The sequence below is a fragment of the Ornithorhynchus anatinus genome, chromosome X1 (genome assembly GCF_004115215.2).
Source record: "Ornithorhynchus anatinus isolate Pmale09 chromosome X1, mOrnAna1.pri.v4, whole genome shotgun sequence".
In the NCBI taxonomy this organism is placed as follows: domain Eukaryota; kingdom Metazoa; phylum Chordata; class Mammalia; order Monotremata; family Ornithorhynchidae; genus Ornithorhynchus; species Ornithorhynchus anatinus.
Window position 1 is genome coordinate 19,430,300 of NC_041749.1, and position 70,810 is coordinate 19,501,109.

At 47.1% G+C, this 70,810-nt stretch overlaps 3 protein-coding genes and 1 non-coding gene across 6 annotated transcripts; all 4 read right to left on the reverse strand.

Moving 5' to 3' along the window:
- Positions 1–5,625: 5,625 nt before the first annotated feature.
- On the reverse strand, positions 5,626–5,763 carry LOC114806819. Its single transcript, XR_003754877.1, has one exon. It is a non-coding gene; the product is annotated as a small nucleolar RNA SNORA7 (small nucleolar RNA).
- A 7,124-nt stretch (positions 5,764–12,887) lies between these two features.
- On the reverse strand, positions 12,888–14,245 carry LOC120638071 (basic proline-rich protein-like). Its single transcript, XM_039910401.1, has 2 exons — positions 13,550–14,245; positions 12,888–12,916 (listed from the first exon to the last, which is right to left on the reverse strand). Exon 1 carries the CDS (start codon positions 14,220–14,222, stop codon positions 13,626–13,628), a length of 597 nt encoding a protein of 198 aa, XP_039766335.1. The 5' UTR covers positions 14,223–14,245; the 3' UTR covers positions 12,888–12,916; positions 13,550–13,625.
- Positions 14,246–14,833: 588 nt separating this feature from the next.
- LOC120638037 (spidroin-2-like) lies at positions 14,834–16,397 on the reverse strand. Its single transcript, XM_039910159.1, has 2 exons — positions 15,719–16,397; positions 14,834–15,288 (listed from the first exon to the last, which is right to left on the reverse strand). The coding sequence occupies exons 1-2, from the start codon at positions 16,395–16,397 to the stop codon at positions 14,834–14,836; spliced, it is 1,134 nt and encodes a 377-aa protein (XP_039766093.1).
- A 3,574-nt stretch (positions 16,398–19,971) lies between these two features.
- NPM1 (nucleophosmin 1) lies at positions 19,972–35,099 on the reverse strand. Of its 3 annotated transcripts, none has more exons than XR_003754442.2 (12): positions 34,929–35,099; positions 31,666–31,745; positions 30,455–30,574; positions 29,307–29,400; positions 28,962–29,068; positions 28,184–28,257; positions 27,304–27,355; positions 26,687–26,770; positions 26,312–26,416; positions 25,592–25,717; positions 23,734–23,808; positions 19,972–22,653 (listed from the first exon to the last, which is right to left on the reverse strand). XR_003754442.2 is itself a non-coding variant. In XM_029050354.2 (12 exons), the coding sequence occupies exons 1-11, from the start codon at positions 34,984–34,986 to the stop codon at positions 23,741–23,743; spliced, it is 900 nt and encodes a 299-aa protein (XP_028906187.1). In that variant the 5' UTR covers positions 34,987–35,099; the 3' UTR covers positions 22,305–22,653; positions 23,734–23,740. The 3 variants fall into 3 exon arrangements, 2 of the variants coding, with proteins under 2 accessions (XP_028906187.1, XP_028906188.1); XM_029050354.2 differs by having other exon boundaries at positions 22,305–22,653; positions 25,660–25,717; XM_029050355.2 differs by lacking the exon at positions 25,592–25,717 and having other exon boundaries at positions 22,305–22,653; positions 34,929–35,097.
- Between the last annotated feature and the right edge of the window lie 35,711 nt (positions 35,100–70,810).

The following is a 70,810-nucleotide window of genomic DNA, read 5'->3' on the forward strand; positions in this document are numbered from 1 at the left end:
AAATCTATTAGCACAGTCCCAACTCTCCAGGACTGAATTACCCCCTTGGAAGAATCAAAACAGGGGGATTGGCTTGTTCCCGCAGCCCAAAACAGCCAGCCATGGAAGCATTCTGACTCATCTTGTCCTCCTTACACTCTGCTCAGGGCCGCCTTCAGAACTGAGTATGGGGCAGAGTGTGCTACAGCCACTGGGTTAAAGGCTTTAAAGGTCTGAGGCCTGTGGGCAAGAAGAATCATCCCTTCCTTAATGCCGTAGAATAGGGGTGGGAAGGGAGTGGCTGGGCAAAGGTGAGGAGGTTTTGGGTGGTCTCCCCTCAGCTAGTCTCATGGGAATTTCCTCTATCTTGTAAACTCCGTGTGAGCAGGAAACGTGTCTACCAAAGTGAGCACTCAATAAACACCATTGATCGATCAATTGATAATACAAGTCCAAGGAGCCTCAAACACTGCTTTTCCAAAAGAGCCTCATCTGAAACTACAAGTCACCCCAGCTGCTGGACGATCCCAGACTCTTCAGGTTGACAGATAAATCCCCTGGACTATCTTGTATCACCTTCCATTTCAGACAGAAGAGTCTCTCCTATTCTTAAATACCTCCTGGGAGGAAGATTTCCTAGCCTCCTCTAATCCTCCATTCCAGGACTTCACTCCGTGAAAAGTTAAATTATTCTGGGGCAACTCAGAACTTCAGAAATCTAAGACTACTTGAAAAAAAAAAGCCCAAGAGTCATCCCCATAAATATAAACCCCATTAGCCAGAGAGAAGTCTGCTTCCTAAATCTTGCAGCGAATTTGGGTCTCTTCCAGAGGCTGCCAGCTGCAGGGAACTCAGATGGGTGTGTTCCTCACTAGAGGTAACTGGATATTACTTCCTGTGCTGTCACAGTTCCCAGAGGCCTTGGGGATGGGAATGTTTTCCACAACCCCCTGAGTCCTTTCCAGGCATTGCTCCATGAATCCTCACAGCATCACTAGGAAGGAGACAGCAGACAGCAGACATCCCCACCCCTATCTCATACTTGGGAAAGACAGAGCCCTGGGGGCAGGGGGTGGGGTGGGGGCAGTAGGGAGGGGAAGGGTCAGCAACTTTACCAAGCAGTGTGGCCTAGTGAAAAGAGCACAGGTCTGGGAGTCAGAGGACCTGGGTTCTAATCCCTACTCTGCCACTTGCCTGCTGTCTGACCTTGGACAAGTCACTTAACTGTTCTGGGCCTCAGTTTCCTCAACTGTAAAATGGGGATAAAACACCTGTTCTCCCTCCTGCTTAGACTGTGAGCCCCATGAAGGGCAGGAGATGTGTCCAACACGATTAACTTGCATCTATTCCAGTGCTTAGAACAGGGCTTGACACATAGGCAAGCAAATATAATAATAACAATATCATGGAGCTGATCACCAGCAGACCAGTAAAGAGGCAGAAACCCTGTCATAAGAGGGGCAAGGGAGTGTCTGGGAAGACATCCATGTGGGAAAGGGGTAGGGTGGGAAAAGAATGCTACTCTTTTGGAAAATGTCACATGATCCAGTTTTTCATTCAGACTGAGTATGGTTTTGGGGAGCCAGAAAGGTCTTGCTTATGCTTAGTCTGTGATTCTCTGGACTCCCCAGATCTCCTAAATGTAGCCTAAAAATACACATTCTCTAGTGATAAATGTTCCAGCTAGGAGCTGTCATGCAAAGACAAAGAAACACACACACACACACACACACACAGAGGCAGACAAGGCCCCTTGAAAGGGCTGGAGGTAGGGAAAGAGATAGGATGGGATGGGGAAAGGGAGAAGAAATTGTTTGGGACAAAGGGTGGAGTTTAGTATCCAAGAGACAATTTTCCTAAAGAAAGGATAATTAGTAATTGAAAAAAAAATCTCCCAGCAGTAGTGGTTTATTAGTTTTTTTCTCCATCTTTCTTTTAGATTCCATATTTGGATTTTTTGCTTGCTTATTTCATATTTTTGAGGCTTTGTTGGTTTTCAGTTTTCTTTTCAGTTTAGGTGAAAAAGTAGAAAAAAGCTCCCCCCACTCCATCCAACCCAACACTTCCTCAAGTCAGTCTCAGTGCCGCGCTCAACAGAGGCTTGTGAAATGGGTAAGAGCCCAGCAGGGTCTGTATCTGGCAAGTGCTGTCAGAGACCTTCTCTTCCACGACCACGGATTGCACCCACTATTTTTGTCGGCCATCTTGCACGACTGCTCCTGGACCTGGGAGCTTGGACAAGAGAGCATGGGTGCCTCTTGCAAAAACCATTACCGCTACCTCAAAAACCAACATAACGCATATCTTCCTAGTAGCAGGCTATGCCCTTCCCTTTTCCCCAGCATTAGTGTCCTGAGAACCAGGCAGTCCCATCCTGGTCCTTCGGTCTGGAAGAGATGACGATGCCATTGAGTGTCACCGCTGATGTTCCCGTTGCCCCCCCCCTTAGGGGTGCAAGGGATCAGAAAAATCACCTTACTTCATTTTCAGGAACATCTAAGGGAGGCTCTCTCAACAACATACACACACAAATGGATGAGAAAGCACTGTTACCATGTCATCTTTTAAGCAAGAAATGATTGTGCAACTGAAGGATAGACAAAGAGGAGATAGAGTGAGCAAGTGCACACATATATATCATTAGCAGACTCTGGAGACAAGCAGCACAATGTTAGAACCACAGTGTGTATCTCAGAGTTCTCCATTATTCTTATAAACCCTTCTTGGATGTTCTTATCTTTGCCACTACCTTAACAGGAATGTTTAATTTTAAATTTAGCATGATTTTGCATCTACGTGCCCATCAATATCTTCATCACCTACAGGTCCTTCTGGGCAAGGAATATGTCTCTTCTTTATTTTGTACTTCCCGGGGCTTAAACAGTGCACTGTGCCCAGAAGGCGCTCAATAAATACTATTATTGCTACTGAGATTACGGCATCTCGCTTACACTCACTAGAAACATACGTTCATTAAGCGCCCACAGCATACGGCACAGCACTGCTAGACGCGCTGTTCATTTGAATCGGTCCCCTGGAACACAGTGCCTAAAATGTGTTTCTTTAAAGAGTCCTAGCAATTAGGATTTCAGATTTATTGATGTATTGATCAGCATAAGGCTGTTTGTTATTCTGATCTCAGCTGGCAAGAAGTCTTGCCAATCAAAGTGAGGTCACGACCAGGGGGTCAGAAACACACACAACATACATCAGCATTTACCTTACAGATGGTCAATAGACCCGAGTGCAGCCTTCAGTCTCCATAGCGGTACAACTCAGTGAATAACTCCGCTCTTGAGCCAAGCCCACCGGAGTAACCCCTAAATGAAGGGACCTCGACTGGGCCCCCCTCTGAAGATGGGATTATATGGAGTAGGGCATTGGCATCACCCTTCACCCTCCAGAAGCTGGAGGCGCTGTCTGATTCCCTCACTGGTCACAGGCATCTCTTGACTTGTTCCTGAGCGGTCGCCGTGCTTCCAGGGCCGGCATGCTCAGTCCCACCAGAGGAATAGGCCTTTGACTCAATCAATCAGCGTGGCTTAGCGCAAAGAGCACGGGCTTGGGAGTCGGAGGTTGTGGGTTCTAAGGTTGTGGGTTCTAATCCCACCTCTGCCACTTGTCAGCTGTGTGACTTTGAGCAAGTCACTTAACTTCTATGGGCCTCAGTTACCTCATCTGTAAATTGGGGATGAAGACTGTGAGCCCCACATGGGACAACCTGATTACCCTGTATCAACTCCAGTACTTAGAACAGTGCTTGGCACATAGTAGACACTTAAAAAATACCACAATTATTATTATTATTATCATTAATCCCAGCTCCGCCACTTATCAGCTGTGTGACTTTAGGCAAGTCACTTAACTTCTCTGGGCCTCAGTTCCTTCACCTGTAAAATGGGGATGAAGACTGTGAGCCCCACGTGGGACAACCTGATTACCCTGCATCAACTCCAGCACTTAGAACAGTGCTTGACACCTAATAGGCACTTAACAAACACCACAATTATTATTATTATCATTAATCCCAGCTCCGCCACTTATCAGCTGGTGACTTTAGGCAAGTCAACTTCTTTGGGCCTCAGTTCCTTCATCTGTAAAATGGGGATGAAGACTGTGAGCCCCCTGTGGGACAACCTGATTACCTTGTATCAACTCCAGCACTTAGAACAGTGCTTCGCACCTAGTAAGTGCTTAACGAATACCATCATCATCATCATCGGTCCAGAAACATTGGCTAGTCCGTAAAAGCCTGAGGAGAGGAGGAAGGGCCCAGTTGGGGGGGTGGAGGGGTTAGGGGAAGACGGTATAATCACTATCCAAACTCCCAGAGGAGTTCTGCTTTTATTATTGGCTTTTCTGTTTCACCAGAAACTAGAAGGGCCAGGTGCAAAACATAGCATACACACACACAAATACACGCATACATGGCTTGGGTTAGCTCCTTTTACCCTCCCCGCCCCCACACTAGACAGGAGGATACTTCTCAAAACCTCTTTAATTGAGCAGCACTTTTCCCTGCTTCTTTCCTCTCCTGCACCGAGTAATCATAAGGGTAATTGTGGTATTTGTTAAGCACTTACTATGTGCCAAGCACTGGGGTAGCTACAAGGTAATCAGGTCAGATGCCATCTCTGTCGCATGGGGAGCTCCAAGGCTAAGTAGGAGAAAGAACAGGGATTGAATCCACATTTTGCAGATGAAGAAACTGAGGCAGGGAGAAGTGAAGTGACTTGCTCAAGGTCACCCAGCAGGCAAGTAACAGAGCAGAAATTAGAACTCAGGGACTTTGACTCTCAAGCCTGTGCCCTTTCCACTAGACCCTACTTCTATGCAGTACGTGAAATAGGAGAAAGCACTGCCAAGCTGAAGAGGCAGAGGACCAGCATGTCCTAGTGGATAGAGCATGGAGTCAGGAAGACTTGGGTTCTAATGCCTGCTCCACCACTTGTCTGTGTGACCTAGGTCAAGTCACTTCACTTCTCTGTGTCTCAGTTACCTCATCTGTAAAATGGGGCTCACAGAGTCTCACAGTCCAACCTGATTAGCTTGTATCTACCCCAGCGCTTAGTACAGTGCCTGGCATACAATAACCACATAACAAGTACCATAAAAATTTAAAAAGTAACCTTCTGCCCTGCGTGACCATCACATGTGCACTGAGGAGACACCAGCCTGCCTGGCAAACAATAATCTCCCGGGCCAGGCTGAAGAGCTGAACAGAAGGAGCTGCGCAGGGAATTGGGCCTGGACCACTCAAACCGGCAGATGAAGTATCCTAGGTTGTGCTAGTCAGACCCATCTCAGGAAGTGCTCCCAGGTCTTTCTTGCCAAAAAAACTCTTCTTTGGGCCTTCCACACATGGGAATGAGCAATAAAGGATCAGCACCCCGGGAACTGAAGAAACACCGACACAAGTAACTTGTCTTATGCTGTCGAGTCGTTTCCGACCCATAGTGACACCATGGACACATCTCTCCCAGAACGCCCCGCTCACCATCTGCAATAGTTCCGGTAGTGTATCCATAGAGTTTTCTTGGTAAAAATTCAGAAGTGGTTTACCACTGCCGCCTTCCGTGCAGTAAACTCGAGTCTCCGCCCTCGACTCCCTCCCGTGCCACTGCTGCCCAGCAGGGGTGAGTTTTGACTTGTAGCAGATGGCCTTCCACTCGCTAGCCGCTGCCCAAGCTAGGAATGGAATGGATACGTCTCTGCTTGACTCTCCCTCCCATAGCCGAGACTGGTAGAGTACTGGAAACTCTCCAGGTGCGACTCTGAGAGAGAACTCAAGGAACAAAGTTTCCCTTATTGTTACGCTTTAGCTTTCCCTCTGCTGATTCTCGCAGAAACTGGGTCTGTGGTGGATCTGCGGGGCTGAATTAAGTCAAACCTTATAAAGATTGGTCAACTTTCCCCGTGCTCCTCCCAGTAAATCCCCAGCTCACTACTCCCTGGCTCTGGGCTGAGACCCATCCTCTCCTCTCCTAGAAAACAAGTGGCTGACCGACGGTGACATCTCTAGACCTCGTTTTCCCTTTAAAAATGCAAGACCTGGGTCAGCCTGCTATCGGCGGAGGTAACCAGTAACAATTTTTCAAAATCTGTCCTTATCTCCTACGAGTGATGGATGTTGTACACACCTCAGCTTGAGGAATGTAAACATCCCATCCCTTCTCCAGACCATCAACAGAGGAAGAGGAGGAGCAGCTCAGTCACGGAGGCTGAGCGGGAAGATCTGGTAGTCTGTGGCACAGAGTAAGGGGGGTGAGGTGAGCCAGGTCCCTACCCAAGGAGTTCCTAGAGAGCAGGTGCACCAATTACACACCCTGTCACTTCCACGGCAGCCGTCAGTATCACGAATGCGAGGGACAGGGTCTAATTTTCACAGGTGCATTTTGTCCCAGCACTTAGGATACTGCCCTGAATGCATGTAGTGCTCAATAAATTCAAGCAGCATGGGCTCATGGAAAAAGCACGGACCTGGGAGACGGAGGACCTGGGTTCTAATCCCAGCTCTGCCATTTGTCCGCTGTGCGACCTTGGGCAAGTCACCTCAGTTACCTCATCTGTAAAAATGGAGATTAAGACTTGTGGGCCCCATGTGGGACATGGACCGCGTCCAACCTGATTAGCTAGCATCTACCCTGGCATCTAGTACAGTGCGTGGCACAAAGAAAGCACTTAACAAAGAGCGTAATAAAAGATATTTTTAAAAATGCCATTACTAGGGTAACAGGTGGCATAGGAGTGTTGTTGGGCTTTAAAGAGTATGAAACAGATTAGTAACCCTGTAGGTTGTAAGCTCGATGTGAGCAAGGATCGCATCTATCAACTTTGTTGGATTGCACTTTCCAAGTGCTTAGTACAGTGCTCTGCACACAGTAAGTGCTCATTAAGTACCAGGGATTGGTTGATTGATTTTTGGAAGCCGCCATATCCAGGCACCGAGCCACCCTTACCTAAATCCTAACACAGAAAAAAAGAGAACTAAACTGATCTAGAGCCTTACACCCTTCCTAAGGCACAGTAGAGCTTGGGGGGGGAAAGAAGGGCAAAGCGGTTTGCCTCATTGCTCTCTTTCCACAAAAAACAAAATATTCTTCCCCCTCCTTCTTGGAGAGATGAAGGGGAGAGATACACAGCTGTGTCTCTGAGTGAGGGTCACTGCTCCTCCCGTAAAATCCTTGACCTGGAAGTGACCTCAAAAGGTCATCTTGTCCAATACCCTGCCTACAGGTCTCTCTTCCCAGCCAGGCCCCTGAGGCTATGTTGGCTGGAGCCAGATGACCCAGCCCTGGAGGAGAGGAAATAGAAAATTGCACTGTCTGCTCTTTGCCCTCTTTGGGGTGGAACTCAAGGTAGAAGAGTGCAACACTCCCTATGGTTCCAAATGATTGTGCGTGATTGGTTCACAGCACCCCGTGGAGTTGGTGTGCTGGGATGTCAGGTCCCAAGGTCTGCATTGTCATTATCTTGTCATGAGTTTACCTTTGGTACCCCTTCTTGAGGGTCAGAAATGGCACCGAGAAGGGATCTGGTTTAGAGGAATATTGCTCAAATTCAGCGCTCTGAAGAAAATCCCCGAATGAGCACTCCTACCACCTGCTCAGGATGCTAATGTGCCCAAACCCACTGGTGTCCCAGGTCTGCTCCTGACCATCTCATAACAAGAAGCAAAATTTAGGTCCCTCCTACACCTAGAGGCCACTCAGCTAATCATCCTTGCGGTGGATAATTTGACAATTTCCTCTTCGAAAGCTCCAAACCTCCCCCGACCATTCATTTATCTCAGTTTTGTTCTTCTTCCCCGGCCTCACCAGGCAGGCAACCTTTGGAGAAGCAGCATGGCGTAATGGCTAGAACATGGGCCTGGGAGTCAGAAGGTCATGGGTTCTAATCCCGGCTCCGCCACTAGTCTGCGGGGTGACCCTGGGCAAGTCACTTCATTTCTCTGGGCCTCAGTTCCCTCACCTTTAAAATGGGGATTAAGACTACCAGCCCCACATGGGACAGGGACTGTGAGCAAGCCATTATGCTTGTATCCACCCCAGCGCACAATAGAGTCCCTGGCACATAGTAAGTGCTTAACAAATGCGGCAATTATTATTATTGCATGAGTTATCACAGCATCATCTCCTTCTAAGTAGTATCCCTCCCTCCCCACCACCCCAGCCCACTCCCCTCTCCCCCAACCTAAAGTGCCTCTCCCAGCCTCAACCCCACCTAAGGGAGGGATGAGAACAGAGAGGATTAATAATCTGTCGCTACCTCTTTGAGGCACTGATTAAATCATTTCTGATCCTAAGGAGGCTGGGACACCCAAGAGGAAGGCTGGAGAAATCCTGGAGATCAGGCAGCCTGAACACTCCCAGTGGCCTTGGTTTCCCCCGGCCTCTGCTCCCTGCTGCCCCTTCCCTTGTTCTGACCAGGAAAACTCATTTTTCTTCAGTAAAGGCCGAGAGAGCATTGTGCTTCACTAGCTCACTTTGAAGCCTGGCAGGAAATGTTCTCGGCCCTGGCAGACAGTTGCCCAATGCTGCCCGGGAGACAGGAGAGGCGGAAATGGTCCCGGGGGGAGAGGCGACAAGCCAGAAACGAGGGGGGAGCGAACAATCGTGAGTCAGTGGGCAGACAAACCACATGCAAAGCCATCCACGGACCACGGCTCTTCATTAGCTGAGACTTCGACCGCATTTCACAGGCTTTTTCTCTGCCTAAGCCCCCATCCCAGGAAACCCCAAGTGAACAATGTTGAGTAGGTGCCGGAGAAACAGGGAGTGAAAGGGACCAGCCTGGTGTCATTGTCAACGTTCAGTGAACTGCAAAAAGCAATTTACTAGTCACGCTTTCTGCTCTTGGCTTAGATTTTTTAAATTCTTCCAATTTCAACTATCAAAAGTGTCATGAGTTATTGGGACAAGGGATTTTATTAAACGCCTGGCAGGGGGCTATCCAGGGAAGCAGGACCAAGAATAAGCTGGCAAAGGGGAGTAGAACAATACCTTGTTCTGAATGGGCTCAGGGAAACATGGTTTTGGTTTAGGGGCAGGAAGGGCCTGCCCTAGAGCTTCTGGATCCCAAGGTAGCCCATGGCTTCTCAAAGATACACAGAACCACATATTGCTGTTCTACGATTAGAGCGGAAGATGGAGAAAACCGAGAAATCGCCTGTTTTACTCCAGCAGGGAGCAGCTTTCCAAAAAAAGGGTGTGTCTGCGTGTCTGTGTGTGTGTCTGTGTGTGTGTGTGTGTGTGGAAAACAATTTTCCAGCTGAAGACCATCATTGATTTGCATTGTTTTACCCGCTTGAAGCCCCTCCCAATCGACAACTTTCAAACTGAAGTGAAACCAAAACCATCCTCCATCTGCCTTTGCAGGACTCCCCTTTTTCCTCCCTCCACACACACCATCACATTCATCTCCTTGCTTTTCAATCATCTCTTCTCTATATTCAATCCAGTACCTGGTGCCCAGGACATATGGTATAACTGCACTTCAGTACTTCTTCTCTGAACCCAGTGGTTTAGCCTTGGAGTAAAAATATGATGTCAGGGCAAAAGACCCAAGACCAACAGGCCTGAGGCCATGAGAAAAGTTCGGCCCATTCCTAAAAGAAGTCACACTGCAGGCAGAAAGAGTAGTTACATGTTATTAAATTATTTATTCATATTAATTTATATTAATGTCTAGCTCCCCCTCTAGACCTGTAAACTTGTTGTGGGCAAGGAATGCGTCTGCCATCTCTGTTGTACGGTACTCTCCCAAGCACTTAGTACAATGCTCTGCACATCGTAAGCTCTCGATAGACACCCCTGATGACGATAACGACAATATACAACCCCATAGTCATCTTTATTCAGGTCCCTACGGCTCCCTCTCATCAACTGCACCTTCCTTAAGATGGGAAGGGCTGGGGATCGTGTTTGCGGGCCGGTAGATTTGTGCTTATCTGCCAGGCTCTGTAAAAAAGATTTTCCAGGTTCAGAAAAGGCTACCCTGCCAGGCCAGCTTCAGCTGTCTGCTATTGTTGTGACATCATCTCTTATTCTGAGTGGGAGGGCTGAACGGTACACCTAGTCCCAGCATGTCCGGAGATTACGCACTCAGCACTATCTTGGGTCTCCCTTGGAGAAGCTCCAAAACACCGGACGAAGGTTCTCACCAAGAAGCTGACTGCAGCAACTACGGTTCCCCCACAAAAAAAAGTCAACCACCATCACGTCCTGGTGGGGGAAGCCAGGCTAGTTATGGGGGAGTCGCCGTTGACCCCGACAGGCAGGCCAACTCATATTGATTTCCAGGGTGACCGGCCCAACTCAGGATGGAAACAGTAATGGAAACATTCCTGGTGCCTCCGATCCCGACCTCCTTCTGGGCAGGCAATCTCTGGCAACGACCCCTTGCCTGGAACAGGGTCCTTATCTCCCTGAGGAACTGAGCACAGATCGCATCTGCTCTTGGAAACTGGTTCGTTTTAAGTTACTGGCTCCGACTGTATCGATCCGAGCGTCACCCGGGACACTGGACACCAACTCCAGACAGTGAAACGGCGGAAACTCAGTAGGAAGGTATAGGCGGCCCAGCCATAGCCTGCAACCTGATCGTTAGGCAGACTGACCCTAATTGCCCAGGGTACTTAACTTCCAGAAGTGTCCCTAACTACTCCCTCCCACCCCCCACCCCCCACCCCAGCAAAACAAAGCCAGAGCTGGGGTGAGCAGACCAAAGTCTTGTTCAGTTGCCATTATCCTCAAAACACAAATCTTTCCTGGGGCAGAGGAGCAGGACAGAAGCAGCGCTGAGTTGAGAGGTCAAGGCCTCATTGCCGAGGGCCGAGTTCTCTCAACTCACCACTTGAAGGCAGGCAGACTACTTGATTGGCAGGGTGGGAGATGGCCCTCAGCTCCCTTTCTCTGCCCATTCCCGTTGCCCAGTTGCTTTTTTATTTTCCCTTACTTTCCCCATCTCTGCCTGGGAAGGACTGAGAGGAAAGGGAGGGGAAGAGAAGGGGTCGGGAACATTGCCAGAAGAATCATTCCTGCCCAATTTGACAAATATCTCAATCCCCAGTAGTACTTGGGATTCGGCCTCAAAACAACACGTCGAATCAATGATTCACACAGTCTCCTGCCAAGCCGAGACAGTCCAGGGTCATTCTGTCCAGGCAGACCACTCAATTTCAGTGCCCCACCTAAAGGAAGGCATCTTGTAGGGTACCCTAACTCCCCAGTTCCTGGCCCTGGGTGAAGGAGAAGTGAAGGGAGGGAGAGACAAGATGCAGGTAGGAAAGAGAAAAGAGGGAGGGATGTAATGCAGGCCAGACATCAATCAATCCATCAGCGGCCTTACCGGGTCCAGAGTACCGTACCGAGTGCTTGGGAGAATACGGTACGAGAGAGTCGGAAGACACGTTCCTGCCCTCAGCGAGTTTCCAGTCTAGAGGTCACTTCCTCCCTGCTACTTTTGGTGGACAAGGTGGCCAGATCAGGGGGTCTGATTCTAATAGTCCTGAAACCGGGGCGTGTGCGCCCTCTCTCTCTCCCTCACTCTCCCTCTCACTCTCCTCTTTCCTTTTTCATTATTTCATGGCTTTGGAAGCCGGCTCTCTCCAACTGTCGGGATGCCAGTAACTTCCCCGAGCTTTAAAGCTGCTGAAGTAAGAGATCAGATTTTAGCAAGTGCTTTCCAGGCGGGGCGCCAGCCCCTCTTCTGATTCACTGGAAGCAAAAAGAGGAGCAGACGGAGGGCGGATTCACTGCAGTGACCGCACGATCAGAAGCCGATGGTGCTTGCGATGGGGCTGTCCGGCTCGGATCGCCCTCGGGCAGAGGCTGCGGCTCTAACTTCTCCTTTTCTCTCTCTCTCTCTCTCTCCCTCTCCCTCCCTCTCTCCCGCTCTCCTCAGAAAACGCCTCCAAAACCACAGAGTAATTTACAGCTGGAGGTTTCTCTCCTGACTCGAAATCGGCTCGGCTGAAATGAGAAGTCTCGTTGTTTTTCCATTCTAACTACAATTCTCAGGAAAAATAAGTCAAACCCTTCGCTCCGGCCTTGGATTTTGGTCATGTTTCTGCGGCTAATCCGCTGCTCCGAGACCGGCTCTTTCCGACATCAAACGCCCGAGGAGGAAAGGGAAACACAGAGGGGCACTCACAACGGACACACACCGCCGACTTGCACAAAGCGACACGTGCGGGGATGCGAGACGGCGCCCGGGGCCAGACCCTCGCCGGCCCTCGGGCCCCCCCACACAAACACGCACAGACACAGACGCACACACACACCAACTCACACTCACAGACACACACGCACCACACACTCACCCCCTGGAACAGGTGCATTTTCCCGGCCTGATCCCCGGCATTTGTAGCTCCGGCAGCCACCGTCACAGGGAAGACAAGGAGGGGTCAAGGGAGATGGAGCGGGAGACCAGAGGCCAGGGGCAGAAGGGGCAGGGGTCATGGGTCAAGGGTCACGGAGCCGGAGGAAGGACTTTCTCGCAGAGCTAGAGGAGCTCCTAGAGCCCAGGGCCTCCGGGAACGTAGAGAAGCAGGGTCCCTGAGTGGCAAGAGCCCGGGCTTTGGGAGTCAGAGGACGTGGGTTCTAATCCCGCCTCCGCCACTTGTCCGCTGAGTGACCTTGGCCAAGCCACTTCACTTCTCCGGGCCTCAGCGACCTCATCCGGAAAGTGAGGATGAAGACCGTGAGCCCCAGGCGGGACAACCTGATGACCTCGTATCTGCCCTAGCGCTTAGGACGGCGCTGGACACGTAGTAAGCGCTTAACGGCTGTCCCTGGTAGTAGCAGCCGGGCACCTGCCGGCCGGGAGGGGAGGGCGGGGCGGCTTCCCCGGTGCCACCCGCCCCAAGAGCAGCGAAATGGCACGTACCTGTAGCTGAAAGCACAGCAGCAGCAGCAGCAGGAGGAAATGTAAACACCTGCGGGAGGAAGAGAGAGGGAGGGAGGGAGGGAGGGAGGGAGGGAGGGAGGGAAGGAGGGAGGGAAGGAGGGAGGGAGGGAGGGAGGGAGGGAGGGAAGGCGACTCAGACGGGATGCGGGGCCGGTCCCGCGGCCCGATGGCTTAAGCCCTCGCTAGGGACTGGACGCTCAAGGCGCTAGGACACCAGCAGCCCGGCCGCACGGCCACCTCCAGGGAACGTGGGAAAAGGAAGATCCGAGACCCAGGGAGAGGTGGACGCGGGCCGAGAGGGAGGGAGGGAGGGAGGGAGGGACCCCGACCCTGGCCACGGCCCCCCTGCCCATCCCCGGCCCATCTCCAGCCCCCGGCCCCCTGTCCAACCCCAACCTCCTGCCTAGCTCCAGCCCCCTGCCCCTTCCCAGACCCTGGTCCGTCTCCGGCCCCCCGGCCCAGCCCCAGTCCCCTGCCAGTCCCTGCCCCCGGCCCATCCCCGACCCTCAGGCCCATCCCCGGCCCCCTGCCCACTCCCAGTCCCCGGTCCATCCCCAGTCCCCGGTCCGTCCCCGGCCCCCTGCCCATCCCCAGCCCCCTGCCCTTCTCCAGCCCCCGGCCCATCCCCGACCCCCTCCGGGCTGGGCGCCCCGGTGCTTACAGGCAAGTGCAGGCGCTGAGCACTGAATGCATCGCTGAGGAGGGCGGCGGGCGGCGGGTCCTAGCCCGAGGTCAGGTCACTGCTCCGGGGCCGGGGTCCCGGCCTGGACATGGGAGGCGGCGAGCTGCAGCGGGCGGCGCCGCGGGGCTCCGGGGGGGCTCCAGCGGCTCCGGTCCTCCCCGCCGCCCCCGCCGCCCAACCACCGGACAGCGGGGCCGGACAGACTCCCGGCCGGGACGGGCAGCGGGGCCGGACTCCCGGCCGGGATGGACAGCGGGGCCGGAGTCCCGGCCGGGATGGATAGCGGGACCGGACTCCCGTCCGGGATGGACAGCGGGACCGGACTCCCGTCCGGGATGGGCAGCGGGGCCGGAGTCCCGTCCGGGATGGGCAGCGGGGCCGGACTCCCGTCCGGGATGGATAGCGGGACCGGACTCCCGTCCGGGATGGGCAGCGGGTCCGGAGTCCCGTCCGGGATGGGCAGCGGGGCCGGAGTCCCGTCCGGGATGGGCAGCGGGACCGGACTCCCGTCCGGGATGGGCAGCGGGTCCGGAGTCCCGTCCGGGATGGACAGCAGGACCGGTGGCCGGCGCCGCCGCCTCCTGGGCGGCCGCCGCTGCTGAGGCTGAGGCTGAGGCTGCTCCGCTGCCCTGTCAGCCGCTCCCTGCGGCATCAGCGCCCCGCGGCCTCGGCCCCGCTCCTCCTCCTCCTCCTCCTCCTCCTCCTCCTCCTCCTCCTCCTCCTCCTCTTCCTCCTCCTCCCCTCCTGCCTCTCCGCCGCCCGCGGGGGGGGATGGAGGGGCTGGAGGGGCTGGAGGGGCCGGGCGGCGGGGAGGGGGGTCAGCGGCCTCCGAGCCCGGGCCCCGCCTGCAGCCGCCGCCCCTCCGGTCCTCTCGGCCTCTTGGGGACGGACGGACGGTCCGGACGGACGGTCCGGACACTCCGGACGGACCCTCGGCCCACGCCGCTCCGGTGGTCTCAGTCCCGACGGCGGCTTGGGGGGGAGACTACTCCGGGGACAGCATGGCCGGGAGGACCGGACGGGGCGGGGAGGGAGGGGACGGGCTCCTCGGGGGCCGGACAGGGCTCCTCCGGGCCGGTCGGGGCTCCCGGGGGCCGGTCAGCGTTCCTGGAGGACTGGGCAGGGCTCCTGGGGGACGGTCAGCGCTCCTGGGGGCCGCACAGGGCTCCTGGAGGACTGGTCAGGCCTCCCGGGGGCCGGTCAGGGGTCGTCGAGGCCCGGTCAGGGTTCCTGGAGGACTGATCAGGGCTCCTCGAGGGCCGGTCAGGGGGTCGTCAAGGACCGGTCGGGGCTCCCGGAGGCCGGTCGGGGCTTCTGGAGGACCGGTCGGGGCTCCTGGAGGACCGGTCGGGGCTCCTGGGGACCGGTCGGGGCTCCTGGAGGCAGGACGGGGCTCCTCGGAGGCAGGACAGGACTCCTCGGAGGCAGGACGGGACTCCTCGGGGGCCGGACGGGACTCCTCCGGGGCGGGTCCGGGCTCCTGGAGGAGCGGTCGGGGCTCCTCGAGGTCCAGTCAAGGCTCCTCCGGGAGGAGCGGTGGGGGCCGGGGCTCCTGGGGTGTGGTGAGGGCTCCGGGGCTGGCGGGCGCCGGTAGAGCCGTTGGGTCCGGGCGGGCTGCGGCTGCCGTGGCCCCGGCTCCCGGGCTCCGTCCGTCCCGCCGCCTGGCCGCCTCCCTCGGCTGACCGCCTGACGGCCCCCGACGTTTTCAACGCGGGCGGCTGCCGGGGGAGGGACCGGGGGGACCGGGGGGGTCGAGGGGGGGGCGGGGGGGCCGGAGAGGGAGCAATGAGCCCGCGGGGCCGGGGCTCGCTGCGCCCACATCAAAGGGCCTCCGGGGCGGGCGAAGCCTCCTCCTCCTTTCCGTCCTCCTCCTCCTCCTCCTCTCCCTCCTCCTCCTCCTCCTCCTCCTCCTCCTCCTCCTCTCGCTCCTCCTTTCCTGATCGGGGCCGGGGCTCCGGCTGGGGCAGCCGGCCGTTCCCGGCAAGATTCCCGGGGCAGGATGAATGGCCGCCCAGCCGGGTTGCAGCCGCCGTCGAGGCCCGCGGCGACCTCCCGCCCCTTGCCCTCCCCCGCCCCCCCGGGCCGGAACGGGGGCGGGACAGGACCGGCCCCGGTGTGGGGGGAGCGGGGCGGGGCCGGGGTCCTGACCGTCGGGCCTGGAGGCTCGGCCTCCGCCCGCTCGGACGCCTCTCCCTTGGCCGTGGCTCCTGCTTCCCCGGGCGGTGCTCCCCCGGACGGTTTTCCCCCGGTCGGTGCTCCCCCGGCCCGTGCTCCCCCGGCCCGTGCTCCACCTGTCGATGCTCTCCCGATCGGTTTTCCCCTGGCCGGTGCTCCCCCTCGGGGACAATCCCCCCGGCCCGTGCTCCCCCGGTCGGTGCTCCCCCTGCCCGTGCTCCCCCTGGCCCCTGCTCCCCCGGTCGGTGCTCCTCCGGCCTTTGCTCCACCTGTCGATGCTCCCCCAGTCAGTTTTCCCCTGGCCGGTGCTCCCCCTCGGGGCCAGTCCCCCCAGTCGGTACTCCCCCGGCCCGTGCTCCCCCGGTCGATGCTCCCCCTGTCCCGTGCTCCCCCGGCTCGTGCTCCCCCGGCCGATGCTCCCCTGCCGGTGCTCCCCCAGCCTGTGCCCCTCCGGTCGGTGCTCCCCCGGTCGGTGCTCCCCATAGCCCGTGCTCCCCCTGCCGATGCTCCCCTGCTCGGTGCTCTCCTGCTCGGTGCTCCCCCTCGGGGCCAGTCCCCCCGGCTGGTGCTCCCCCAGCCCGTGCTCCTCCGGCCGGTGCTCCCCCGGTCGATGCTCCCCATAGCCCGTGCTCCCCCGGTCGATGCTCCCCATGGCCCGTGCTCCCCCGGCCGGTGCTCCCCCGCTCGGTGCTCCCCCGGGGGGTCGGTGCTCCCCCTGGCGGCCGGGGCCGGAGCCGCTCCCCGCGCCGCGGCGGCTTGGGCAACGCGCGGCTGCCACCTAGCGGCCCCGCGGCGGCGGCGCAGCCCTCGGCCCGGGCCCCAATGGGGCGGGGCAGCTCGGGACCCCCCGCACCCACCGACAGGCTCAGGACTGGGCTCTGAGGGCCCCCCACTGCCCTCTCACCATTATGCTGAAGGTACGGCACCGATCGTCTCTCTTTATTGCCGAATCGTACCTTCCAAGCGCTTAGTACAGTGCCCTGCAGACAGTAAACGCTCAATACGATTGAATGAAGAAATGCTTTAGGACAGTGTTCGGCACAGAGCCAGCGTGAGCCCGTCGTTGGGCAGGGATTATCCTATCTGTTGCCAAATTGTACATTCCAAGCGCTCAGCACAGTGCTTGGCACAGAGCAAGCGTGAGCCCGTCGTTGGGCAGGGATTATCTTTATCTGTTGCAGAATTGTACATTCCAAGCGCTCAGCACAGTGCTTGGCACTGAGCAAGCGTGAGCCCATCATTGGGCAGGGATTATCTTTATCTGTTGCCGAATTGTACATTCCAAGCGCTCAGCACAGTGTTTGGCACAGAGCAAGCGTGAGCCCGTCGTTGGGCAAGGATTGTCTCTGTTGCCCAATTGTACATTCCAAGCGTTCGGCACAGTGCTTGGCACTGAGCAAGCCCTTAACAAATATCATCATCACTATTATTTTATTCATTCATCCAAGTGTATTTATTGAGCACTTACTGTGTGCAGAGCACTGAACTAAGCCCTTGGAAAGTACAATTCGGCAACAGATAGAGACCATCCCTGCCCGACAGCGGGCTCATGCTTACTCTGTGCCAAGCACTGTTCTAAGCATTTCTTCATTCATTCATTCAATCGTATTTCTTGAGCGCTTACAGTGTGCAGAGCTCTGTACTAAGCACTTGGGAGGTACAATAATAATGTTGGTATTAATACAATAATAATGTTGGTATTTGTTAAGCGCCTACTATGTGCAGAGCACTGTTCTAAGCGCTGGGGTAGATACAGGGTCATCAGGTTGTCCCACATGAGGCTCACAGTCTTAATCCCCATTTTACAGGTGAGGTAACAGGCACAGAGAAGTGAAGTGACTTGCCCACAGTCACACAGCTGACAAGTGGCAGAGCCGGGAGTCGAACCCATGACCTCTGACTCCGAAGCCCAGGCTCTTGAATTCGTTCATTTATTCAATCGTATTTATTGAGCACCTATGGTGTGCAGAGTACTGTACTAAGTGCTTGGAAGAATGTACAATTTGGCAACAGAGACCATCCCTGCCAAACAACGGGGCTCACGCTTACTCTGTGCCAAGCACTGTTCTAAGCATTTCTTCATTCATTCATTCAATCGTATTTCTTGAGCACTTACTCTATGCAGAGCACTGTAATAAGCGCTTGGAAAGTACAATTCAGCAATAAAGAGAGACAATCCCACTCCGGGCTTACAGTCTAGAAAGGAGGAGACAGACATCAAAACAAGTAAACAGGTACCAATACAAATGAATAGAATTATAGATAATACAAATATATATTGGGGTAGATACAAGTTAATCAGGTTGTTCCCCACCCCCGGTGGGGCTCAGTCTTAATCCCCATTTCACAGATGAGGACACTGAGGCACAGAGAAGTGAAGTGGCTTGCCCGAGTTCACCCAGCAGTCAGGTGATGGAGCCGGGATCGGAACCCACATCCCCTGACTCCCAAGGCCCTGCTCCTGTCATTAGGCCATGCTGCTTCCAGTCAGGGGAACGGAGGCTGAGCGGGAGGGGGCCAGATGGACACCCCTTAACCTGGAGATGTGGCCAGAACACAGCCCTCTTAGGCCCGAGGGCGAGAAGCAGCGTGGCGTAGTGGCTAGAGCATGGGCCTGAGGGTCATGAGGTCGTGGGTTCTAATCTCAACTTCGTCGCTGGTCTGCTGTGACTTTGGGTGAGTCACTTTACTTCTCTGGACCTTCTCTGGGCCGGGTACAACACCATTTGCTTGCATCCACCCCAGCCTGGCACACAGTAAGCACTTAAATATGAGAATTATTATTAGAGGCAGGCAGTGTACTCGCAGCCCGCTCCCCACGTTCACTACATCCTACCATTGCCATGGTAACGGCCAGCTAAAGCGGGTGTCGCCAGGCACTGGGGGAGGAACCACCCTGGAAGATCAGAGAAGCAGCGTGGCTTAGTGGAAAGAGCATGGGCTTGGGAGTCAGAGGTCGTGACTGGCAAGTAACTTAATTTCTCTGTGCCTCAGTGACCTCATCTGTAAAAGGGGGATTAAGTCTGAGCCCCATATGGGACAACCTGATTACCTTGTATGTACCCCAAGGCTTAGAACAGTGCTTGGCACATAGTAAGCCCTTAAATTCGGGTAAGGCCGCCTCCTGGGGGGGGGGGGGGGGGAGGGCCTGTCTCGGTCACGGGAGCAGAGAATCGATCCATCGTATTTGTCGAACACTTACTGTGTGCAGAGAGAAGTAGCGTGGCCTAATGGGTAGAACCCGGATCTGGGAATCGGGACCTGGGTTCAAATCCTACCCCCCCCCCAACCCATGCACCTACTGTGTGACCTTGGGCAAGTTACTTCACTTCTCCCTGCCTCAGTTCCCTCATCTGTAAAATGGGAATTAAGATTGTGAGCCCTTGGTAGGCCAGGGATATGATGTCCAACCCTGATTAACTTTTATCTACCCCAGTTCTTAGTATAGTGCCTGGTGTATTGTGTAACTGTCATTAAAAAAAAACCAAACTGCTTGTGTGAGAACAAGAGTTGGTAGACACACTTCCTGCCCATGAGTTTAGTCTAGAGGGGACTCAGATGGGCCTGAATTAGGCTTAAGGGGGTCTAGGTTCGGTTTAGACTCCTCGGTTCATTCATACCCTCGGTCTCTACCCCAAGTGGAGTGAACCCACCAAAGTTGAGATCTAAAAGCCAATTAATTGTGTATCTGATTGGTCCAGGTGTTCTGCACCCGTCCAGATTGTTTCCTCCCACACCCACCTCCTGCCCACCCCCCAAAGCCTGACTCCACAGCACAGCCAAGATAATTATTAATAATGGTGGTTTTTGTTCACCACTTTGCCAAGCACTGGGGTAGAGAGAAGATTATCAGGTCCTACAAGGAGCTCACAGCATAAGGAGAGAGAACAGGCATGCTGAGAAAGGCTGGAAACCCACCATAAACCTCTCCCCCATTCTTCTCGGGAGCCCTCCCCCAGCCCCAACTAGTGCACCGATCTGATCTAGAGCTCTGAACAAGGATTAGAGCATTATGGAATAGTTGATTTCAAGGCTCAGGGGACAGGCTCAGCAGCCAAATGGATTTATTAGTGATTTGAGCCACCAGGGTATTTACAATAACACATCTTTCACTCAAGTGTGTGTGTGTTCCTAGAGTACAGTAAGTCAGTTTCCAGTACCATGTATCAACTGCTAGCGTAGCCCGCCCCAACCCGCCAGATTGATTAAAATGAGTTTACAATATGAAGCAATCAAGTAATAGTATTTATTGAGCACCTGGGTGCCATGCACTGTACTAAACATTGGAGTACAATGGTTAGAAGATACAATCCCAACCCTCGAGGGGTTTACAATCTAATAAGGGATAAGGCAACACATTACAGATAGTAAGAAAAATGAAAAGATGGATATGTATATGAGTAGCCAACTTAAATTCTATATACTCATGACAAATGGCAAACAGGTAGGTCAGCTACTGCAAGGACAAGAGAATAAAGGGTCTGGATACCTTGTTATTTTTTTTAGGCCAGCAATCACATCCAGAAAAATCCTAAACAAGGACAAGCTTGCCTCAGGCCTCCAAGAGTGATTAGGTATTTGTCTGTAATGGGCAAAAAAACCAAAAATTGAGAAATATCCTTGATAGAAGCAAATAAATTGAGAGCAGCAGTTCACAGTAACTTTTTTCCAGTGCTTATTATGTGCAAGGCCCTGCACTGAGCACTGGGATAGATACAAGCTTAAGCCCACATGGGGCTCAGCCTTAATTCCCATTTTACAGGTGAGGAAACTGAGGCAGACTTAACCAAGGTCAAACGGCAGGTGAAATATAGAGCTAGAATGAGAACCCAGGCCCCGACTCCCTGGCCTATGCTCTACCCACACTGGATCACTCTACTTCCCTAGGGGAAGGTTGATGCCTTACAAATTCAAGTTTTCTTCCTGGCTCATCAGCCCCAGGAATTCCCCATTATTAGTGGGACTTCAGATTCAGCTCATTCTCATCATTTTCTTTAAACAGCCGTTACTTCGTACTTTGACATCACAAATCTAAGCAGCAGCCAGTCTCCAATACTCAGCTTCTGCTTCAGACAAGAAAACATTCAGGTGGACTTCTGTACGGGGGACATCAACCTATCCCAGTTCATACCTTTTACCTCAGGTAGGGTGGTACTGGCATACCGAGAATGAATTTGCTAGAGGGTGAGCATCACCTTCAGCAGGGAAGTAGAACACCCGATCAATCTTACCCAGCTCCTACCCAAAAGCTGGAGCCACAGAACCCACTTTAAGCCTGCCTCCAGGTCCCACTTGGCCTCCATTACAAAAACTGATTTGAAATTTCTGAAGCGTAATAGGGATGGGCCCCATAACAAAGCTAGCCTTAGGCTAATGAAAGCTCGAGTTGGTCTTTGGGATGTGGGATTTCCTTTCACAGGCAATCCTGAAACCCCTATATTGTCAGCTGTTCAAACACCGGAGACCCAACTCCTGATCCAATCATCCCTACCAACATAGTGCAGGTCTAGGAGAAAGAACTGGGTCAGGAAAGCCCGGGCATGGGTACGAATTCATGTGTGCAGGACCCGTAGCTGTTCTAAGACCAGCTACCAGCTCCTCCCAAGTAGAAAAGTAGTCTCCCCCATTTCATTTCCCTTTGGCCTCCAAACCCCTTAAAAAGAGTCAATTTAACCACCATTTGAGTTAGATGTTAGATCCCAGCAGTATGACAGTATGTGAGAAATACAGGTGGTCATTTATCCAAGTAGTCTCCAGCTGGACCGTTCTGGTCTTCAAATCAGCTTTTGTTCTTCTGAATGGGTACTTTTGGTTAGTCCAAAAGCCAGGAATGACAGTGTAACAGATGGCTGAAGTTATGTAACAGAAATATTGAAGACATTATCTGAACCTTGTTTACAGTGGAGTACAATTGGGTCCTTGATAGGACTAGGCTGAGTTCTATCCAAGGGAGCAGAGAAGTTTCAGCAACCATTAGTTATAAAAACAGGTGGCAATCGAGTCAATTAGATAACATAATGGAAGGTTTTGAGCACTTCAAGCTAGCTTCTCTGCTCCTGTAACTAAGGAAGGCATCCTAACTCAACAACCCACAATGACCTACCTGGGTAATGACACACCACAAAGGGAATGAGTTCTATCTATTTTAAAAGGCAGGTGGTTGGGGAGTGGGGGGAGAGAAAACGCACAAGTGAAAGGATTTCTATCGCTTTACATTTCTCAAACTGCCCTCCAGCTAAGCTAGTGAAGTTGACTGGGGGGAGAGAAAGAGAAGATGGACACCCCAGAGAACAAAAAAGGCTTAAGTAGTTAATTCTATAAGGCATGAAGACAGCTCCATCTGAAAGAGCAAACTCAGGCCTAACATTATTATAGCTCAAGTTAAATTTGCTTTTGACCCTCATTGCCAGTAACTTTTCATCTGATATTTCAGTTTTCTGTATTCAAATAGTCACATCCAACTTGAATAACTGCTTTTAGGAATCACTTCAAATTCGAAACACTTCATATTTTGACAAGCTTAGAGACAACCCCATCCCCCAGAAATAAGGAAACAATATTACTTTATTAAAATACTGAATTTATTTCACATGTATATTTTGTCTCCCCACCATTTCCATTTGTCTGACCACCACTACTACTATGCCCTATCATAACATTCCATACATACTTAAAGTGGAGCAAAGGGTGGAGTTCCATCTTTTAAAAACTAAACAGGCATTTTGGACAACACATTCTTGGCAAAGTAATCTGGACGACATTTATCAGACACGGTAGGGAAAGTTCTCACTCTGCATTATAAAAAGGACAGCCAGATAAACTGTTACAGAAATACGACTGAAAATTTTAACAAACTGTTCAGTTTTTTTTTAAAGGGACTTCCTCCACAGCCAGAGATCTTGAATAGCCTGAAAATGTGCAGAAACCAGATTAAAAAAGTCAACGCTATGTACGAACACATTAGTTGCTCCCCTTTACCTCAAATCCCCCTCGCTCTTATTAGAAAAGGCTTATGAGAAAAGCCTGCTTAAGTTTTGTTTTTAAGACTGTAAGCAAGCAAGACTTGCTTTATTAATTTTATTAATATTAGTCAGCTCAGGTCAAAGTATACAAATTAAGACTTCTATTTACTGAAGTTATAATATTTAGCATGCCGTATTCAAAGACCATATTACTGAACACAATCAAATTTTAAGTTGTCCTACATAGAAAGCCCAACACATTTTTAGTTTGTGTTTAAAAAAAAAAGGGTGGGGATCCGTCTGGCAAATATTGGCTGAACTTCCTTTGCCCTGACAGGTCAGATTGGCCTCAGTAGAGAACTACTCAAGTTTTCATAATATACTTTGGTTGATCAGGTAGTTGGGACAAGTTAGTTTTAAGCCACTAGTGGAAGCAGTAAAGCCTAAAACCTTTTCTTCCAAGTGACAAAATACCTAAAATTACAGGAATTTCAAGCAAAATCTAACAGGTTTAACCTATTGCAAGTTGAGTAATAACTAATTCAGCAACTCACTTCCTGATTCCACCATTTGGCCTGAACACTAAGTTAGTTGACTTTGGGAAAGGAAGTAAAATAGCTCCCATAAGATCTATATAAAAACAGTTCCCTCCCCCCCAAATAAAGCTAAGACCCGACTTGCCCAAGTGGCCAAATTCAGCAGCAAGGAAAACCACAACTCATTTCCTTAGCCAATATTGTGCCAGAAGTAAAATTCTGTGGGTTTAGTAACCAAGAGATAATTTACCAACCATATAAAAGCTGGAAAAAATGTAATAAAATATTAACTTCTCAACTTTTGCCAAGTAAATCCCTAAAACAGTTTCCATTTATTTAATATGCAGTATTGTCTATGGCTGGTAACCTTTTGAAATGGGAGAATTACTATGAATCACGTTGAAAACAAATTAGAAAGCCACTCTCCCCATCTCACCCAAAGAATACTCTATTTGGAGTATTCAAATAGAATCCCCACAAAATATGTTACCTCTTGATCAGACATCCGGAAGCAATTCTTTACGTAGTTGATAAACTTGCCCTCCACTTTTGGGAGGGCACCACCCTAAAAGACAAATCCAAGAGTCATCATTTCCCGATTCTCTAGGTGAGTGATGCACCTTCTGAATTCAAAAAGAAAAATACATTGAAGAAACTGCAGATTGAGTTACATGTGTAACTCCTACGCGTGCAGTATTGTCTTCCAGAGGCAAACTACCTTGACTCGAAACTGGTACTCACCTAGATATTCCCCCAAACTAAAAGGGACTGAGATCAACTCTGAACGTCTGCCTTGCTCTTCACAAGGATCCTCTGAGGAAAAAAAAGGAACCCCATATGCCTCCTGCAGTCATTTTTAAATCAACTAGTTCTTCCTTTTAAGATTCAAAATATCTCCTGCAGTAATGTAAACCTTCTCTGGTCTATAGAGATCAGGTCTGAAGCCAGTTAAATGGCCCCCTCTCTTATCAACCTGTCCACGACTCTTCTGTCATTTTTATAGCTCTTCTCTGGAACTTCTTCCCTTTTTTATATCATCTTTAAAGTTCATGACACTGGACAGTACTCACTAGTGCAGGTCCAGTTCATTACTAGAATTTGTTGTTTCTGAGAGTGTAAGGAGGGTTAATTGCCCGAATCTTTGCAGGCCACATTCCGGTTCTTTATTTTGGAGGGAGAACTACGTGATTACAGCAGCTTCTGGTTGACGAGTGTCCCATTCACTCTGCTGTAATCGTGCTTAGCCAGGCTTTCCACATCCTCAGAGTTTTGTTTTTCAACGCTAAGTACACTAACTTACACTTGTGCCTCCTGAATCCTATTTTAGAGGATAGACTGGAATTTTACTCCTGCCTAATAAAGGCTTTAACTCATTGAGATTTCTCCTGAATTGGCCAGTTCCCTCAACCCTATTCTCAGCAAATGCCTCCAGAGAGAGTAAAAATAAGAAACCCTGCCTACTATCCTTAATAAATCCCTGTCAGATAATCATTCGATTGGTATTTTCCCCACCCTCCACAGACAATCTATATGGGCAATAGCCAAATGCTTATTTATGTACAGTGCATGCTTGAAGACAATACACAAAAAAAGCCACACATGTACACTCAGCCTACAGCCTTCTGCAAAGTTCTCAAGCACTTCTACAGTAATGCATTAAAATGATAGAAAACCACACAGTGAACACCAGCCACCACACAGTGAACGACAACCCTATATACCGAATACTTACCCTGTGCAGAGCACTGTACTAAACACTTTGGGCAGTATAATGTAATTGTGAAATACTCAATTGCATAGATGCTAGGTATGGATGGCCATTCTTATTTGTGCATACTAGTAGGGAAAAATTCGACTTCAAGGAATCTGTGAAAATAATAATCCAGCACTATGGTCATCCCTGTTGTAAGCACTGGGGTAGATACAAGTTTATCAGCGACAGAGTTCCTGATCCACATGGGCCTTAACAGTAGTGGAGAAGCAGGTACTAAATTCCCCAAATCCCCATAAACGCTGAGTATGATGGCACCTGTGCATATAACTCAATGCCTGAATTTAAATAGCTGAACTGTGCAAATTATTTTCATTCAAGGGAGAAAAAGATTAAGGAATTATCCCCCCCCCCGCACCCTTATGTACATGTCCACAATTTGTAGCCATTTCTGTCTCCCCCGCTCCAAACGGTAAACTCCTTCTGGCCAGGGAACTCCCCAGAACTTAGTATAGTCCTCTGCACAATAAACCAATATCATCGATCAGTTAAAGCAGTGAAAAAGGAGAAATCTTGAGTGTGCCCGCTTTTTAAAAAAAAGGCTTTAGTGCAGTAGATCGCCCAGTTAATAACTCACTCTTGAAATCACCAAGTATTCGTTATTTCCCCGAAGTGGTGTGATTAGAACATCAAGTCACTTGTTACTTTTAGTAGATGCTCGCAAAAGCATGCACGCCCTCTGCTGGATTTGCAGCACACAGGACTTCGAAATGGAAGAAAAAAAAAAAAAGAGAGAGCGCGCTAACTAGGCCCACTGGCCAACTTGCATTTCCTACTCCAGATACAAAAAAGCATCAGGCAAATGGTTACATCTCACATATAAGGTATCTGGCTCTGAAACTGAACGCCTACAATGAGCCCTTTCTAGACCCGATCTCCCTCTGCCAACGCACGAAGCTTCCTGCTACTTGAGGTGGTACGGACAGCCCGTACCGTCCCTCACCAGCGACTGACGTCTGCTGCGGCATTCGTAATGATCAGGAGGTAATGATCGGGGAAGAACCGCCTCACAGTTCAAAAGACATTCGCGGGAAGCCGACAGCGAGCACCCGTGTGCGGAACGCTGGGGAAAGTACAGGACCCCTGTCCCAGGTTTCCAACAATTTAAGGTCACCAATTGGATGACCTGGATATTATAGTGGTCCGCTATTAGGCCTGAGGGGACTGTGGCACCGCAGCCATGCAGGTCCTTGGCAAGACAATTCCATGCTTCCACAATGTGTGAGCATACCGGGCCTTCAATCCAATAAAATCCCTAAACTAAGAAAACCGTAGATTACTTTCCAAAGTCACTCACCTTTTCCATGGTGGCCTGCATTTTTGCTTTCACATCATCTACAGTTAAAGGTCCTTTGGGTGTTCTTGGAGATTTTTCTTGTTGTTTTTTGAATGACTCTGAACCCTAAAAAGTTCATCGTTGAAAAAATCAGCAAAGGCAGAATACTACTTCATTTCAGCCTGTCAAGTGTGGTCATCAGTAATTCTACAAAAATTGACCTGCTCCTAGGCGGCCTGCTGTTTTCTCAAGCTCAAAAAAAAAAATACCTAAATAAAAAAAAAAGAGGGCTGACCCAACCTCTGGTATGACCAGAATACCCCTTTTAGTGTGTTTTGTGATGTTCTCTGTCCAAGGCAGCTGACCCCATGAAGAACTATGATAATATTCACTCACTTTCGATTTTGGTGTGGATGGCTTAGAATCTTTTCCATTCTGGTTTGATTTTTGTGCATTTTTTGCTGGAGTATCTCGGGCAGACTGAAATAAACAAAGGTAAATACTTAATCTTTTCCTCCCTTGAATCAGTTATATTCTAGTCATAACTCCTCCCCGCAATGTCCATTATTAGACCTAGGCAAAATCTGTTAGAATAAAACTACACTGCCCACATATACTCTTTTTTTTTTTTTACCCTAACACAGCACATTGTCTTTCCTGGCTACCGGTGACCACATCACAGTATTAAAATAAAAATCCTTGGGATTGGCGCCCCAAGTAAACAGTAAGTTTACTGTTACTTAGCTTGTTTGCTAAAGGAATAATAATGATAATGTTGCTATTTGTTAAGCGCTTACTATGTGCAGAGCAGTGTTCTAAGCACTGGGGTAGAGTGTAATCAGGTTGTCCCACATGAGGCTCATAGTCTTAATCCCCATTTTACAGATGAGGTAACTGAGGCACAGAGAAGTTAAGTGACTTGCCCACAGTCACACAGCTAAGTGGCACTTCAGGTTAGCAATCACAATATTTCATAGCCATATTTCAGTAAACTGCTTCTGAAACATCCTTACTTTCTTGGCTGGAGTCTTCTCTTCCTCCTCAAAGTCATCATCTTCATCTTCACTGCAAATGCATCAATATACAAGTCTTTTAATTATGCTGTCGGGGCAAATTCACCAACCCACCAGAACTTTAGAATGGCTTTTGAAATCATGTAACTGGAAAAGTTAATGCTGTGTTTTTGTTGCTGATCCCCCCAAATACGTTCTGCATTCAGTAGTTTTTACATCATTGGATGTCATTTGCATGTTCAGGTTGTGACTTCCCTCCTCTTCCCCACCCCATGATTTTTCTCCTTCCCGCTACACAAACTTGCTCTAGAGTCTACATGTAAGATTCAGTTTATGTTGTGATTTAATCAGTCAATAAATGTCATCCCCCATTTGAAACACGCATTAGACTTTCATGAACCAGAAAGTTCATGAATAGTCAATATAGTCAACCCTCAGTCATGAGCTTCTTCACATTTCTCCCTGCTGAACTTCTTCAGTACTTTCATTTCTACTTCCAGTACTTCCCCAAGAGTAGGAAAGATGAGGAAACTCGAAAATTATACAGAGAAAAAGCTTGAAGCAAAGCTTTCTAATAATCTCCATTTATGACCTCTCTCCAGCCCTACTGGCAACTATTTCCATCATTAGGCTGGTGATGTGCACCATCGGTGAATAGAGGATTAGGGGAGCAGAGGGAGGAGGGGGATTGAGGATCAGGGGAACGGGGGAGGAGGGGGACCGATGATTTGGGGAGCAGGAGGGGGATAGAGGATCAGGGGAACAGGGGGGAGGAGGGGGATATTTCTAACAATTCTCCATGATGCTCTTCTGCAAACTACCTGATCCAGAGTCATCCCCCCACAATCCCAGCTCCACCCAGAGCCCCCAGAAGACTTACTCTTCATCATCATCCTCATCATCTTCATCATCCTCTTCCTCATCCTCTGCCAGTTCTGCCAATTTTGCTTTTTTCTTGAAAAAGGGAACATATGTTAAAAATCAGACATTCTCTGCATAAAAACTATCAATCGTATTTACTGGGCACTTACCATGTGCAGAATGCTACACTACCCTAAGTACAGTGCAACAGAATTAACAGGCACACTCCCTGCTTAAGATAATGGTATTGATGCCTACGTAGTTTTGGTTTGTTGTCTGTCTCCCCCCGTTTAGATTGTCTCTATCAGTTGCCAAATTGTACATTCCAAGCACCTAGTACGGTGCAATGTACACAGTAAGCACTCAATAAATATGATTGAATGAATAAGCTTACGGATATGGTCAGACACCACGGTTACCACTCATGAGAAAACCAGCTCTACACATATTGGATTGGCCTCTGCTATGAGTCTATGTTGGGTATTAAAATTGTCCCTTCAGAAATGGCTCCAGAGCCTTACTGTGGGGGATGAGAAATGTCCATTACACTGCTGGAAGCCTTTCCTCCTGGTTACTCCTTTTCCACCTCAATCCATGTGAATGTTGATGCTATGCTGGATGTCCTCAGCTAAAATCCACCCACTGTAAAGGGAATGTTTTACTGTGGCCTCTAGTCAGGGAACTGTAGAACAGCTTATAGCTCTCAGCTGTTTGAAAAACTAAAGAGATTTTTTTTTTTTTAATTAGCCAACAATTACTGTCAAGAACTCATCTGCGAGACATTGAAGGATTCATACCTGCGGAACCTTAGGAACCACTCCGGGTGCAGGTCGCTTGCCAGACAGATTTCCGAGTTTCACCTCTTCCTCTTCGTCATCATCTGACACTGCATCTTCCTCTAAAGCTAAAGATTTAATTTGTTAAATTTCATTACTTTTGGCTTAAATGCTATCCCAAGTCTTCATAAACAAAAGGATTAGAAGGAACCAATAAATATTAGTCCTCTTGACTACAGATCCTTAACTTATTGTTCCCACTGACCCCAAAGAGTGGGGGGAAAAAAAGCAATGTTTCTTACTGTGCTATCCTAATAAAAATGTCTTATAAAATGGATGTCTGGTTATTTCAATCTACATACATACCTACTAGATGCTGTCCACTGACATGAACAGGGCCTGAACCGCACTTCAACCTCAAAACCACTGGCGGAGTGATTTCGAATCCACCAAGAGAAACCTGAAAGAGTTTTCAAGTTAAGAGTCGACACCCATGGCAATCACATCAAGACAAATTCATCGTTTCCCAAAGAAGCATGAGTTCCACTCCCCTTTATTCCATGATGAAGGAGATCTGACCTGCATCTCATCTTTGTATGTCCCTCTTCTGCTTGGCATCAGTGATTGGCTGTTTCCAGCAAACTATACAACTGAGGAAGGGGAATTTCCACCCCTCACTATAATCACTGTACCAAGGACAGTAGTCATTACCACCACTAGCGTGAAGCTGGGACTTTACAGGATCACTTTAAAACAAAAACAAAAAAAAAAAATCAGGGCATCATTGGGTGCCACCATAGCTGGAAATGTGGTCTGAGTTGAATGCCACTCATCCCTAGGGAAAAGGCACAGAAACCCTCTCCGCTGCCAATCACACCTGCCTAACCTTATGCCATGCAATCATTTTACATGGATCCACTGACATCAGTGCTTCCAGGGCCAACTTTAGAATTTTGCAGTTGGAATGTTTCACTGTGCATATGACTGAGCCATGGCTTCTGGCTTTGCCAGCCTCAAGACTGGTTTCAGCATCCAATGCTGAAGACTCAATGCAGTCACTAGCCAAATGGGAAGTGTGGGGGTTATCAATCTCCCCTTTGTGAGCAATTTGGGAGGGCAAAGTGCAAGAGCAAAAGAAACCTAACCTCTGTGACAGGTTGTCATTCTTCAGCGCAAGCACCCGTCACCCCAGAAAACCCTGCTTGAAGCCATGGCTCTTGGAATAAAGGCCCAAAACCCCACCCTGGCACCTCACCACCCTACTATTCCCTTGGAATGGGAAGGGCTCTTATTAGAGCATTGTGGGTTTACTTTTATTGTACACCCATTTTACTAGAAAAGCAAAATGAGCTTTTTCCTAGTAGCCCACTGTAATGAAGAGATCACAAAATAAACTAACGGGTACTAACTCCTAAAAATAAAACCTCTTGTCCTCCAAGCCACCCACACACTAGCGCTTGTGACCTCAAAGAGTTATTCAGCAAGAAGGGTTGCAATATTCAATGTACTCTTACCGTGGGCTGCACAGACATTTTCAAAGATGCCAGTGTTACTTTAATTGGACTGCCTTCATAATTCAATGCCTCTGCTTCTATGACATGCAGTTCATCTTTGGCACCTGCTCCTAAACTGACCTGTGAAGAAAGAGATCTTCAGAGCTTCAAGGAAAACTTACAATCACCCCCAAAATAATGGTCTAAAAAGGCCTGTTACCCCAGTGAAGCAAATTATATTGGGAGAGCAATTCCAGTCATATTGGGATTTCTCATTTCCCAAGGCATCACTATGTCTATGAAGTTTTGTGGAAACAAAGTCAGGAAGTCAAAGACTTGTCTACCAGAAGGACTCACGACCATAAACAATAAATGTTTTCACTAAAAAAAGTCATCCTTCCCCAATAGTGAACATGGAAACCTTACTGGAAAGTTCTCTGGTAAAGCAGTTACCTGTACTATGTCCAAGTGCTTTTAACAGTGCTCTGCACATAGTAAGTGCTCAATAAATACTATTGAATGAATATCTGGAGTGTTGAGGGAATTGCAGAAGTTTGGGAGCACCAGACTGGAAAAGGGAATCCAAAGACTAACCCCCAGAGCAATAATCTATTGTTATTTTTACTGCTTGGAGCTTCCCCCACCCATCCCAAATGGCAGCTTCTTTTAGTCTGAAAACCTCCCCGTGGGATATGGACCATGTCTAACAATGTCCATAAATTATGGGAAGGAGCATGGTCTAGTGCAAAGAGCAGTAGTCAGTAGAACTGGGCTCTAATCCCAGACCTGCACATGTCTGCTGTGTGACCTTGGGCAAGTCACTTCACTAGGCCTGTTACCTCATCTGTAAAACAGGGATTGAGACTGAGTCCCATGTGGGACAGGGACTGTGCCCAACCTGATTACCCCAGTGCTTAGCACACAGTAAGCAGGAAAGACCACAACTATCATTATCTTCATTACTCCATACCTTTGCATGCCACAGTAAGTTAAATCAAAATTATGGGTGAATGTTTACATAATATATTTGTAAAGAGTAAATATTTTTGGCTCAAAAATCATATTTTGAAGCTTCTACTCTTTCTAGTCCGCCTAGAGAATCTCAAGTGTAGAAATTCTACATTACTGTCTTGCACATGTCATAAAATGATGGAAATTACCCATTTTGTCTCTATTAATGCTGACTGTGGTTGCTAACAGTCCTATCATCAGTGTAGATATAAATTTATTACCGTTCTCAAAGACAACTGGTGCTCGTTCTCATCATTGTCCACCTTGAAATGATAATCTTTGTCAGCTTTCAACTCACAACCTGCAAGGTAATGCAACAGTTAACATAAACACCCTCTTGTATCCACCTTTTCTTTTCTCCCTAGCCCCCTCCCCCAACCCAACCACCTATGTATTGGAGAAAGATTTGCTGTATTTACTTTCCAAAGCGGTTAATACAATGCTCTGTGCACAGTAAGCGCTCATTAAATCCGAATGAATGAATTATAGAAATGACCTCTAAAAAAGGGGTCCTCCAGGTTGGGAGTTTTCACAAGCAAAGGTTGCCAGGTGGTGGTGGTTGTGATTTTTAAAGCATCTTATTAACGTCAAAAAATGCCCCCATTTCCTTTCCACATTTCTCGGGATTAAAATTTCTGAGAACAGGCCCTTAGATGGCCCCCTTGCTCACCATGGCCAAAGCATGGCTCAGCCACTACACATTCTTACCCCTGTTTGGTCAAGAGGTGTGGCTTAGTGGAAAGAATAAAGGTTTGGGAGTCAGAGGTCGTGGGTTCTAAATGGGACCCCACCACTTGTCTCCTGAGTGACCTCTGGCAAGTCACTTCACTGGGCCTCCTTCATTCAATTCATTCATTTACTGAGCACTTACTGTGTGCAGTACACACTACGTACTCTGTGCAGAGCACTGTATTAAGCACTTGGAAAGTACAATTCAGCAACAGAGAGAGATAATCCCTGCCCACAATGGGCTCATAGTCTGGCGGGGGGCGAGACATCAAAACAAGTAAACAGGCATCAATAGTATCAATACAAATGGAACTATAGATACGTACACCACAAAACAAGAAAAACAGGCATCAGTATAAACATACTCCTACATATATGCACAAATGCTGTGGGGTGAGGGAGAACAAAGGGGCCGAGTGGTGGCGATTGAGAGGGGGAGCTGATTAAAAGCGGGTCGGTTAGTCATTTAGAAGATGGGGATCTAGACTGAGCCCCAAGTGGGACAACCTGATTACCTTGTGCCTACCCCAGCGTTTAGAACAGTGTTTGGCACAAAGCAAGCGCTTAAATACCATCATTATTATTTAAAGGGTGGCTTAGTCATCTGGAAGATGGGGGATGAAGCCTATGAGCCCCACATGGGCCAACTTGATTATCCTGTGTCTGCCCCTGCGCTTAGGACAGTGCTTGATGCAGAGTAAGCACTTAATGAATACATTATTAATCAAAGGGGGGCAGTCATCTGCAAGATGGGGATGAAGCCTTTGGGCCCCACATGGACCCACGTTTTTAACTTGGGTCTACCCCAGCGTTTAGAATGAGAGCTTGATAGAGTAAGCGCGTAATACATTATTATTAATCAAAGGGGGGCTTAGTCATCTGCAAGATGGGGGTGAAGCCTGCGAGCCCCACGTGGGCCAACCCGATTACCTCGGGTCTACCCCAGCAATTAGCGTTTGGCATAGTGTAAGCGCTTAACAAATACCATTATCATTATTATTAAGGGGGGGGGACCCGCTAGTCATCTGCAAGATGGGGATGAAGCCTGTGAGCCCCACGTGGGCCAACCGGATTACCCCGTATCTATCCCTGCGCTTGGAACGAGTGCTTGGCACAGTATAAGCGCTTAACAAATACCATTGTTATTATTAAAAGGTGGGGAGGGGGCCTAGTCAACTGCAAGATGGGGGTGAAGCCTGCGAGCCCCACGTGGGCCAACCCGATTACCTCGGGTCTACCCCAGTGCTTAGCGCTTGGCAGTGTAAGCGCTTAACAAATACCATTATATTATTGGGGGGGGGGGTCTAGTCATCATCTGCAAGAGATGAAGCCTGCGAGCCCCATGTGGGTCCACCTTATTACCTCGGGTCCACCCCAGCGCTTAGCACAGCGTAAGCGCCTAATACCATTATTATCATTATTAAAGGGGGGCCTAGTCCTCTGCAAGATGGAGATGAAAACTGCGAGCCCCACGTGGGCCTACCTGATTACCTCGGGTCTACCCCTGCGCTTAGCACAAAGGAAGCGCTTAATACCATTATTATTATGAAAAGGGGGGGGGGCCTAGTCCTCTGCAAGATGGAGATGAAGCCTGCGAGCCCCACGTGGGCCTACGTGATGACCTCGGGTCTTCCCCAGCGCTTAGCACAAAGGAAGCGCTTAACAAATACCATTATTATTTAAAAAGTGGGGGGGGGGGCTAGTCCTCTGCAAGATGGAGATGAAGCCTGCGAGCCCCACGTGGGCCTACGTTTTGACCTCGGGTCTTCCCCAACGCTCAGCACACAGTAAGCGCTTAACAAATACCCTTATTATTAAAAGTGGGGGGGGCCTAGTCCTCTGCAAGATGGAGATGAAGCCTGCGAGCCCCACGTGGGCCTACGGGATGACCTCGGGTCTACCCCAGAGCTTAGCACAAAGGAAGCACTTAACAAATACCATTATTATTAAAAGTGGGGGGAACCTAGTCCTCTGCAAGATGGAGATGAAGCCTGCGAGCCCCACGTGGGCCCACCTATATCTAGCCCAGCGCTTAGCACAAAGGAAGCGCTTAATACCATTATTATTATGAAAAGGGGTGGGGGGCCTCGTCCTCTGCAAGATGGAGAGGAAGCCTGCGAGCCCCACGTGGGCCCAACCCAGCGCTAAGCACAGAGTAAGCGCTTAACAAATACCACATTATTAAAAGGGGGGGGAGGAGCATGATCCCCTGCAAGATGGAGATGAAGCCTGCGAGCCCCACGTGGGCCCACCCCAGCGTTTAGCACAGAGTAAGCGCTTAACAAATACCATATTACGAAAAAGGGGGGGGGGAGGAGCCTAGTCCTCTGCAAGATGGAGATGAAGCCGGCGAGCCCCACGTGGGCCCACCTGATGACCTCGTGCCTTCCCCAGCGCTTAGCACAAAGTAAGCGCTTAACAAATCCGTTTTTATTACGGGGGGGGGGGGGTGAGGAGCACAGTCCTCCGCAAGATGGAGGTGAAGCCCCACGTGGGCCCACGGGATGACCTCGGGTCCTCCCCAGCGCTTAGCACCGAGGAAAGGCCCAACCCATCCCCTGGCGGTTGTGATTATGGGGGTGCTGCGGGTCCCCGGTGCGGGGGGGGGGGGGGGGGGGGGAGGGGCCAGTCCCGGAGCGCGCGCTCCCGCCGCCCACCACGTGCCCGCAACTCCGGCCCGCTAACGGCTCCGCAACGGCCTCCCCGCAGCGCTCCGCACAAGGTCGGCGCCCTCCCCGCGCGCCCCTCACCTTACCGAAGAGGAAGTTCTGGGGCCGCAGAGGGCTCATGTCCATGTCCATCGAGTCTTCCATGGGAGGAGGGCGGAGAGGGGTTGCTATGGCTATGGCTGCTGCTGCTGCTGCTGCTGCTGCTGCTGCGGCCGCCGCGCTCAGGACCGGCTCACCGGGAGGGAAGGACGGGGCCGCGCCTGCGCCTTCATATAGGTCTCCTCAACTCTCGCGAGAGCCACACGGCGCGCGCGCGCGCGCGCCCCCGCCCCCTCCCCCTTGCGCCTGCGCGCCCGCTCGCGCTCCCCCTCCCGGCCGGCCCGTGCGCCCGCCCCCTCCCCCTTGCGCCTGCGCCTCCGCTCGCGCTCCCCCTCCCGGCCGGCCCGCGCGCCCGCCCCCTCCCCCCCCTCCCCTCTTTGCGCCTGCGCGCCCGCTCGCGCTCCCCTTCCCGGGCGCGCGCCGGCGCGCGAGGAGGGAATGGCGGTTGAGTCCTCGTGTAAAATGGCGGCGGCGGCGGCGGCGTCTGTCCTCAGGCCTGGCCTCCTCGGGGAGCCCCGGTGTGGCCTGGAGGGAAAAGGGACGCGCTGAGGGCCTCAAGAAGAGCTCTCAGTTTCTATTTATTGCTGTTGTTCTTGTCCGTCTCCCCCGATTAGACTGTAAGCCCGTCAAAGGGCAGGGACTGTCTCTAATTGTTACCCATTTGTCCATTCCAAGCGCTTAGTCCAGTGCTCTGCACAGAGTAAGCGCTCAATAAATACTATTGAATGAACGAAAAATACTATTGAATGATTTCACCTCCCACCGTCCCTCACCAAAGGCCTCGGGGACGAAGCAGATTCTTAAGCCCGTCAGAGGGCAGGGCCTGTCTCTATCTGTTACCCATTTGTCCATTCCAAGGGCTTAGTCCAGTGCTCTGCACAGAGTAAGCGCTCAATAAATACTATTGAATAAACGAACAATACTATTGAATGATTTCACCTCCCACCCTCCCTCACCAAAGGCCTGGGGGGCGAAGCAGATTCCTCTTCAGCCCATCAAAGGGCAGGGACTGTCTCTGTTACCGATTTGTAATAATAATGTTGGTATTTGTTAAGCGCTTACCATGTGCAGAGCACTGTTCTAAGCGCTGGGGGAGATACAGGGGCATCAGGTTGTCCCACGTGAGGCTCCCAGTCTTCATCCCCATTTGACAGATGAGGGAACTGAGGCCCAGGGAAGTGACTTGCCCAAGGTCCCACAGCTGACAAGTGGCAGAGCTGGGATTTGAACTCAGGACCTCTGACGCCCAAGCCCGGGCTCTTTCCACTGAGCCACGCTGCTGCTCTCATTTGTCCATTCCAAGCGCTTAGTACAGTGCTCTGCACATAGTAAGCACTCAATATTGAAGCACTCAATACTATTGAATGAACTTCTCTTCGAAAGCACCCCCTTTATCGCCTTTAAACGCCAACAGCACCTCTCGGAGCTTTCCTTTCAAAAAGGCAGTTTCTGCCAACATCTCTCCCCGGGTTCCAGATCCCCAGCCATCTTAAATCTGAGAACAAAGGAAGGGGGAGAGTTCAGGGGGAAAGGAAGGTAGGAGTGCAGGAAAGGCAGGGAAGAGCAAGGAACAGCAAAACCCCTTCCCTGGGGTGATTTAGGGCTGCAAAGGAGAGAAGAGAAGAAGAGCAGCCACTAGATTTTCAGCTTAACGTAGGGGTTTCTTTCATCTAAACGTATCTGCATTTAAGGCAAAAGAAAAAACAAAGGCGTCTTCCTGCGGTCCTTGCCATTCCCTTGAAAGTGTCCATAAATCAAGAAGAATGTTTAAGGCATTTCTCTCCACGGGTCAGTCACAGACTTGAATCGACAGTACCTGCTGCCATCTGTGGGATGGCAAAACGGCCCAGAACTAAGTCCTGAGATGCCCGCCGCCCTGGAGCAAATTGTCCAGTTGATGACTCTGGTCTACTTTGGCTTTTCTGGTGGCTGCCTTTTGGCTCTTCTGCTTCTTAAGAATGGCAAATCGCAGGGAGCAGGAATAAGAGGGGAAACTTGCAACTTGCCACGTCTGCAGAAGGAATGTTCATTTCCTTAAAAAATCCCAAATCCCACAGCTTCTTAAGGTCACCTAAGGGACCTGCGACCTTTAAATGCAAACCAAGAGAAGAAGGGAAGCTTAATTAGAGGAGCAGCGTGGCTTCGTGGAGAGAGCCCGGACTTGGAAGGACTTGGGTTCTAATCCCAGTTCAGCCACTTGGCAGCTATGTGACTTGGGGCAAGTCACTTAACTTCTCTGGGCCTCAGTTACCTCATCTGTAAAATGGGGATGAAGACCGTGAGCCCCACGTGGGACAACCTGATGGATAACCTTGTATCTATCCCAGCGCTTAGAACATTGCTTGACACATAGAACAAATACAATGATTATTGTAATAATTATTGTAATGATTATTGATTAATGATTGTTGTAATATTTCTTTTTAAATAAGAAAATCAAGTGCTTAGTACAATGCTTTGTGCACATTAAGCACTCAATAAATACAACTGACTGAATGAACCGAGAAACCGCTGTATTTGAGCCTGTGCAAACCTGGATTTCGGGCCATATGACTGTACTGGGATGTGTGCCTCCTAATTTGACCCGAAGTCCGTCCCCCGCCACCCGACTTTCCCAGGGCTCCTGTGTTCAAGGTGAGAAGAACCACCCAGCAAGTGATGGATGCAGTTGTTCTGGATCCCACACAGAGCAGCAGTTCCCTGGACCAACAGCACTTCCCCTTTGTCAAACTGTTACTATGTGTTCTCACCACTTTGGAAACAGCTCTGGCTGCCAATTTGTCTGGAATTTAGTAATTAAGAAAAGCCTTTTCTCTCTCTCCACTCCCTCAACCAGGAAGGCAGCTGAAATATAGTTTAAATACAATGTATCAAACAAGTGAACATGAAGCTGCCAAGATTATTCAATCATTAATCGATGGGTGGTCACAGAAAGCACTCAATAAATACTACTGAATGATCGAGTGATTGAGCATTAAGTGTATATAAAGCACTAAACTAAACCCTTGGGAGAGTACAACCAAGTGAGTAGACCTGATCCCTGCCCTCAAGGAGCTTACAATCTTGCCGAGGAGACAGACATTAAAATAAAATCACGGGTAAGGGGAAGATATAAAGATATGGACATAAATGCTATGGGGGTGAGTGAATTCCCTAGTGCCTAGGGTATGGAATCAAATCCATAGGTAATACAAAAATCAATCAATGATCAATCAGTGGTATTTACTGAGCACTTGCTACGTGCAGTGCTTGGGAGAGTAAAATATAACACTTAGTAGATATGTTGCCTGCCCATGATGAACTATATAAATATATATAATATAAATAATCAAAATAAATAATTTACAGATATGTATGTAAGTGCTATGGGGCAGAGAAGGGAAAGAAATAGAGTAGGGAGCTGAGAGAATAGTCAGGGAAGACCATCTCTAGGAGATACGATTTTAGTAGGTCTTTGAGGTTGCAGGGAGTGGTGTCTGACCAATATGAATAAGAAGGAAGATCCAGGCAGGAGCAAGGAGTCAGTGATGTAAACAGGGCACAGTGAATAGGTTGGTATTAGAGGAGCAAAGTGTATGGTTGTGCTGTAGTGAGAGAGGAGTAAGAGTAGATATGAGGAAGAGAGCTGATCAGAGCATATGATAAGGAGTTTCTGCTTAATGTGCAGATGGACGGGCAACCATTGGAGGGCTTTGATAAGTGGGGAGATATATACAGAATGAAGTGTGACCTGGACTGGGGAGAAACTGGAAGCAAGTAGGTCAACAAGAAGGCTGATGCAGTAGCCAAGCCAGGATATGTCAAGTATTCTGATTCATGTGTTAGCTAGCAGTTTGGATGCAGAGGAAGGGGTCAATTCTAGAGATGTTCTGAAGATAGAATTGACAGAATTTACTGACTTGACTGATTACACAGATTGGAGGAGAGGAACCGGTCAAGGACAATGCCAAGTTTTCAGGTTTCTGAGACAGAAAGCGTGCTGGAACAGGCAATAGTGATTGAAAAGTCAAGGGGAAGGAGACGCTTCAGGGTGGGAAGAAGAGGAATTTGGTACATAAAAGGTAATAGCCAAGCACTTAGTACATGTTCTGCACACAGGAAGCGCTCAGTAAATATGATTGAATAATAGGAGCAAAAGAACATTGTCAAAAGTCAGCAAGAAAACAGAGATAGAATGGGACGAAATTTGGTTCCAGAATAAGTCTTAGACTAGCAATTCTGGCGTGAAAATCATTTTGCCCTTAGAGATGTCAGGGATCCTTTTGGCCAGTAAGAGGCAGCCCCCCAGGTGTGGTGGGTCCTGATCTGGAGGGACTGCCCATCCCCAGGCCCTGCTTTTCCCATGTTAACACTGGCCATCCCCCTAGGTGTACTGTCAGGAAGGTGTAGTCAAAGCTTCCTCTCTTCTCCTCCCTGCACCCCTAGAGCTGGAAGGAGCTGGTGTGGGATAGTGGCTCCACTCCTTACCCTTGGCTAGCAGGATGCAGGATTCCCCTTTCCCCGCAAAGCTGGACCAGGGACCTGTAGAGGCCATCTAGGCCCTTGCCCTGGTGGAACGTGGACACCAAACCCGCTTCCTTTCCTCACTCCCCCAAGCACACATCTCGAAAGACACATTGTTCATCTTGGAGAAGTGTGGAAGCAGGACCATGAAGCCCGGAGCTTCCCTCCAATCCTTGGGGCTCTGGGGACTGCAGAGAGGGAGTTGCTTGACAAACAGGACGGGAGAGGAGGAGGAGGGAGGGGAAGATTCAAACTTTCTCAGCCTTTAAAATATTGGGAGACCAAAGCCCTCTGCACCATGGAGAGGCGTGCCTGGAGCAGAGAGGAGCTTGAAGACTATTCCCTGCCTGCAGTGAGGGTCGTATATTATTATTCCTACTGTTGTAGTTTTTCTTGAATTTACTGCTATTATTTTCCTTTGTGCCTACCCTCTTCCACTCGGCAGGCTGTGAGTCAGGGTAAATCAACGGTCCTGTGTGTTCTCCCCAACAACTAAGGACACCTCGTAGGCACTTCATAAATGTCAACACTACTACTTTTAAATCAGAGAAATATAGTAATCTCTTTCAAACTCCTTCTCCCAACAGAAAAATATTTTTTAAATGCTTTTGTTTATCCAGAAGACCTATTCTCAATAGGGAAGACCAAACCTTGTAATGCAAAACCATTTATAAAAGTAAATCAGTAACTAGTGTGCGTGGCTATTACAAGGTTTGGGCCTCATTAGACCACTTTTTGCCTGTACATGTTTGCCCACTTATTCAAATTAGACATGTCAGAACTTGAATAAGCATTTCTTTGGGCCCTTAATATCTCCCTTAAAAAAAGACTGGAGCCTAAATTTGCCTAAAGAGTGGCTTCTCCCCAAATAGGCTTATGCCCAGTCCAAGCCAGGCTAGCCTAGGGTGGCAAATTTGTGCTCTCTCCTCTGCACTCCCCCGACTGTTGTGCTTTGAGGAGACCACATCTCCCAGAAGCACCAGCCTGAACTTCCCATTCACACTTTTGCTCCCCACATTCCTCCTCCCCACCCCCAGTTGCTGGCGGGTCCCCCAGTCTAGCAATTGCAAATTTCTATATTCACCTGCACCTACTTGCAAAGCCAAATTACAGTATGTTCCATAACAAATAAAGCATCCTATGCTATCAAATAATGCCTTGAACAAAGAGAATAACGTATAAACCATATCAACGCATTGTTGCATCAGGTTTGTTTGGTCAAAGAGCAAGGGGCAAAGTCACTTAACTTCTCTGTGCCTCAATTACCTCATCTGTAAAATGGGGATTAAGACTGTGAGCCCCATATGAGAAAGGAACTGTGTCCAACCTGATTACCTTCTATCAACCCCAGCACTTGGAAGAGTGCTTGGCATATACTAAGCACTTAAATACCATTATTAATATTATTATTAATTACTGACTTGAGAACTAACTGCCTGATTTTAAGTTGACTATTTATGAAAGGGAAAATTCAATAGCAAGTCAATAGGTAGGACTAGACTAGAATCCGTTTTAATGCATTGGTTGGTTTCTATGCTAATATATTTGAATTCGCCATCTTGTTCTAATACAGTAAACTGTGAGTTCCTTGTGGGGCTCTTCACTCCCTGTATTTGGGGGATTTTTTCCCAGATGGTTAGTACAGTGCTTTGTACACAATGGCCACTTAATCACTGTTGTTACGTCTACCAGGAATGGTCATCTGGCAGCCAGCCTTCCAACATAGTGCAATCCAACTTGTTCAAACCTCTCTCTAAAAATTCAGTAGTCATAGCAAAATAAAAAGGGTCTGAGAAAAGCTTTCTCTTTTTAAATGTATTCCTAAATTTAACTGGATAAGAACAAACTCTGTGCTAATTACAAGGGCTGACACAAGATAATCAGATCAGACACAGTATCTGTTCATAGATTATGAGCAGATAATCTATGAGGAGGAACAGAAATCTGATGCCCATTTTACAGATGAGGGAACTGAGTCTGAGAGAGGTTAAGTAACCTACTCAAAGTCACATAGCAAGTCAACAGGTAGGACTAGACTAGAACTGGGATTAGCATCTGGGTCTCAATAATAATAATATTAATAATAATAACAATGGTAATTGTAGTTTTTGTTCATCAGTACCTTCCAGTATCTCAAGAGACCGCCCACCTTTGGATTTCTGCAACCTCAACCCATCCTTTCCCACCTTATCAAAACACTTGCCCCCTCCCTTCTTCCCTCCCTGACTGCCATTTTTAACTGTTCACTCATCAGTAGCTTCTTCCCCACTGCTTTCGAACATGCTAATGCAACCCCCATCCTAAAAAAAACACTCCCTTGATCCCTTGACTCCCTCCAGTTATCATCCCATCTAATAATAATAATAATAATGTTGGTATTTGTTAAGCGCTTACTATGTGCCAAGCACTGTTCTAAGCGCTGGGGTAGACACAGGGGAATCAGATGGTCCCACATGGGGCTCACAGTCTTCATCCCCATTTTACAGATGAGGTAACTGAGGCACCGAGAAGTGAAGTGACTTGCCCAAAGTCACACAGCTGACAAGTGGCCGAGCCGGGATTCGAACCCATGACCTCTGACTCCAAAGCCTGTGCTCTTTCCACTGAGCCACGCCGCTTCGAGCCATCTCCCTCCCATCACTCCTCTCCAAACTTCTTTTTTATTTCAGTGGTATTTGGCACTTATTATGTGCCAGGCACTGTACTAAGCACTAGAGTAGATATGAACTAATTAGGTTGGACCCAGTCTGGGTCCCACATGGGGTTCACGATCTTAATCCCCATTTTATAGATGAGGTAACTGAGGCACAGAAAAGTGACTTTCCCAGAGTCACAAAGCAGACAAGTGGAAGAGCTGGGATTAAAACTCAGATCCTTCTCACTCCCAGGTCTGTGCTCTATCCATGAGGCCACACTGCTTCTCCTTGAGTACAACCACCGGCTTCACTTCCTCTCCTCCAGTTCTCTCCTTGATCCCCTCCAATGTGGTTTTCGCCCCCTTCACTCTGCCAAAACTTCCCTCTCAAAGGTCATCAGTTGACTCCTTCTTGACAAATCCAATGGCCTCTACTCCACCCTAATCCGCCTTGATCTCTCAGCTGCCTTTGACACTGTCAACCACCCCCTTCTCCTGGAAACATTATCCAACCTTGGCTTCACTGACACTGTCTTTTCATGGTTATCCTCTTGACTGCTCCTTCTGGATCGCTTTAATAATAAGAATGATAATAATGATGGTATTTGTTAAGTGCTTACTTTATGCCAGGCACTGTACTAAGTACTGGGGTGGATACAAAGCAAATCAAGTTGGATACAGTCCCTGTCCCATGTGGGGCACACAATCTCAATCCTCATTTCACAGATGAGTAACTGAGGCCCAAAGAAGTAAAGTGACTTGCCCATGGTCACAAAGAAGAGAAATGGTGGATCCAGGATTAGAGCCCATGACCTTCTGACCCCCAGGCCCACTATCCACTATGCCATGCTGCTTCTCGGGCTCCTCCCCTACCTCCCACCCACTAACTGTGGGAGTCCCTCAAGGCTCAGTTCTGGGTGCCCTCTCTATTCTCCATCTACACCCACTTCTTTGGAAAACTCATTCACTCCTATGGCTTCAACTACATCTCTTTGGAAATGATTCCCTAATCTGCATCTCCAGCCCTGATCTTTCTCCTCCTCTGAAGTCTCATGTTTCCTCCTGCCTTCAGGACACCTCCACTTGCAAGTCCCACTTCAAATTTAATACTAGAACTCCTCATCTTCCCACCCAACCCTGACCTCCCTCTGACATTCCCATCACTGTAGACAACAGCACCCTTCTTCTTATTTCACAAGCCCATAACTTTCATTGATTGATTTAGTTGCTTTTGAGTGCTTACTGTTTGCAGAGCACTTTACTAAGTCCTTGGGGGAGTACAATTCAACCATAAAAAGACACCTTGAAATTATCCTCAATTTATCTCCTTCTTTCAACCCTCACATTCAATGTGTCTCTAAACCTTGTGGTTCAACCTTCACATCACTGCTAAAATCCACTCTTTTCTCTCCCTGCAAACTGTTACCCCATTAATCTAAGCACTTACTTTATACCGCCATGCTTACTGCATCAGGCTTCTTGCTGACTTCCCTGACTCCTGTCTTTCCCCAATTCAGTCCATACTTGACTCTGCTGCCCTGATCATTTTCCTAAAAAAAGTTCAATCCATGTTTTCTCTTTCCTCAAGAACCTCCAGTGGTTCATTTATTTATTTATTCAATCATATTTATCAAGTACTTACTGCGTGCAGAGCACTGTACATAAATCCAAAATTCCTCACTATTGGCTTTAAAGCAATCATCTTTCCCCCACCTTTCACCTTAAAGGTAGGAACCTTACCTCTCTGATTTCCTCCTACTACAACCAGCCCATAAACTTTGTTCCTCTAATGCCAACCTACTTAGTGTACCTAGATTTCATCTATCTTGTCATCAATCCTATGTCCACATCCTGCTGCTGGCCTGGAATTCCCTTCCCTTTCCCATCTTACTCTCACCACTTCAAAGCCTTATTAAAAGTATATCTCCTCCAAAAATCCTACCCCGACTTAGCCTTCATTTTCTCTTCTCTCATTTCCTTCTGCATTACCCTTGCACTGAGATTTGCATCCCTTCTAAACTCTTTATGGGTAGGAAATGTATCTGCTGATTCTGTCGTATTGTTCTCCCCCAAGGGCTCAGTATAGTGTCCTGCACATAGTGAGCACTCAACAGATATGATTGATTGATTATTCACTCCATCCTCAGCCACATAGTACTTATATACATATACATAATTCATTTATATTAATGTCTGCCTCCCCCTCTACACTGCCCTTTCCTCTCCACCCAAACGGCTACCTTACTATTACGGGCTCTCGTTATATCCCGGCTAGACTACTGTGTCAGCCTTCTCTCTGACCTCCCTTCCTCCTCTCTCGCCCCGCTCCGGTCTATTCTTCACTCCGCTGCCCGGCTCATCTTCCTGCAGAAACGATCTGGGCCTGTCACTCCCCTTCTTAAACAACTCCACTGGTTGCCTATCGACCTCCGCTCCAAACAAAAACTCCTCACTCTAGGCTTCGAGGCTCTCCATCACCTTGCCCCTTCCTACCTCTCCTCCCTTCTCTCTTTCTACCGCCCACCCCGCACACTCCGCTCTGCCGCCCGCCTCCTCACCGTCCCTCGGTCTCGCCTATCCCGCCGTCGATCCCTGGGTCACGTCCTCCCGCGGTCCCGGAACGCCCTCCCTCCTCACCTCCTCCAATAGGCGTTCCCAGACTGAGCTCCTCTTCCCCCTCTACTCCCTCTGCCATCCCCCCTTTACCTCTCCGCAGCTAAAGCCTCATTTTCCCCTTTTCCCTCTGCTCCTCCACCTCTCCCTTCCCATCCCCACAGCACCGTACTCGTCCGCTCGACTGTATATATTTTCGTTACCCTATTTATTTTGTTAATGAATTGTACATCGCCTCGATTCTATTTAGTTGCCATCGGTTTTTACGAGATGTTCTTCCCCTCGACGCTGTTTAGTGCCATTGTTCTTGTCTGTCCGTCTCCCCCGATTAGACTGTAAGCCCGTCAAACGGCAGGGACTGTCTCTATCTGTTGCCGACTTGTTCATCCCAAGCGCTTAGTACAGTGCTCTGCACATAGTAAGCGCTCAATAAATACTATTGAATGAATGAATGAATGCAAGCTCCTCATGGGCAGGAAACATATCTACCAACTGTTAAACTGTACTCTCTCAAGCACTTTATACAGTGCTCTGCACACAGGAAGTGCTCAGCAAACACAATTGATTGAGTGATTAAGCGCATACTAGGTGCTAAGCACTGGGGTAGATATAAGATCATCAAGTTGGATATAGTCCCTGTCCCACATGGTACTCAGAGTCTGAGGAGGAGGAAGAACAGGTATTGAACCACCACTTTACAGATGAGAAAACTGAGGACCAGAAAACTAAAGTGATTTAAGGTTACACAACAGGCACACTCATCTGGGTTAAGAGTGGTGTAAGAGGGGTTCAGCTGTTTACTATTACTTCCTCTTTCCCCCCAGACTTCTCTACCCTCCTCCCCAACAGCAAGCCCATCTCCCATTTCCTCACAGGCAATACCTTCCTGTGATGGTTGGGCAGGGCAGTGCCTTCGAGGTCGGTCCTGCCGCCCCAAGGATAGTTGACTCTGAAAGGATGAGGTAACCGGTGAGAAAACAGAGACAGAGGGCCCTAGAAAGAGGAAGACGTTGCAGATACTAATGCAAGAACTGAGGCCATGGTTGTGGCTCTTCTTCCAGGAGTCTTTCTCCACTGTCTTCTCCTTGACAAGGCTGTAGGTCCCAGGGTGGGGTGGACACTGCCACAGCTTCCTCCCCCTCCTCCCCACAACTGCCGCTGGAGAGACTAGGTTGCCATTCAAGACTGGGACCCTGGAGCCTGATGAGAAAGGCCTGAAACAATTGTCCTACTTACTCCCTCACCTTCCGCCCTGCCCTGATCATGGGATATAGTGACAGAGTCTGCAGGGGCAGCAATAGATCTCATCAGTCTAGGATCCACGTTGAACTATGATCAGCAAGCTAAGGAAGCATTGACCAAATGACGTTGGATGCTGCCTAGTTGATTTCAGAGTCATTCCCGAAGGTAGTTATCAGTGGTTCCAGAGGTGTGCCTCAAATGATATCTCACGAGGATCCTCCTTTGAACTCTGCTTGTTATTTTTCTGGATGAAGTAGACAAAAGGACGAGGAACATGTTAATCAAACTGGCACACAATGCAAAATTGGGAGGTATTGCGGCCCACTGGAAACAGCACGGGCCCGGTAGTCAGGAGGAAAAAGGACTTATGATTCTACCACTTGCCTGCAGTGCAACCTTCAGTAGGTTACAACCTCCCAAGCCTCAGTTTCTCTGTAAAATAGGGATAAAATGCCCACTGGTACTGCAAGTCCCATGTGGGACAGGTACTATTTGCAATTAGAATATCTTATATCAGTCAATGGTACTTACTGATCACTTTCTGTGTGCAGAGCACTGTACTAAGGACTTTGGAGAATACAGTACAATTGAGTTGGTAGACAGTGTTCCCTTACAATCTAGAGGCTGTGTACAGTACCTCAGCACTTAATACTGTGTTTGGCACTTTGTAAGAGCTTAATAAATAACTTTTTTTTTAATGGGCAGAATTGTTAATACTTTGGAAGACAGAGAAGCAATTAAAAGTGACTCTACAACCCAGGATGACCCTTGACAAGGGTGTGAATGAGGTCATAATCCATGGGATGAAAAACAGAAAAATAAATGCCAATTAATCAATGGTATTTATTAAGCACTTACTGTGTGCAGAAAACTGCACTAAATGCATGGGAAAGTACAAAACAACAGAGTCTGTAAATGTGATCCATGTCTACAGGGAGAAAAGAAAGTCTAATGAGAGGAATGGCTGGTTGTGCAGGAGGCAGCTTAGCGTAGTGGATAGAGCACAGGCCTGGGAGTCAGAAGGTCATGGGGGGGTTCTAGTCCCAGCTCTGCCACTGGTCTGCTATGTGACCTTGAGCAAGTCATTTAACTTTTCTGTGTCTGTTACCTCATCTGTAAAATGAGGATTGAGATTATGAGCCTCACGTGGGACAGAGACTATGTCCAACCTGATCTGCCTGTACCCACCCCAGTGCTTAGTACAGTGCCTGGCACATAATAAGCACTTAAAAAATACTATAGTTATTATTATAGCCCTACTGAGAGCTCACCTCCTGCAGGAGGCCTTCCCAGACTGAATCCTCCCTCCTCCCCATTCCTCCTACTTCCTTACTCTGCTCTAGCCCCTTCCCCTCCCTACAGCACTTGTGCATATTTGTATATATTATCACTCTATTTTATTAATGATGTGTATATATCTATGATTCTATTTATTTTGATAGTATTGATGCCTGATTAGTTGTTTTGTTTTGCTGTCTGTCTCCCCCTTTTAGACTGTGAGCCTGTTGTGGGGCAGTGATTGTCTCTATCTGTTGTTGAATTGTACATTCCAAGTGCTTAGTAAATGGGGTCACAGTCGACCACAAGTTGACTAGGCATCACCAGTGTATTGCCTTTAATAAAAAGCTGACAAGGACCTGGAATGTAAAAGCTGAAAAGTAATGTTACTCTTACTTACTTTGTCCTAATTGCTTCCTTAGAGTTTAGAGAATTAGAGTTTTGGTAGCCACACTCTTAAAAAGACATGGAGAAACCAGAGGGTCCAGGGAGAAATGTCAAAAGTGATTAGGAGAGGAGAAATATGAGAAAAGGATAAAAGAACTGGAATTGCTTAGCCTAGAGAAGAGGCAGTAACCAATTACTTCTGTCTTCAAATAATATGGAGGGGGAGTTGTTTCCCAAGACATACTGCACTAAACAAGAGGTGCAACGTTAAATTAAATGTTTAAATGTTAATTAAAGCCGGAGAGATTTTGTTGGATGTAAGGAAGGACTTTTTGGTCATCAGAATGATAGAATCCAAAAGGCTAAGGCATCTCCATCCTTGGAAACCTTTAAGGAAAAAATAAAAACCATCCATCCTGAATGCTGCACGTTATTCAATGCCTGGAGGTGGGAGACCAGATCAGATAATCTCTGGATAACCTTTCCTGTTTTATGACTTTACCACTCTTAGGTTTTCTGTGTCCTTGGCTCCGGGATAGGGATTATTGCAGAGGAGACAGAATTTAGCTGAAAAAGAATATGTCCCCATAGGGATTTAGAACCATCTCTTCATTCAAAACAATGTGGCTAATAGTGAGATTGTAGCCATAATCTACAATCTGTTCTCATAACATCGTAAATAGGAGATCGTTTCAGGCTCATTATTGTTTGGATAAGCATAGCTCAGATATCAGGGGTGTGGCTCAAAGTCACTGCTCTCCCTTCTACAACAGGAAGGCAGATTGGAGCTGCCTGTTTCCAAGGGTTGTCAGTGAGCAAAGTGAGGAGAAAACTATATCCTTCCTCCAGCAGGACTTGTGCTTAAGTTCAGTCAACCAATCGTAATGAGCACTTACTGGGTGCAGAGCACTCAAACTCTTGAGTTTCTTTCACAGTATATATTGTACTCTCCCAAGCTCTTAGTACAATGCTCTGCACACAGTGAGCCCTTACTAAATTCAGTTGACTGATAGTAGAAGTGATCCACACTCTCGCTTCTGGCCCCCAGGGTGGCCATTGACATGTGAAGAAATATAAGTGACAGGGATACAGTGGTTGTGGTTTGTGGTCATGAAATAGAATATCTCATCAGCAGCAGACATCGCTCTGCTCCCTCCCCCACACACCCATTTCCTAAGTCCTTTTTAAGAATGATACTGAAGGGTCAGGGTGTCTTTTTCACTTTCCTGTAAAAGTCAGGGGAAAAGGCAAAAACAAACAACAAAAACCCCCAAAATATAAAATCAATCTTTGCACAACTAGGAAGGCCTAGTCACATCCCTAAGTCCTCATTTCCCAAGTCACCTTCCCCTCTGCATCAACTATGCACTTGGCTGTGTACCCCTTAAGCACTTTGCTACTCACCCCAAGCCCGCAGGGACCCCATTACTTTCCCCATCAGTAATTTATTTTAATGTCTTTCTCCCCTTGTAGGCTGTAAGCTTCCTGTAGGCAGGAATCACATCTACCAACTCGATTGAATTGTACTTTCCCAAAGGCTTAGAACAAGTGTTTAGTACAGTGCTCTGCACCTAGTAAGCACTCAATAAATACTACTGAATGAATGAACAGTGCTCTGCACACAGTTACATGCTCAATAAATACCACTGACTGACTCAATGATTGCTCTATAAAATGATGGTAGAATCTGTTAAGTGCTTATGTGCTCAGTGGAAAGAGCACGGGCTTTGGAGTCAGGGCTCATGAGTTCGAATCCCAGCTCTGCCACTTGTCGGCTGTGTGACTGTGGGCAAGTCACTTAACTTCTCTGTGCCTCAGTTCCCTCATCTGTAAAATGGGGATTAAGACTGTGAGCCCCACGTGGGACAACCTGATTCCCCTATGTCTACCCCAGCGCTTAGAACAGTGCTCGGCACATAGTAAGCGCTTAACAAATACCAACATTATTAAAGTACTGTTCTAAGCTCTAGGGTAGATACATATCAGTTCTCACCTGGAGCTCACACTCTGAATAAGAAGCAAAGGAGGTATTGAATCCACATTTTGGAGATGAAGCAACTGAGGCACAGAGAAGGTAAGTGGCTTGTCCAAGTTCACACAGCAGGCAAGTGGCAGAGTGAAAATTAGAACCCAAGTCCTCTGAATCCCAGACCTATACTCTTGCAGATAAAGACTGTTGTCACTTCTATGTCTACTTCTAGATAGATTTGTAAACCCAATCCCAGGTCACTACTAGGGGTAGTAGAGATAATAGTATTTACTGAACACCCACTGGAGAAAACACAACATAAAAAGATAAACAATCTCCAATCACAAAGAGCTTATGCTAATTCGTATGGGAAAAACTGGTAGAAAAATGTTTACAGATAGTCTTGACTTATGCCATGGACACATCACTCCCAGAGCACCCCATCTCCATCTGTAATCTTTCTGGTAGCATATCCTTAGAGTTTTCTTTGTAAAAATATGGAAGTAATTTACCATTGTCTCCACCTGTGCAGTAACTTTGAGTTTCCACCTCGACTTTCTCCCATGCAGCTGCTGCCCAGCACAGGTGATTTTTGACTTCTAGCAGGTTGCCTTCCACTCTCTAGCCACTGCCCAAGCTAGAAATAGAACAGATATGTCTCTGCTTAACTCTCTCTCCTGTAGTCGAGACTGGTAGAGCACTGGAAACTCTCCAAGTGTGACCTTGAGAGGGGTACAGATAGAATAGTCAAAATAAATCATGAGAAGCATACTGAATACACACATATGCAAGTGCTGAGGATAGATGTAGGTAAGTACCTAAACAGCTAGGTTGGTATGGGCAGGGAATGTGTCTACCAACTTTGTCTCAAACTGCTCACTGTCCTCCTGTTGCCTGATTCCGGTTTCTACTGCATGAGGGGGTCCACTCCTACTGCAAAGTGCAATCTGCTCTTCCGAAGCGTGTGATTTCATTCATTTCAGCTAGAACATCATGGCAGAATCGAAGAACATTCTTCTTTCTTAGCTTGTGAGCCCAGGGGATAGGAACCATGTCTAATTCTCACCTGTGTGTTCTCTCCCAGCACCTACATACTGTCCATACACACATACATACAACTTACTGTATGTGCTTAAAAAATACTCCTACTATTTGTCTGTGAACTCTGATGTACTGTGCTTTCCCAAGTGCTTACTCCAGTGCGCTTCACACGGTAAGCATTAAACAAAAAACACTGACTGATTGCTACTACTGACAACATAGAGCAGCCTGGATTCAGTGATAAGTAGTGTCAGAAGAAGCCACCATGAGTATGTATGTGTCAGGTCTACAGGGCGAGTTTTCCTTAGCACAGTTTCAAAGAGAACACAATCCCTGTTTTATAGGAGAACTGAGTATTGGCCACCAGAAGGAGGTGATATGAAAGTTCCAGGGTTTGCTTAATGAATATCAGTAATAACTGCTACTAATTAAGGATTTACTATGTGCTAAGTGCTGGAGTAGATACAAAACAATCAGATCAGACACAGTCCTTGTCCCACATGGGGTTCACAGTATAAGGGGGAGGGAGAACAGATATTTAATCCCCATTTTACTGATAAGGAAACAGAGGCATAAAAAAATTAAGTGATTTGACCAAAGTCGCACAGCAGGCAAGTAACAGACCCGTGATTAGAAGCCAGGTCTCCTGCCCCTCAGTCCTACACTCTTTCTACTTGGCAATGCTGCTTCTCTAAGGAAAAAAGAAACATAAGCTATTCCAAGAGCCAGAAGACTGGGGCAGGAGAACCTTGTTCCCCAGGAATCCCCCGTTCTTCCATCAAACCTGTGGGAAGGATGTGGAGGTTGAAGAAAAAAAAATGCAGAGATGACTGACATAGTGTTGACCTAATTAAGTAATTCCAATTTTAGCGGAGGACTTGGAATGCCAATAAACTCAGTAGATTAAATGAAAATTAATGAAATTGGCAAGCTTCTGTTACCATCTATCAAACATTTTCACTTGTCCCTAATGTGGATGAAAAGAGTAACAGACTGTAACAGGGATAGCCTGTCTTAAACGAGGAATGCGGATGAAAATAACGTGAGATAAAGTCATAAACACCAGAGGGCACTGTGAAATTAAGCCTGCTCTAGTGCTGTGTAGGTTATTATTCAACTTGGCCAAAATAATTTACGAAAAAAAGAAAAAAGATTTTCACATGAAAGTATAACCCAATTTACCCCCAAAATCCAGAAGCGTAACAAAGAGGATATTGTTTAGTGAAATGCATCTTTGTTTAAATATATTTGATTTCTCATATTTGGAAGGGGATAGATGAAGCAGCATGGCGTAGAAGATAGAGCACGGGCCTGGGAGTTAGGAGGTCGTGGGCTCTAATCCTAGCTCTGCCACTTGTCTGCTGTGTGACCTTGGGCAAATCACTTCACTTCTCTGTGCCTCTGTAACCTCATCTGTAGAATGGGGATTGAGACTGTGCCCAACTCGATTTGCTTGTATTCACCCCAGCACTTAGTACAGTGCCTGGCACATGGTAAGCACTTAACAAATACCATTATTATTACTATTATGTAAAATTCACAGACTTGCCTTGCCTCGCCTGAGAGTAGAGGGCAGCATGGCTCAGTGGAAAGAGCCCGGGCTTGGGAGTCAGAGGTCATGGGTTTGAATCCCCACTCTGCCACTTGTCAGCTATGTGACTGTGGGCAAGTCACTTAACTTCTCTGTGCCTCAGTTATCTCATCTGTAAAATGGGAATTAACTGTGATCCTCGGTGGGACAACCTGATTACCCTGTATCTACCCCAGCGCTTAGAACAGTGCTCTGCACATAGTAAGCATTTAACAAATACCACCATTATTAGAGCGAAGCCAGGATAGCCCATATGGTCTTTGACCACACTCTGGCACACTCCCTCACTCAGTCACCCTTAGGAAAGGGTGGATGAATCTCCATCTAATTACGTCAACTTTTGATCCAAGAACACGCATAGAGGAATTGACTTTAGCATTAGTGGTTTGAACAGCACTTACTCACACTCTCCCATCACAGCCCTCACTAAATCCTGTCAGTTCTACCTTCACAGCATCGCTCAAATCCATCCCTTCCTCTGTCCAAACTACTATATTAATTCAAGCACTTATTCTATCCCACCTACCAGCCTCCTTGTTGGCCTCCCTGCCTCCTGTCTCTCCCCACTCCAGTCCATACTCCATTCTGCTACCTGGATCATTTTCCTTCAGAAACATTCAGCACACTGGAGGTGCCTGAATCACAGGTTTCAAAATTGTAATCATGATGGCTATCCACTAGTCTGAAAGAAAGAGTGTGCTGATCTGGAGGAGAGAGTGTGCTGTGAAAATTCCAGGTTTGCAGGTGACACAATGCTCTTCCAAGTGGTGAGTCAATCAATCAATCATATTTATCGATTGCTTACTGTGTGCAGAGCATTATAAAAGCTTTAGGGAGAGTACAACATAACCGAGTTGGTGGTTACATTCCCTGCTCACAATGAGTTTACAGCCTACATACCTTGAAGATGGAGATAACTGCATAAAGACCTCAAATAACTTAGTACCCCTTAACTACTTCAATACTCTCCCCAGCCCCATGTTACTCATGCAAATATTCTTATACTGAACTATTTCCCCCATCTGTAATCTTTTTCAGCGCCTGTTTCCCCTTGTAGACTCCTGTAAGCTCCTGTGCGTAAGAATCGCATCTACCAACTCTGTTGTTCAGCACTTAGAACAATGCTTTGCACATACTAAGTGCTTAACAAATGCCATTATTATTATTATTATTATTAATACTGTGCTTCCCCAAGTGCTTAGAGCAGTGTTCTGCACACGATAAGTGCTCGATAAATACCACTGATTGATAGAAGAGCTGAGTGAGGGGGCTGATGAATGGCAGAGGAGCATCAATGTGAGCAAGTGCAAAATAATGCAACCAAGGAAAAACACTCTAAATTACAACTCATGTAAACGATAGACTTGGAGCCATCGATCACAACTTAGAGCCGAAAATGACAGAACCACTGTTGACATTCTTTTACGGCATTGGTTTTTTTTTGGGGGGGTGGAGGGGACAATTCAAGTGCTTGCCGAGCACTATACTAAGCACTGGGGCAGTTACAAGATAATCGGATTGGACACAGTCCCACCCGAGGTTCACAGTCTTAACCCCCATTTAAAAGATGAGGGAACTGAGACACAGAGAAGCTAAGTGACTTGCCCAAGGTCACGCAGCAGACAAGTGGTAGAGCCAGAATTAGAACACAGGTCCTTCTGACTCCCACGCCCATACTCTAGCCGTTAGGCCATGCTGCTTCCCTTGGTCCCTTAATCCAGCAGCTGGAGAGACAAACAAATCCTGGATATTATCAAGAAGGAGTAAAAAAACACCCAAGAAGTATGTTTTTGAACACTATAAAAGCATAATATGACTATACATGGAATACTGTGGGAAGTTCTGACTGCTCTCTCTTCCAAAGGCTATAACACAGCTGGAGAAACTGCTGAAAAGGACAACCAAGACAATCAGGGAGTTGAAAACACTTCCTAATGGGAAAAGACTAAGAATTAGGACTCTTCAGTCTGGAAAGGTGTAGGTTGCTAGGGGACATTTCAGAATCTTATAACATCATGTAACAGAATTGATAGTCAACACATCCCACAGTCCTGTGACAAGGAGACACTCACTGATCTTGAAGTTGGGAGGCACAAAGCAAACCAAAGGAAATCCTCCTTCACACAACAGTGGGAAGCATGTGGAATTCATCATCACTGGATATTGTACAAGCAGGAAACATCAGTAGGTTCAAATAGGGTTGGATCATTTCACAAATAAGTTAGAGTGAAAGCTAAGAGTGTTGAATAAAGCATCCGTAAACAGTAGGACCATTGTCAAGGAGGACAACCATTAGGTAGAATGGTCATTGGCCTGATTTAACAATGGCACTGCTTATGTTTTAAGCCTTATTAGCTTATTAACACTTCTGCTACCTAAATAAGGGTCAAGTAGATTAGCATTCACATTCACCTGGAATTTGTCACTCCTGGGTGTCAAAACCAAAAGAAAATCAAAGTCTTAAACTTGGTCCAAAATTAAAATGCAATTCAAATCTCAAAATCAGCTTATTTCTTTTTCTCTTCATTTTGGCATTTCACTTATGCCTTCTGTGTGTGTCTTGTTTCTACTATACCCTTCCAAGCACTTAGAACAGTGTTTCGCACTCAGGAGGCACTCGGGCTAGATTATAAACTCCTTGAGGGCAGGAATCATGTTTACCTACTATATTATACTCTCCCAAGTGTTACTGTAGTGCTCTGCACATGATAAACTCTCAGTAAATATCACTGATGTATTCTCAATTGACATTTGAGAAGATTTTGTTTCCTATGTTGATGGATTTCTAATCTTAAATATTCTGTTGATTTGGGAATCTTGGAAATGTCAACATGTGGGGACCGATTTAGGGAAAAAATGCTAATTTAGGATTTTTAAAAGTTCTTTTGGTTTCATTCCTCTTGGTAGCCAATTAGAGGCACTTGCAAGTTCCCTTGTACAAAAGTCCCTGGGGCATCAAATTAAGAGGGCATCGTCCTGCTTTCAGAGGCAGTTTGCTTCCACATAGATCAACCGAGAGACTGTCTGTCGCCCTTCTATTGAATTAGAGCTATATTTTTGACAAGTATGGCAGCTGTATCATCACTTTAATCACCAACAATCCACTGTGTCTCTTTATGCTAATAAATAAAACATCCTGTGTTAAATATTTCCCAGTAAGCACTAGGAGACCTGTAATCGCCACCCCTATATGTTTCAAAGTAAAATAATATAACAGTAATAAAATCAAATCAAATCATGTCTAGGAGTTTTATAGACAACTAATAGCAGCTATTGCAAAGTGCACATCAGATACCAATTGAAGGCTACATTTCTCTTTAATATAATGTGCTATGCATATTTCACTAACTGTCTCATGATATCAAATGAATTTAACAAGATGATGATGTAGGTCAAATTACTTAGTAAGTTCTTTTAAGAATGGCTTTTAGGCCTATTATGACTTTTAATGGTGCAATTTGTTAAATGATTGGAATTTCTAGAACCCTGGCTGCAAGCACATATGTCAGAGACACTTGCTCTGCCCTGGTGATCTATTTTTAAAAGCTCTTTCTTGCTTGTGGCAATTGAATCCAAAAACTATCACCAAAGAATGACTGTGCAAAGCCCATACCTCATTGTCAATTATTTATAACTACAGAATTTTTTGATTATGGTACCAGGAATATATTCAATGTTCTTTTAACCAAATTTCTTTAACGATAGCCAAGTGCCTTGGGACTGTGTTTTCAAATTTACATTTGCCATGACTTAATATGATTTTCGGCTTCCTAAATGCTAACTACAGATATTTTAAACTTTGTACTTTGTCAATTATTTTAAAACTGTTTGCTCTCATCACTTCTCCCAAGCTAACCTCTTAAACTAAATCTGGGTCTTGGCTCTTCCATCTCTGTCCCCTCAATCATTCATATTTATTGAGCCCTTACTGTATGCCGAGCACTGTAGTAAGTGCTTAGGAGAATACAATATAAAAGAGTTGATAGACATGTTCTCCGCCCATAATGAGTTTACAGCCTAGTTTACTGCCTCCTTGCTCACACTGTTTCCCCTGGCTTGAAATTTTCTCCCTCCTCACATCAGACAGACCACAGCTCTCCCCACACACAAAGCCCCTGTAAGATTCCACTTCCTCCAATTAGTCTTCCCTGATTAATTTCCCAGTAACTTGGACCACATAAACCCTTTAGCCTATACTACCCATTTTACCTACCCTTTCCACTTTTGTATGTATGTTTATTCAAGTGCACATTGAATTATTTATTTTGACTATTTCCGTCTATTTTTATGCATACCAAGTTCCTCGTGGGTAGGGAACGTGTCTACCAACTCTATTATACCTACCAACTCTATTATACTGTACTATCACAAGCGATTAGTACAGTGCTCTGCACACAGTAAGGCACTCAGTAAATACAATTGATAGATTGACCGGAGTATAAACTCCTTATGGGCAGATAGTGTTATTTCTTTTTCCATACTTCTCAAGGACCTAGTACAGTGCGCTATGCTAAATGGGTGCTCAGTGAGTGCTAAAATACTCAGTAAGTTTTTCTAATACTCTGTATTTTAGTTGAAACCAGGAACGGTCACTTTTTTTCCTAAAAAGGAAATGTTTGACGAAGTCCTAGGAAGATTTAAAAGGGAAGACAAAGCTCACCCCATTTATATCTGAGGGATGGCTGCAGCTCAAGACCATGATAATGGTCTCCAGTTAAGTTAAAATACAACATTAACTACAGTTTAGGTCGTTAGCTAATTGCACTTAACTTCCTTTTGGACAGCAACTTCTTTCCCCCTTTTTCTCTTGCGTTTCTTCCAGAGGTATTTATTTTTTAAATAATATATTTACTCACTGCCTCCACCACATCATGGTATAGTCGATAGAGGATGGGCCTGGGAGTCAAATGTTCACAGGTTCTAATCCTGGTTTCACCATTTGCCTGCTATATGACCTTGGGCTAGTCACTTCACTTCTCTGTGCCTCAGTTACCTCATCTGTAAAATAGGGATTAAGACTGTGAGCTCCTTCTGGGACAGGGACTGTGTCCAACCTGATTTGCTTTAAACACCCCCAGAGCTTAGTATAGTGCCTGGTACATAGCAAACATTTAACAAATACCACAATAATTATTATTATAATTGTCCCACCCTGATTTTTGAGTCTAAATAGATAATGAGCCTATAATAAATGAAATTATACACAGTGATAGTGGAACATACTGGAGAAGACTGAGAACACGACAACACAGGAGGGAGGGCTTAATTAATTGAGTGCCTATGGTAGGAGGCAAAAGAAGTAAGAGACCAGTCTCAAGTGCCTTCTTATGTTTCTCTTGCTCTTCCTTCTCCCCTCCTTTCCTCCTTTTTTCTTCTCCCTTTATTGCTAGACTTAATTTTTATGTGACTCAGATAATTGTTCCATGCTTGCTTTAATGTAACAAAAATAGTGTGAAAAATTGGGGCAATTATGTGAGGAAATATAGTATTTATTAAGGGCTTACTAAGTGCCAAAGCATTGTGCTGGGGTCGATACAAGATCATCATATCAGACACAAATCTTGTCCCACATAAGACTCTCACTCTAAGAGGGAGATCAAATATTTTATCCCCATTTTGCAGATGAGGAAACTGAGATCTAGAGAGCTTAAATGACTTGCCCAAGGTGATCCAGGAGAACAGTGGCAGAGCTACAACTAGAACCAGCATCTTCCGTCTCCCAATCCATACTCTTTCCACTAGCCCATGCGGCCTCTGTTGTTGTACCACTTTGCACAGGCTAGAAATCTTAGCAGTGTCTTAAGAAATTCTTTATAGATTAGAGGAGCCACCTCCTCGTTCCCAATTCCTAGTGGAAAAAAAAAAGGTACCTGGTGTGTGGATGAAGCTTCATTAGGGCTCAGGGAAAATTCTGTTTTGTCCCCAACTTGGGTCTGATTAACGTCAGAATCAACACCTTGGCATTCAGGGCCTGTTTTCCCAGCAGCAAAGTGAGGGATACAAACCCCTGTTACTTAATTCTACCTGTTATAACAAGGTTTAGGAGCTAACGGTCATTTGATTATCTTCAAGGTGAGATCCAGTGAGAGGGCAGAGGCAAAGAAGCATCTTGTTGAGTTCTTGAATGGAGATTTTGGGCTGAAAGACAATATAGAACAGAGTTATTTAATTTTTCTGCTTCTTTCAGTTCCTCGGTGATAACAGTCATGATCCTCTCTAAACCCATCAACAACAGAAACTTAATTAGATCTCCTATCTCCTTGGTTTAAAATAGTATTTAATTTTACATAATGTGTTCAGCCAAAATATTAGGATTCCCTAAACAGACATGTTCCCTCTAATTTTTTTTTTTCCCCCAGGGCTTTTGTTTCAATTCTTTTTTTGGTTGTTGTTGCATAAGAAAATTCTCCTTAAAGTCTGATTTCAGCAGTTTGCCTCTATGAAACATCACTAAGTCACCCATTACCATTACTTAATTGAAGATGTAATCCCTATTCAGTGACTTCGGCAGCTTCTCCAACATCAAGTGCTGCAAACAGTAAATATTAACATTCCAGTTAAATCTGTATGGGCTCTTATTCCTTTCCCCCACAAATTGTCTCAATGCTCCTCCGAGTGTCATCTGAAGTGAGCTCATATTAACTGTGCTTTATATGGGACTTTGAGAGCCTGAAAAGAAATTGATGTTCAAATATCCTTTTCACCTACTGGGTAAATATGTGTTCTACCTAGGGGTTATAACCAGGTACAGCAGAAATCTACATACTGGAGAAAAAGAATGAAAACTACACAAGACGATCTTTCACATTTTTAAATGGTACTTGTTGAGTGCTTACTATGTGCCAAGCATCGTTCTAAGCAGTGTGGTGATTAGCAAGATGATCAGTTCGAACAGGATCCCTGTTCGAACAGGATCCTGAACAACAGGGCTCACAATCAAATAAGGAGTAGGATTGAATCCTCATTTTCCAGATGAGGAAACTGGGGCCAAGATCACGTAGCAGAAAATTGGCACATCTGGGATTAGAATCCAGGTCCTCTGACTCTCAGCCCTGTGCTCTTTCCACCAGGCCACCATGCCTCACTATCAGCTCTCTTCACCCATTGATTCCCAGCTCACCTTCCAAAGATACCTCATTCTCACCCCTCCTGCTCCGTACCCCATGCTCACACCATTCTTTCTGTGTGGGACTCACTCCCTCACACTTCAAATCCACCCCACAGCACTCCACAATTTCATTGCCCTACTAAAAGCCTACTTCTTCAGGAAGCCTTTCCTGACTGAGTCCCAACTTCCCAAGTTACATCAGCCCAATAGCTACCATTAGCACTTGCGTACATAAGCCCAGTCAATTATTTCTTTAGTTACATAATATATTCATGCTACTGCATATTATATCTTATTTCTTCCTACTATTTCCACTATTTGTAAATAATTAATGTCTGCCTGTCTCCCCTATTAGACTGTAAGCACCTAGAGGGGATGGACTGTGTCTTTTGTTTCTGGTGTTCTATCCCAAGCGGATAGTACTGGGCCTACTAGATCAATCAATCAAGCAATCCCAAGTGGATAGTACTGTGACTACTAAATTGTAAATTCCATGTGCACACTAGTACACTAGACTTCTAAAGGGCAGGGATTGTGTCTACCAACTCTATTGTAGTGTACCCTCCCAAGCACTTGGTTCAGCAGCCTGAGGAGCAGCATGGCTTAGTGGATAGAGCCCGGGTCTGGGAGTCAGAAGGACCTGGGTTCTAATCCCGGCACTGCCATATACTTGCTGTGTGACTTTGGGCAAGTCACTTCACTTCTCTAGGTCCGTAACCTCATATCTAAAAGGGGGATTAAAAGTGTGAGCCCCATGAGGGACAGGGGCTTGTATCTACTTTAGCACTTTGAACAGTGCTTGGCACACAGTAAGCATTTAATAGGTACCAGAATTATTATTACAACCCTCTGCACACAGTAAGTGTTCAGTAAATACTAATGATTGAAAATCAACAGTTCTTAGAATCCAAGCTTCCCAAAATATTCTTTTTCTTTTGGTGGTAGTAAAGAACGTTCAGATGACAAGCTACAGTTGGGGAGGAGAGTGAAAACCTAGAAAATTCTCATCTCACTCAGAGAGAAAGTGGGGGCCCCTCCTGGAGTGGTCCCCTTTGAGCTGCTATCCTTTAAAGGGGGCTGTGGCTAGAGGTGTTAAGGCTGTTTCAACTCCATACAGTCCAGGCATTCAATCAAATCCTCAAGGTGAAAGCTTTCAGATCTTCTAAAACAGGCTGAGAAAATTATTCCTGGCTACAAAGATGCTAATGCCGAAGACAGTAAGGGAAGAACGACAGAGTCGATTCCTTTCATTCAGAACACATCTATGGCACTCCCTCAAGAAGTTTCCACTAAGCAAAATACAGCAGAGGGCACTAGAGACTGCACCACTACCCAGCCAGAGAGAGTTAGGAAGAGATTTGCTGAAACATGGCTTTCATCTGTGTACTATTACAGTTTCTTTACTGACAAACTTAAAGCATGAGACCAGGAAACCTTAGGCCCCCTTGCCTTTTGAAAAAGAACTTCCTTCAGTGACTTTTTTTTCTCTCGGAAATATATAAGCGGTGCCTTTTTTTCTGGCCCTAAACCTGGGACCTGAGTGGTAGGCTGAGTTGGCATCTGCGTCGACCTGTGAAACGGACGTCGTCAGGGAGGGAGGCCAGAGTAAGATTCCTCAGTATCATGCTCTGAAAGATCAGGGCAGGGCAGGGCAGGGCAGGGCAGGGCAGGGCTGGAAAATGCATGGATGCAAGTCAGGACACCTGGGTTCTAGCCCAAATTCCGCCACCGACCTGCTCTGTGACCTTGGGCCAGTGACTAACCTCCCCCTGCCTCTGTTTCTCCAACTGTAAAGTGGAAATAACCATCCCTTCTCTTTTCTACCTCAGAAGGACTTTGTTAAGATAATAAATGTGTTACTTGAAGTGACAAAATTTGGAAAACAGAGGGCCTTACGGAGGTCATATGTTTTCATTTGTCCATTTGGCATCTCTGCACAGAATGGGGGGGGCAGTGAAGGTGGGAGGGGCGGTAGGTGGGGAGGGAGGGTGGCGGGTCCTGACAACATTTACAGCAATTTGAGGGGCATGCCCAGGGCTAGGGCAGCTGCAGCGGGCTTCAATTCAGTCACTATTATAGCAACATGGCTCTCAGAGCTGCCTTAGGAGGGAGCCCAGCAGAGGCGAAAGCAGATTGCTCCACTCAGCAACAGCCGACAGCAGACGTGTGTTTTAGGAAGGGAAGGGTCCCTTTCTTTCTCTTTTTCTTTCTTTCTCTCTCTCCCTCTCTGGCTCTCTCAGATTCCTGCACCTCACTGAGCAGCAGATCAGAGAGTTGGGCTCTGGGCTCTCTGCTCCCTCTGCTTCGAGACATTTCTACATAGTCTTAGGTAGGAGAGGTGATCAAGCATCTCTCTTCTACCCCCAGTGCCAGGATGCTATTCTTTGTTTTGGCACCAGGTGTGCCCAGGGGTGCGCAGCATTGTTGATGGGGGGAAGGAGCCAGGGTTCCGAGGACTGGCAGCAGCTGTGTCTGCTTATATCCTCCCAGCGCTTAGAACAGGGCCTGGTACATACTAAGTGCTTAATAAATACCATCATCATGATTATTATTATTATTATTGTATTATTTATATTAATGTCCCTCTAGACTCTAAGCTCATTGTGGGCAAGGAATGGAATGTGCTTAGTACAGCGCTTGGCACATAGTAAGCACTCGATATATGTGATTGATGATGAGGGAGACAGAAGATGGAAGCTATTCTCCCCTCAGTTCCCGAGAGTGCTTTCCTTCCTCCTAAAGAGCTTCAGACAGGAGATTTGAGAAGATAGAGTGGATAAGTAGGAGGAAGTGAACTGACTGAGCTCCTTAAACAGGTTATAATAGTAATAATAATTTACAACAAGGAGAAGTAGCATGGCCTAGTGGATAGAGCAGGGGCCTGTGAGTCAGAAGGACCTGGGTTCTAATCATGGCTCTGCCACCTGTCTGCTGTGTGACCTTGACAAGTCACTTGACTTCTCTGTGCCTCAGTTACCTCATCTGTTAAATGGGAATTAATTACGTGAGCCCCCTGTGGGAAATGGACTGTGTGCAACCTGATTAGCTTCTATCTACTGCAGCACTTAGTACAGTACCTGGCATATGGAAAGCGTCTAATAAATACCATAAAAAAGCCAAGTTTATCCTAAAGAGGCCCATTTTAGCCATATTCTGTCTCCCATCGTTCCCTTAAAACGTGGCTCAGTGGAAAGAGCCCAGGCTTGGGAGTAAGAGGTCATGGGTTCGAATCCCAGCTCTGCCACTTGGCAGCTGTGTGACTGTGGGCAAGTCACTTAACTTCTCTGTGCCTCAGTTGCCTCATCTGTAAAATGGGGATTAACTGTGAGCCTCAAGTGGGACAACCTGATCACCCTGTATCTACCTCAGTGCTTAGAACAGTGCTCTGCACAAAGTAAGCGCTTAACAAATACCAACATTATTATTAAAACCCCCAGTATCTGTCTCAAGAGGAGGACACTGACCTTGGAAAGCAATCTAAGCAACACATGGAAGCCCAGCTAACTAGTTGAGAGATCCCAAGCTCTGAAAGACTTTGGGCTACCCTAGGCCTAACCTAGCCCTGCCTAGGACTCAGAGTTCAGGAGGGGCCTGCTCAGAAAGAAGGAACCCCATTTTTCTAAAAAACTGTACATTCCACATTTCCCCACTCCTCGAGAAACTCCGGTGGTTGCCCATCCACCTCCTCATCAAAGAGAATCTCCTTACCACCAGCTTTAAAGCACTCAATCACCTTGTCCCCTGGTACCTCCACTCATCTTCTACTACAGCCCAACCCGCACATTTCACTCCTCGATTGCCATCTTACTCACTCTGCCCCGATCTCATCTATCTGGCTACCAACCCCTTTTTCACATCCTCCCCCTACCCTGGAACTCCTTCCTTCTCCATATATGCCAGACCACCAATCACCCCACCTTCAAAGCATTATTAAGGTCACATATCTTCCAAGAAGTCTTCCCTGATTAAAGCCCTCTTCCTCCAGCTCCCTCTCCCATCTGTGTCTTCTGTGCACTTGGATCTGTGACTTTTAGGCGTTTGATATTCACCCTACCCTCAACACCCCAGCACTTACATATATCTTCAAATTATATATTATAAATTACTTATTTATGTTAATATCTATGCCCCTTCTAGACTGTAAGCTAGTTGTGGGTAGGGAACATGTCTACTGACTCTGTTGTATTCACCCTAGAGCTCACTACAGTGCTCTGCCCACAGTAAGCACTCAGTAAATACAAGTGATTGATGACTGATTGATAAGGAGGTGGAGGGGTTAAGAGAGAATGAGATGAGTTCCCAGGAAGGATGTTCCCCTATTTCTAGACATCCAGGGGCTTCCAGAATGTTTCCTCCAAACAAGAAAGCTCTTTTAGATGCTCCAGTTTGGGGAAGGGGTTGAGGAGCTCTGAAATGCTTGAAAATGCTTAAAGCCACAGCCAGGGAGGAGCTTTGCAGACAACACAATCCCTGCAGCTGCCCTGACCTGGCCCCATCCCCAAATGGTGCTGGGAGTCTCAGAGATGAGCCTGGGAGTGCAGGGGCAGAAGTGGGGGACAGGTCCCTGACACCTAGAAAAGCTCCATCTGCTTGGGGAAACCTGGTTCCCGTGTGGGGAAATGGCGGCTTCCTCATCGGCTGGAGCTCTCGGAAGGACCTTGTGGATAGAAAGGAACACGTGATCAGGATATATTTAGGTTTGCACAGGCATTTTGGCAAGATTCTACATCACAGCCCTTTTTAAAGACTAAGAAATGGGATTGGGGAAAACATTCTAAGCAGCTGGAAGGTAAGAAACAAAGTTTGAAGCTCAACAGCCACTTTTCTGAAGTGTTAACAGAAAGCCTTTCAAGGATCAGCATTGGGGCCAGTTTGTTTTATATTTCAAAAAATGTTCTGGAAGAAGGAGGAGGAAGAAGTGTCCAAGTTTGCAGGGTACTCTAAGCTCTTCAGGGTGGTGGAATGAAAGGAAGATGGGCATAATCTCCTTAACTGCAAAAATGGTGGGTGCCTTCAGTGGGAGCAAGTCTATGTATTTCCTAGGGGAAATCATCCTCTTTACATAATAATGGGCCGGGAGCTACCAGTCAGAACTGGATTGAGATCACACTGACCACCCTTTTCAATCATGGCACTCTTGTAAATCATAGGCTCAATAATAATAATAATTATGGTATTTGTTAAGCACTTACTATGTGCAAAGCACTGTACTAAGCCCTGGGGTGGATACAAGCAAATTGGGTTGGATACAGTCCCTGTCCAGCATGGGGCTCACAGTCTCAATCCCCATTTTATAGATGAGGTAACTGAGGCACAGAGAAGTTAAGTGACTTGCCCAAGTCACATAGCAGAGAAGTGGCAGAGCCTGGATTAGAACCCAAGGCCTTCTGACTCCCAGGCCCTTGCTCTATCCATGGCACCATGCTGCATCAATAGCCAGAAGGTCAAACAAACAAGGTTATTTATTGAGTTCCTACTATGGGCAGATCACTGTACTAAGCACTTTGGGAGAATACAGTAAAATAGAGCTAGAAGACATGATTCCTGTCCTCAAGGAGCTTACAATCTAGAGGGGAAGACAGATATGAAAATCAATTACAGATAATGGAAGCAGTAAGATATATGGATACGTACATAAGTGCTTTGGGCTGGGGTGGGGTGAGCATTATAGTGCTTAGGGGCTGCAGACCCAAGTGAACAGGCCTCACAGAATGGGCCTGGGTATCATCAAGAAGGGGAGGGAAAACGAAAAATATTAAATTTATTCCTATCGTAAAACCACGGTTCACCCAAAACTGGAATACTGTATCAACACATTTAGGAAGGGCATAATGGACCTAGAGGAGGAACCAAGATGATCTGGGAAATGGAAAGTCTTCTCTATGATGGTCCAATGAAAGAATTAAGGCTCTTACATCTGGAAACTCACAAACTGAGAGTGGATGATTAAATCCACAGAAGCAGGATGAGGGAACATCCAGTGAAGTTTGAGGGCAGTACACTCAAAACAAACCAAAGGAAATACTCCTTCATACAGAGATGGGTAATATGTGGAATTTGTTTCCACAGAAAGTTGGGTAGGCAGAAAACATCAGCAGGTTCAAGAGAGGGTTGGATAGATTCCTAGTCAAGCGGTCTATATAAAAGACATGGGTTATTAGAAAGATGGTTTGGGATGTTAAATGGTTCGGCCAAAACATGAGGATCAGTGCCAAGATCAGCAAACATCATACAGTTCCTCCAAGTATCTGATAGCCACTGTCAGGAGGAGGTGAACACTGGGATAGATGGATCACTGGTCTGATCCAATAATGCCACTGTAGCAAAACAGAGTTGACATTCTGATCATCTAAAGAGACCCTCTAAGTGCCACTTGTGTTACAGTGGTTAGTTTCTCTGGGCCCTTCTCTGAGACTCCTTCTTAGGCCGGGCCAAATCAGTGGTCTTGTCCCTTCCTACAAGTCACATTGTAAAATATTAATTCTGCCCCAGAAACAAGCAACACAGTGCTTGGCACATAGTAAGCACTTAATAAGCATCACAATACTAATAATTACAGTTATTATCTGAGTTAGAAATGATTTCAGGTCTCAGAGAAGAAAAGGGAGTGATTTTATTCCTGCAGCCACCTTCACCTCCACAACATTGACTTTTGTTTCTTCTGCCTGACTATATGCTGCATTGCAGCCCATCAAAAGCTAGACTAAATATATCCCGTGCTTAACATGTATCTAAATCCATTCATTACCGGAAAAGCTATCAGTTGTGACAAGAAAGGGACATCCATTTTAATTGTGGAAAGAGGCTTTCCCGTCAATTATTTATTACCTACAGAAAACAATAAACTCATATCAAAGAAAAAATTGACCAGGCCTGTTCATCCTAACAAATCTGACACCAAGGTAAAATTAACACCACACTCCCTCAAAGGGACCAGCAGGGCAAAGGTTTCAAGGTGGGCAAGCCTAGCTTTGACTTCTATCTCTAGAGTGCTAAAGAGACAGCCATGAAAATATTTTCTTAATTTGAGAGAAGAAATAAAACCAGAAATAAGTGTTACTGCCTCTCAAATGTGGTGAGTTCAGCAGTTCATTTCTAGAAAAGAAAGGCTATAGGAAAAGACAGAAGCATATATATCTCTAATCTCCGTAGAAGACTGTTTTTATAATCAGAGGGAGTGGGTGCTCAGCTTCTCCCCAGCAACGGCTAAGCAGTATCCTGTCCCCAGGGGTTATGCCAAGCGGGGTTTCCTCACTCTGACAGGTCAGGAGTCCCGGTGCCCTAGTCACCATGACTGTTTCATATGGAACATACCCTCCTTTTTTGTAGGAAAAGAAAGAAGACCCCCAATGGGTAGTCAGCCCTAAAATGATCAGTGATGCTTCAGAAACTAGAAACAAAACATTAGAAAGGAAACAAAGGTCTGGCCTGTTGGATACTGGGTGGTGGGGAACTCAAAACCGCAGTTTCAAGTCCAAGAGGAAAGATACAAATAACACCAGCTGCCACCCAGAGACTTGCCCCAGGCTGCAGGGAGGAAGAAAGCAACAATGGGGAAATGATTCAGTGGGAAGGTGGTAGGGTGGGGGAGGGAGACACTTCTCTGAAGATCTCAAAGCATTTTCCACCACATTCATTCATTCAGTCGTGAAACAAGTGAAACAAATACCTCTTTTTGCCGTCTTCCTTCCTCCCAAAACCTGAAGAGGGAATAAGAAATGAGCTGAACAAGAATGAGGCCCAGAGCAGCTTGGGTTCTGGAATTGTGCAGGCTTCTGAGGGCTCCCACAGTCCTGAGTGCGAACCGAACTTCCAAAGGGAGCCATCGGTACAATCGGAAAACCTCTTTCCCTGGGAGAAAAAGACAGATTTGGGGCGGGGTAGGGGGCGGGGGGACAAGTCCTCTGACTTCCTGAGTCACAGGCAGGCAGACGGTTGAAAATGAACTCCAGATCTGTAATTATCATTGTCTGGGTCCTTCACAGCTAAAGGCCAAAGACCAGGAGTAAAGAAACGACATTCAGCACACTGCCCTGGATTTCAAAACCTTCTCATCAACAGTCTTTCCTCAACCCAATCCTTCCCTAGCTGAACTAAACACTTTTGATTGAGTTTCCCAGTAAAATCTTTAAGAGGGAAACTCCCATCTCTCCAAACCAGGCTTTTGGAAGAAACCATAATTCAGGAGAAGCACAAAGAAAGAGAGACGCCATCCTAAGGATTCTGGGTGAGCCCGCTGACTGTGTCCTCAGCTCTGTGCTGTTTTTTCTGACAAATTGAGCCTGAAGCCTTTAAGATCTTTTTTGTTAGAACTTTCTAACTGTATCATAAATCTTTTATTAACATTTGGTATTATACTAATTAAAACTGTTCTCTGTATGTATTATTAATTTCTCTAGCACTTCTTGTAGGGTGACATTTTTAGCTGGCTAAGCAGAATGTACCACAGTAAATAAGGAGAAACTCATTTCCAGACAATTAGGCTTGCAGAAAAATAAGTTTGTTAATGGAAGGCATGATGATTACAAATTTTACCTAAATAAACAGGGTATCTTAATGGTAACTCTTCAAGCTAAGTAAACAGATTGGTGTGGTAATGTCCTAAGCAATACTTAAATGTAACTGTTTAATAAATTGGTAAATTACTCATTTCATCTTACAACAAAATGGTAATACTGTAGTAATAACCCAGTATATATTCTGTAAATATGAAGCATTATCACTTTAGCTCTGTAGAAATCATCACAGCGATATGTCAGCATTGATCTAAAACTGCAGCATTTTATCTCAAGTTTATTACCCATTTTTGAGAATCGCTGAGATTTTCAGAGCATAATGGCAATAAAAGAAGAATTTAAAAAGCGCTTAAATGTGCATAAGTTAATCAGAGGTATCCTCGGGGGGAAAAGGAAATTTGGTAAAACATGAATTATAAGCATCATTTAAACTTACTTTGGACACTAGAGATAATAAATGGCACCATAATTTAGAAATAGCTTTTAACATCAATGACTGTAAGTACCACTTTACTGTTCATAAGAATTGCAAAGCAATGGTGCTGAGGCCAATTTTATTAGCCATTTTTTTCTTTATAAAAGCAATCCAACCATTTCCACAACTGAGTAGACAGGAACAAGAGTTACGTGCTAATATGCAAAATGCATTTAAGTTTTTTGAAATAGCGAATAATAAATTGTACCAAAAGATACAGTCTGGAGACAAATGAATGATCATTTAGAAAGAATAAAGCTTTCTCTGAGTTTACATATTTGGGGAAACTTGATAAAAAAACAAATTGTTCCTGCATTTTCCCATTTGCACTAGAATGCCTCTGTGCTCTCCAATCAGGAGTCTGAGGCCGTAAATTCCAACAATTGTGAGTCTAAGCAACAAGAATATATTTTTGTAAATTGCCACCATTGACAAATCATTTCTAAACTAAATCAAGGACAAAATCAACTTTCTCTTCCCAGGCACCCAGCTCCCTTTCCAGAAAGCCATTTTGGACTCAGGGAAGGCCAGCTGGTCTCCCCTCTAGCATTTTTTTTGGGGGGTGGGGGTAGAGAGGAATGGGAGTGTCGGTCCTCTATCAAAGCCAATGTGGCCTAGTGGAAAGAGCAAGGGCCTGGGAGTCAGAAGATGAGGATTCTAAACCTGGGTCTGCCACTAGCCAGCTGTGTGACCTTGTGCAAGTCACTTAACTCCTCTGTGCCTCCATTTCCTCATCTGTACATATTCTCCCTCCTACTGAGACTGTGAACCCCATATGGGTCAGGGACTGTGTCTGACCTGATTATCTGGTATCTACCCCAGTTCTTTGCACACAGAAAGTGCTTAACAAATATCACAGTTATTATTCATGATTGGATTTGCAGACTGGAAGAAAGTCAGGCAGACTCCTGTCGCTTTCCATCCTGTCAGATCTGAAGTGGCATGGCCTAATGGAAAGAGCACAGGCCTGGGAGTCAGAAGACTTTGGTTCTAATCCCAACTCTACCACTTGCTTGTTGTGTGACCTTGGGTAAGTCACTCAACTTCTCTATGCTTCAGTTTCCTCACCTGCAAAATGGGGATCAGATTCTACTCCCTCTTAATTAGACTGTGAGCCCCCTGTGGGACAGGGATTACGTCCAACCTGGTAATAATAATAATTGTGGTATTTGTTAAACGCTTACTATGTGCCAAGAACTGTACTAAGCACTGGGGTGATATAAGCAAATCAGAGTGGACAGAGTCCCTGTCCCACATGGAGCTCACAGTCTCGATTCCCAATTTACAGATGTGGTAACTGTGGCACAGAGAAGTGAAGTGACTTACCCAAGATGACACAGCAGACCTGATGATCTTGTGTCTACCCCAGCACTTAATACAGTGCTTGGCAGATAGTAAGTGCTTAATAAGTACCATAATCAATAAATCAAATTTAAATAAATTGGTCATGAGATTGAGTGTTTGGTCAGCAGCCCCGCAATTCTACTTACAAAAATCAGTTCTGCCAGAATGGTCACTTTCTACTTCCAAAGAGGATCCTGGCCACCCCTTCAACCCAGAAGTTCCAGGGCTAGGCTAGTGATCGGACAGGAGATGACCTCTAGAGGCACGTGGCAATTTGATGGGGTCCTCTTTCCTCATCCTGGTTGACAGAAACAAGACCCTCCCAATCACAGACACAACATAAGGGTGGGGGACCCCTTGGGAACTTATGGTAGGACAATTTAATATTCTTGTCAAGTTTCTATTTATCTGCCTGCATTTCCTCTGCCCCTGGACTGTCAGTTTCTACTGAACGATACAGATTCTCCTTTTACCATCTAGCATTGCTTTGATAGAGCTGATCGACCTAGCAGATGCTGGACTCGAAATTGAAGGTGACAGCCTCTCAGAAGAAATGAGGTCAAAACTTTTATTGGTGCCTATTCACACTTGGAGATTGCTCTAGAGATCAGTCCAACCTGGGGGCAGTCTTGGAGGCAAGTCCAAGGAAGTGGCAGATCAGACCAGAAAGATTTAATGGATGTACCGCAGTCTGCTGGCAAATGATGTGCTCTGATGCTCCGTGGGCTGAGAAGTATGATCCTCAACAACAAGAACAATAATGAGTCCTACTCTTCCAGCTTTGAAGAGAATGAGGTAAATAAATCAGTGGAGGCTTGGTAAAGTGTCATCCTTGGGGGTAGGGATGGAGATAGAATGGATAGGCTAATCCTCCTGTCCAGATATCACTCACAGATATCACTTGGAGGACACGTCTTTCTGGGTACACGGGGCTGCCCCATAACTGCCTTAGGCTCAGGATTCTGGCTAGGCTGTGCCCAAAGAGGACACTTGCAGGGGTGCACAGGGAGTGGCCAGGGCTCCCCGACAGCCCTCAATCCTCTAGACAGAGATGGTCACAGGCCTGTCTCTCTCAGAGGTTGAAGGCCATCGACAACAAGGTCATGCAGGGAACGTCTGGCACGAAGCACTAAGCAAATACCACTAAAAAAAATTTGTTATGATGCA

What these genes read in the sequence shown, in the direction of transcription:
- NPM1 (XM_029050354.2), bottom strand. Translation starts at nt 34,986, where the DNA reads ATGGAAGACTCGATGGACATGGACATGAGCCCTCTGCGGCCCCAGAAC. An exon ending in GCCCCAGAACTTCCTCTTCG is followed by an intron (nt 31,746 to 34,928) that starts GTAAGGTGAGGG and finishes ATTACCTTGCAG; the next exon opens with GTTGTGAGTTGAAAGCTGAC. An exon ending in AAATGTCTGTGCAGCCCACG is followed by an intron (nt 29,401 to 30,454) that starts GTAAGAGTACAT and finishes AAACTCTTTCAG; the next exon opens with GTTTCTCTTGGTGGATTCGA.
- LOC120638071 (XM_039910401.1), bottom strand. Translation starts at nt 14,222, where the DNA reads ATGCCGCAGGGAGCGGCTGACAGGGCAGCGGAGCAGCCTCAGCCTCAG.
- LOC120638037 (XM_039910159.1), bottom strand. Translation starts at nt 16,397, where the DNA reads ATGGGGAGCATCGACCGGGGGAGCACGGGCTATGGGGAGCATCGACCG. An exon ending in CCGAGCCTCCAGGCCCGACG is followed by an intron (nt 15,289 to 15,718) that starts GTCAGGACCCCG and finishes CTCCCCCGGCAG; the next exon opens with CCGCCCGCGTTGAAAACGTC.